Here is a 60,948-nt window from a genome sequence, read left to right as displayed (position 1 = left end):
CCAATTCCTCTACACCTTATATATACCCTGTCCTAGTGATTGTTTTAATTACTATTATTATTATTTTGAGATGGAGTCTCGCTCTGTCGCCCAGGCTGGAGTGCAGTGGCGCAATCTCGGCTCACTGCAACCTCTGCCTCCCAGGTTCAAGTGATTCTCCTGCCTCAGCCTCCTGAGTAGCTGGGACTACAGGCGCCTGCCACCACATCTGGCTAAATTTTTTTATATTTTTAGTAGAAACGGGGTTTCACTATGTTGGCCAAGGTGGTCTCGAACCCCTTACCTCAGGTGATCTGCCTGCCTCAGCCTCCCAAAGTGCCAGGATCACAGGCATGAGCCAGCGCACCCACCCAGCTTTGTTTTAATTACTGTTTGTCCCACTGGGAGTCCTTAATTCCTTGAGTAGGGATTGTGTCTTATTGTATTTCTTTAACAGATTTCTATTGAGTATGTACTATATTCTAGCACTGAGGGTACAGTGATGAAGCAAGCCCTCAGATTTATTGGGCTTTACTTGGCTTTAATGGGAGGAGACAGATAGTAAGAAAAATAAATAATTGAGACCATTTCAGATAGAAATAAGCACTATGAGGGAAGCAAAACTGTGTGATAGTAGGTGGGGGGTGCTACTTAAGTTGAGAAGGGGGAGGTCTTCTTGAAGAGGGGGTATTGGAGCAAATTCTTGTGGGGTGGAAAGGAGCAGGTGTGTACAGATAACCAGGGGGAACAGCAAGAGCAAAGGCTCTGAGCTAGGCAGAATAAACCCAGTGTGTCCGAGGAACAGCAACCAGGGTGGCATGGCTGGAGCCCAGTGAGTGAGTATGTGGTCTTGATGAGATTGGAGAGATGGACAAGGGCCTACAGGATGGGGACAGAGTTGCTCAGTTATTTCTAGACTTTCCTCTTTCCCCTATCCTGTCTTATCCACCCTTGTTCAGTGACCCAGATTATCTTCACCAGAGATGTGTAAGCAAGATGAAGGAGGCAAGCCTGGGCCAGTTAGAGAAAAGGCAAGAAGAAAACAGGTTTGGTGAGTTCCTTCCCTTTCTCTGCCTCCAGGAAGGGTCCAAGTCCCTAGACAAGTGTAATAATATGGGCATAAGTGGAGGAGGGAGGCTGAACAGCTGGAGGGGCTGCAGAGGGAGCAGATAGATCCCTTAGTGGAGGCAGCCCCAGCAGCTGTTCAGCCTCTTGTGATGCAGCAGGTAAACCAGGAACACAGCTGGAGTCCTGGCAGTAGGGTTAGGGGGTCCTGGAGAGGTCTGGGCTGTGACCAGCCAGGGGAATCAGGAAAGTGGGGTGGGCTGCAGTCTCAGTGATAGGAATTATACAACAACATCAACCTTTCGGCAACAACAGAGATACTTTAATATAATTATTTTTAACTTTAATTAATTTTTATTTATTTTTTTGAGATAGTGGTCTCACTCTGTTGCCCAGGCTCGAGTGCAGTGGTGTGATCTTGGCTCACTGCAGCCTTGACCTCCTGGCTCAAATGATCCTCCCAGCTCAGCCTCCTGAGTAATTGACACTACAGACGCACACCACCGTGCCCGGCTAATTTTTATATTTTTTTGTAGAGACGAGGGTCTTGCTGTGTATTCTAGGCTTTAACTTTTTTTTTTTTTTTTTTTGAGACAGTCTCACTCTGTTGCCCAAGCTGGAGTGTGGTGGCATGATCTTGTCTCACAGCAACCTCCATCTCCTGGGTTCAAGTGATTCTCCTGCCTCAATCTCTCAAGTAGCTGAGGTTACAGGCCACACACCACCACACCTGCTAGTTTTTGTATTTTCAGTAGAGATAGGATTTTACCATGTTGGCCAGGCTGGTCTCGAACTCCTGACCTCAAGTGATCTGCCTGCCTCAGCCTCCCAAAGTGCTAGGATTATAGGCGTGAGCCACTGCGTCTGGCCCTAACTTTTATTATTTATTTATTTATTTATTTGTTTATTTTGAGACAGAGTCTTGCTCTGTCACCCAGGCTGGAGTGCAATGGCACCATCTTGGCTCACTGCGACCTCCGCCTCCTGAGTTCAAGCCATTCTCCTGCCTCAGCCTTCCAAGTAGCTGGGACTACAGACATGCCCGGCTAATTTTTGTATTTTTAGTAGAGATGAGCCATGTTGGCCAGGCTGGTCTTGAACTCCTGATCTCAAGTGATCCACCCGCCTCAGCCTCCCAGAGTGCTATGATTATGGGCGTGAACCACTGTGCCTGGCCTTTTATTTTTTAATGAACTATTACACATAAGAAAAGCAAATAAAACATGTACCATACAATAAATAATGATAAGGCAAACATCCATGTAATCATCACCCAGGTCATGAAATAGAACACTGCCAACACTGCCCCCCAACACCCCCATCCCTTCCAGATTCTAACCCCCTTTAGAGGCAGCCACTAGCTGGATTTGTATGGTAATCACTTCCTTGGTTTTCTTCGTAGTTTTCGCCTATGAATCACACAGAAAGTCTTAAATTAGAATTTTCTCACACAAATTCCAAGCCTGAAGACCTTGGAGGACAGCCTCTTTAATATAGATCTTCTTTAGTAAATCTTGGCAGGCCCTTGGGGAGATGGCAGTGGATTTGCAGTCTTTTGCATTTGGCAGAGAATGCAGTATGAGGCTTTTCTCATTCAGCCAAAGTGTTCTAGGGATCTGAAGAGGACTGTGAGGGGCACAGCAATGCATCCAAAACCATACCTATCCCTGGGAGCTTGCAGTAGGGTTGAAAAAGCGTGGGTAAACATGATCACCCAGACAGAGGGCCTGGAGAGGGGCTCGGATAAGTGCTCTGGGCGTTTAGAAGAGCCAGCAATCCCTTTTGGCAGTGGGAGGCAGAGCTGGCTTTGTGTAAGAGGTGGTGCTGTATTCATTCATGCATCATTTATCAAACACTTTGGAGGGAAGGCAGTGTGCCAGGAAATTAGGTAAAAGAATACAAAAAATGGGCCGGGTGCGGTGGCTCAAGCCTGTAATCCCAGCACTTTAGGAGGCTGAGGCGGGCGGATCACGAGGTCAGGAGATCGAGACCATCCTGGCTAACACGGTGAAACCCTGTCTCTACTAAAAATACAAAAAGAAATTAGCCGGGTGTGGTGGTGGGTGCCTGTAGTCCCAGCTACTCCGGAGGCTGAGGCAGGAGAATGGCAAGAACCTGGGAGGCGGAGCTTGCAGTGAGCCGAGACCACACCACTGCACTCCAGCCTGGGCGACAGAGTGAGACTCCGTCCCAAAAAAAAAAAAAGAATACAAAAAATGAATAAGATCTCTGCCTGCTCATGGCCTAATAGTTTAGCATAAATAGATACAAATAATTCCAATATGAGATGCTTTAAATACAAAGTGATGTAAGATTGATTGGTTGCCTGGGGTTGTCGGGAGATTTCAAAACTGAGCCCTAGGCTAGTCCTTGAAGGAGAAAAGAATGGAGTTTGGCAGGCAGAGAAGGGAGCCACTGAATCCACAGAGGCACAGAGGTGGGAAAGGACACAAAGTGGATGTTTGCAAAATGTACGGTTCATGGTGGGAGGGAGAGTGGACTTGACATGTAGGATGGATAAGCAGGAAAAGTGTTTTAGGGAAGGGGATCAGCATGAGCAGTGGCAGAGAGGTAGAAGTCGTGGTTCCTGACTGCATGATACTAAGTATTTTACCGTCTAGCTGTAGCATAGGTGTGTAGTGGAAGGTGTGATGATTAATTTTATATGTCAACTTGACTGGGCCATGGGGTGGGAAGCAATATTTGGTCAAACATTATTTTCGATGTGTCTGCAAACTTGTTTCTGGATGAGATTAAGATCCGAATCAGGAGACTGAGTAAAACAAATTACCCTCTCATCCAATCAGTTGAAGGCCAACATAAAACAAAAAGGCTGACCCTCCCTTGACTAAGGGAGAATTTTTCTTGCCTTCAGACCTCAAAGAGAAAAATTGGCTCTTCCTTAATCTTGAGCCTGCTGGCCTTTGGACTGGAACTGAAACATCAGCTCTCCTGGTTCTCAGGCCTTCAGGCTTGGACTGGAGCTATACCATTGGCTCTCCTGGGTCTCCCGCTCAGTGACTCACTCAGTGTACTCACCCTGTGTATCTTGGGACTTGTCCTCCGTAGTCATGTGAGTGAGCCAATTATAATAAATCTCTCATAATAAATCTCTTTCTCTATATATGTATATTATATATAGAGATTATATATTATATATAATATATGATTATATAATTCTATATATAATTTATTATACATAGACCATTCTATATATAATTTATATATTATACATAAACCATTCTGTATGTATATACAACCATTCTCTATAATATATAGAGAATGGTTTTATTTTTATTATTATTTTGAGTTGGAGTCTCCCTCTGCCTCCCACGCTGGAGTGCAGTGGTTCGCTCTCGGCTCACTGCAACCTCCACCTCCTGGGTTCAAATGATTCTCCTGCCTCAGCCTCCCAAATAGCTGAGATTATTACAAGCATGCATCACAACACCCAGCTAATTTTGTATTTTTAGTAGATACGAGGTTTCACCATGTTGGCCAGGCTAGTCTCAAACTCCTGACCTCAAGTGATCCACCCACCTCGTCCTCCCAGAGTGCTGGGATTACAGGTGTGAGGCACTGCGTGCAACCAGAATGGGTTTTATATGTAATATATAAATAATATATATTACCATTCCATTGGTTCTGTTTCTCTGGAGAACTCTGACTAATACAAAAAGAAAGGGAAATCACTTTGGAAAGGCAAAGATCATAGAGGACACAGAATGTCTGGGTAAAGGTTTAACATTTTTTTTTTTTTTTGAGATGGAATCTCTCTCTGTCACCCAGGCACTGCAGCCTCCGCCTCCCAAATTCAAGCGATTCTCCTGCCTCAGCCTCCTGAGTAGCTGGGATTACAGGTGTGCACCACCACGCCCAGCTAATTTTTGTATTTTTAGTAGAGATGGGGTTTCACCATGGTGGTCAGGCTGGTCTCAAACTCCTGACCTTGTGATCCACCCACCTCAGCCTCCCAAAGTGCTGGGATTACAGGTGTGAGTCACTGCACCCGGCCAAGGTCTTAAATTTTATTCTGAAGACAAAGGAGAAAACACTGAAGGTTTCTGAGTAAGGGAGTGACCTAATCAGAGCCATGATCTGGGAAGATAAATGCTGTGCTTTGTCAAATGAATTAAAGCAGAGATTCTTTTTTTTTTTTTTTTTTTGAGACGGAGTCTCGCTGTGTCGCCCAGGCTGGAGTGCAGTGGCCGGATCTCAGCTCACTGCAAGCTCTGCCTCCCGGGTTTTTACGCCATTCTCCTGCCTCAGCCTCCCGAGTAGCCGGGACTACAGGTGCCCGCCACCTCGCCCGGCTAGTTTTTTGTATTTTTTAGTAGAGACGGGGTTTCACCGTGTTAGCCAGGATGGTCTCGAACAAAGCAGAGATTCTTTTTTTTTTTTTTTGAGATGGAGTCTTGCTTTGTGGCCAGGCTGGAGTGCAATGGCGCCATCTCTGCTCACTGAAACCTCCGCCTTCCAGGTTCAAGCGATTCCCCTGCCTCAGCCTCCGGAGTAGCTGGGACTAAAGGCGCATGCCACTACACCTGGCTAATTTTCTGTATTTTAGTAGAGAGGGGGTTTCACCATGTTGGCCACAATGGTCTTCATCTCCTGACCTTGTGTGATCCTCCTGCCTTGGCCTCCCAAAGTGCTGGGATTACAGGCATGAGCCACCATGCCCAGCCGAGATTCTTTTTATTTATTTATTTATTTGAGACAGGGTCTTGCTTTGTCACCCAGGCTGGAGTGCAGTGTAGTGCAGTGGCATGATCATGGCTCACTGCAGCCTTGATGTCACACGCTCAAGCGACCCTCCCATTTCAGCCTCCCCAAGTAGCTGGGACTACAGGTGCTTGCCACCACACCGTTAATTTTTATATTTCTTGTAGAGACGAGGTCTCAATATGTTGCCCAGGCTGGTCTCAAACTCCTCAGCTCAAGTGATCCTCCCGCTTCAGCCTCCCAAAGTGTTGGGATTATAGGCATGAGCCACCATGCCTGGCCTAAAGCAGAGAGCTTGAAGGGAGACTCTAGAAATTAGATATGAATTTTGTGGGTATAGGATCTGTGATGCAGAAAAGGTTGGGAACTCCTGGATATACAAGGCTGTAGGGGCCAAGAGCAGACATGGGTGCTTAGACCCTAGAGTAGGTGGGAGCTGGTAGATTATTTTGATGGTGCTGAGTAGCTAGAAATTTGAAAATGGAGGTGGGATGCTGGGTGCAGTGGTTCACGCCTGTAATCTCAGCACTTTGGGAGGCTGAGGTGGGTGGATCACCTGAGGTCAGGAGTTTGAGACCAGCCTGGCCACCATGGTGAAACCCCATCTCTACTAAAAATACAAAAATTAGCTTGGCATGGTGGCAGGTGCCTGCAATCCCAGCTACTTGGGAGGCTGAGGCAGGAGAATCACTCAGACCTGGGAGGCAGAGGTTGAAGTGAGCTGAGATCGCGCCATTGCACTCCAGCCTGGGCGACAGAGTGAGACTCCGTCTTAAAAAAAAAAAAAAGAAAAGAAAAAGAAAATGGGGGTGGGAATAGGGATTGGAAGAGGTATAGATTTGGGAGTTATTACCTAGAGGGTAGGGACAAGTACCTCATGGGCAGACAAGCAGGGCGGGGGTGGCAGTGATTCATCAAGAGTTTGGCAGTCAATAAGTGACGGAAACCTACTCAACCTGGTTCAGGCAGTAGAGGCAATTTATTGCCAATGTTACTGAAGATTGAAGCAAGACTGGATCTGATGGCTCACGCAATGCCACTGAGACTTGGTTTCATGTCTTCATCTCTCAGTTGTTTCCCACTCTGTCTTGGTCTCATTCTCAGGCAGCATCTCTGCTTGCAGTGGGAAGCTGGCTGCCAGCAGTGCCACGATTACATCCTACCCTCAGCAAACAGAGAGATTCACTGAACTGAATAGTTCTGACCAAAGTTCCAGAATTAAATCTCATTGGGTCACATGCCTATTGCTGAAATGGCTTGGCAACAGGGCTCTCTATAATGCTGTGATTGGCCAAGCCCGGGTCACGTGTCCGTTCCCACAACTAGAGATAGTGTCATCTCTAGAGCTACATGGATTGAGAGTTGGGGTAGGGGCTGCTGTAGGAGAAATGGAAGTGCTGTTACCAGAAGGAAGAATGGACACCGGAATGGTAGCCACCGGGAAGGAGCTGGAGCCCCACAAGCTGTCCTTCCTGTTAATGTGAGGCAGCTATAGCAGTGAGGCAGTTTCAGGGAGGCACTAGGAGGCTGGGGGCTGGGCCGGCAGTGAGGGACATGGTAGATTGGGGTCAAGTAATAGTAAACACCATTGTCACTGCTGTTTGGGGCTGTGAAAAGGTCTGGGAGGGTTATTCTGACAAAAAACCTGACAACATAAAAGACACAGTGCTAAGTAAGTCCTTGTCCTCAGAATAAAGGCAGGAAAAGCTGAACAGTTGGGTGACACCCCATCAAGATATTGCTGCTACTGGAAAGGGCAGACATTGTCTGGGGACATTCATGGGATTGTGAGACAGGATGAAGGAAAGGGCACTACCAGCTGGACTTATGAAGGGAAGAAACAACCATTTTCCCCTCAAGTTTAAAAACGAAGCTTATACATTTTTACAATAGTGATAAATTTACAATAGCCCAAAACATCCCAAATTCCAACAGTAGGAGTCTGGCTAAATATTGTAATGCCTGGAGAGTAAAATGCAGCCTTTATAAATAATGCTTTATTTGACATGGAAAGATGTTCACAATGTAGTTTTTTTGTTTTGTTTTTGTATTTTTTGTAGAGATGGGTGGGGGCAGGTCTTGCTATGTTGCCCAGACTGGTCTTGAACTCCTGGGCTCAAGTGATCCACCCGCCTCGGCCCCCCCAAAGTGCTGGGATTACAGGTGTGAGCCACGTTAGAGGTAGGACTACAGCTGAAGCTTATCTTTTTTTTTTTTTTTTTTGAGACGGAGTCTTGCTGTGTTGCCCAGGCTGGAGTGCAGTGTCCGGATCTCAGCTCACTGGAAGCTCCGCCTCCCGGGTTTACACCATTCTCCTGCCTCAGCCTCCCGAGTAGCTGGGACTACAGGCGCCCGCCACCTCGCCCGGCTAGTTTTTTGTATTTTTTAGTAGAGACGGGGTTTCACCGTGTTAGCCAGGATGGTCTCGATCTCCTGACCTCGTGATCCGCCCGTCTCGGCCTCCCAAAGTGCTGGGATTACAGCCTTGAGCCACCACACCCGGCCCTTTCTTTTTTTTGAGATGGAGTTTTGTTCTTGTTGCCCAGGCCAGAGTGCAATGGTGCGATCTCGGCTCACTGCAACCACTGCCTCCCAGGTTCCAGCGATTCTCCTGTCTCAGCCTCCCGAGTAGCTGCGATTACAGGCGCATGCCACCACACCCAGCTAATTTTTGTATTTTTAGTAGAGAAAGGGTTTCACCACGTTGGTCAGGTTGGTCTCGAACTCCTGACCTCAAGTGATCCACCTGCCTTGGCCTACTAGAGTGCTGGACTTACAGGTGTGAGCCACTGCTCCTGGCCTTTTTTTTTTTTTTTTTTTTTTAGACAGAGTTTCACTTCTGTTGCCCAGGCTGGAGTGCAGTGGCATGATCTCGGGGTCACTGCAACCTCCGCCTCCTGGATGCAAATGATTCTCCTGCCTCAGTCTCCCAAGTAGCTGGGATTACAGGCACCCGCCCACACACCCAGCAAATTTGTGTGTGTGTATGTTTTTTAGTAGAGATGGGATTTTACCATGTTGGTCAGGCTGGTCTTGAACTCCTAACCTCAGGTGATCCGCCAGCCTCAGCCTCCCAAAGTGCTGGGATTACAGGCATGATCCTGAAGCTTATCTTCTGATTTCTCTATAATAAGCCTGCTTGATAGTGTGATCGTGTCATAGTCAACTAGAGCCAGCCTTCTGAGTGCAAGTCTCAGCTCTGCCACTGCTTGGTATGGTGGCGATGGGCAAATCCCTTCACACCTCTGAGCTTCAGTTCATGCAACCATAAAGTGGGGGTAACAGTTCTTAACTCATAGGGTGGCTGTGAGTATTAAATTAGCTACTACTACCTGCAAAGCTATTAGCCATACCTGCAGTAAATGCTAAAGAATGTAGTTCTTATTCTTGTGTAATTAAAAAGTCCAAAAGAGGGCTGGGTGTGGTGGCTCACACCTGTAATTGCAGCACTTTGGGAGGCCAATGCAGGTGGATCACAAGGTCATGAGTTCGAGACCAGGTTGACCAATATGGTGAAACCCCGTCTCTACTAAAAATACAAAAATTAGCCGGGCATGGTGGCAGGCACCTATAGTTCCAGCCACTTGGGAGGCTGAGGCAGGAGAACCGCTTGAACCCGGGAGGCGGAGGTTGCAGTGAGCCAAGATTGAACCACCGCACTTCAGCCTGGGCAACAGAACGAGACTCCATCTCACAAAAAAAAAAAAAAAAGGCCGGGCGCGGTGGCTCAAGCCTGTAATCCCAGCACTTTGGGAGGCCGAGATGGGAGGATCACAAGGTCAGGAGATCGAGACCATCCTGGCTAACATGGTGAAACCCCGTCTCTACTAAAAATACAAAAAACTAGCCGGGCGAGGTGGCGGGCGCCTGTAGTCCCAGCTACTCGGGAGGCTGAGGCAGGAGAATGGCGTAAACCCGGGAAGCGGAGCTTGCAGTGAGCTGAGATCCAGCCACTGCACTCCAGCCTGGGCGACAGAGCGAGACTCCGTCTCAAAAAAAAAAAAAAAAAATCCAAAAGAAAATATGACTGTAAGTCAATACACTGGAATTAAGTGTCTTTGCTGGCCAAATAGCTGTGGCAGTAGACAATAAATGAGCTGTTATTAAGATAAGTAATTTAAGCAATTTTTCTCTAACATGGGGAAACATCTAAGAATAAGAGAGGGAAGTTCTCTATTTCCCTGAAGCTTTCATACTAACAGAGAAGACAAATAATAGATACTGCGAAGATAGGATGATTGGAGAATGTAGTGATACGAATTTAAGGGAAGAGGAGGGAGGCAGAGCAAAGAAAGTCCAAGGCCTTGGCCAGACGTAATGGCTCACACCTTGTAATCCAAGCAGTTTGGGAGGCAGAGGCAGGCTGATAGCTTGTGTCCAGGAGTTTGAGACCAGCCTGGGCAATCCAGCAAAACCCTGTGTCTACAAAAAAATACAAAAATTAGCCGGCCATGGTGGCATGCGCCTGTGGTCCCAGCTACTTGGGAGGCTGAGGAGGGAGAATTGCTGGGAGGTCGAGGTTGCAGTGAGCTGAGATCATGCCATTGCACTCCAGCCTGGGTGATAGCAAAAACGTCAAAAAACAAACAAACAAACAAACAAACAAAAAACAAAAAACCCAAAAAAAACACAAGGCCTGTGGTTGAGGGGAAGGTTGTAACTCTAAAGAAGACCCATGTGGCTACAGCGAGGGACACTGAGTGTAGGTAGAGATAAGAAAAGTGATATTCAGTTCTCACATCACTGCGGACTGAATACAGGCCCGGGGGAGCGAGAGACCATCCACCCCTGTGATCTGGGGCAAATCACCAGCCCTTTCAGAGAAGCTTCTGTCTTCTCTGCAAAATGGGACGATAATACCTTGCTTCACAAGGCTGCAAGGATCAAAAGAACTGGTAGTGGGCCGGGCAAGGTGGTTCACGCTGGTAATCCTAGCACTTTGGGAGGCTGAGGCAGGTGGATCACTTACTTGAGGTCAGGAGTTTGAGACCAGCCTGGGCAAAATGGCGAAACCCTGTGTCAGCTAAACATACAAAAATTAGCCTGGCATGGTGGCAGGTGCCCGTGATCCCAGCGACTTGGGAGGCAGAGGCAGGAGGATCACTTGAACACAAGAGGTGGAGGTTGCAGTGAGCTGAGATCATGCGCTGCACTCCAGCCTGGGCAGCAGAGCGAGACTGTCTCAGAAAAACAAACAAACAAACAAAGAACTGGTAGAGGAAGCGCTTTGCATACTACCGTTCACAGTATTATTACAAATACAACCATTGGGAAAAGATGCGGAGCCTAGCCCCGAACTCACGAGCTACGCTGGCCCGCGCCTGCGCGACAGGCAGGCGGAGCCAGGACAGTCCAGGCACCGCCTTGACCCGCCCCAGCCTCTTCCCCTTCCCTGTTCCTCCCACTTCCGCGGGCACCCAACTGTGCGTCTCCTGCGCGCTGACGTCAGGTGCGTGCCCCTGTCCGGCAGCCGAGGAGACCCCGCGCAGTGCTGCCAACGCCCCGGTGGAGAAGCTGAGGTGAGTACCGGGCCTGAGGTTCCCCGCGGGAGCGGCCACCCTGCCGTCCCGTCCCCGCCGTCCCCATCCTCTCCCAGTTCTCGGGGACACTCCATCTGCGGGATCTCGGGGGGTTCGGGAGCACCGGTCCTGGGGGAGTGCCAGGCTCGCGCTGCGTCCTTCGGGCGGGCGCGGGTCCGCGTTCTGTGGGGGAGCCGGGGCGGGGTTCGCGGCCGGGGAGGCTGGGGGCGGCCGCCCGCTGAGGGGCGCGCGGCCGGGACTCGGGGCGCGAGCGGCGCCGGGCTGTCACCGGCAGCGGCGGAAGGAAGGGGTCACACCCATCCCGGGCGCCCGGGCTCCCTTCCCCCAAGCCCGGCCCCGCGGGCTCCTAAGGGCGGCCGGCGCCTGGGTGCCGGGGGCCTCAGAGCGACTCGCGGGCGCCTGGGCCTGGCCGGGCGCCGGTCCCCGGGGCTCACAAGCTGGGTTCTGTGCCCTGCGCTGCGGCCTGGACTTCCTGCTTCGCCGGGCGCCGTCGCGGACATTTTGCGGCGCGGGGGGAGGGGAGCGGCGTTGCGGCCGCGGCAGGGCGGCGGCGGGAGGGCAACTCGCGGGCTGCCCGCGGCGGTGCCTGTCCGCGCTCCGCTCCGCGCCGGCCGCGTCCTCCCGGCGCGGTGGCCCCGAGCCCCGGGTTCCAGGCTGCTCTTCCTGGCGGAGGTCGAATTCCTAGCATTTCCGTCCGCTTCTCCAGCCCGCTCCCTGCCGATTCAGCTGAAGCTTCCCTTTTGGGGAGTTACCTAACCACCTCCCGAAACCGTAGTTCTGCTGCTTGGTTAATTCCTCTTATCGGGGGGAAATTTTCTTTGTTCGTTTGTTTTTCCTCCCCTTTAAGTCCAAGAGAAATGCAGTGTGGAAGATTACGTCATCGCGGTATAAGGAGTGAGACTTAACTCCTACAAGTCAGGGACTTAAATTCAGACAGCATTTTGCAGCCTTGGTCACCCAGTGGCTTGTCCTGCCTACTTCCCAACGCGTCGTATTCACAGATGATGTTTTGAAGCCTTGTTACTTGTGTTCATGACCGCCTTCAGTGCACCTAAAAGCCAGGAATGTTTAAAATCCCAGCATTAGTTTGTGTAAGGGAATAAAGTGTAAGACAGCACCGTCCACGGCCCCTTGCGTGGGCATTAACTTTAAATAGAGGCCCCTTTGACTATACTAGAATGAAGTGGGTTTATTTGTGGGAACACTTTTTCGGTCCAAAATGACTTTCCCAGACTGTTTGACTTCTCCTTTATGAATTATGGCATGCTGAGAACCTCCCTAAGTTGATTCAGGTGTACTTTTTGTGGCGAAGCTGTGTTGAAAAGAGAATCAGTTTATGCCAGATCTATGCTAGACATTTTAGTTTTGTTATTGAAAACGAGACTTGGATCTTTATGCAAAAAATTTAATATTTTCATTTTGAGATTACAGTTTTTATTTTTTTTGAGACAGGGTCTCGACGTTACTAAATATAATGGATATTGCACTCCCAGGCTGGAGTGCAGTGGCGCGATCTTGGCCCACCACAGCCTCCGCCTCCCGGGGTCAAGTGATCCTCCCACCTCAGCCTCCCGAGTAGCTGGTACTGCAGGCATGTACCCCCATGCCCGGCTAATTTTTGTATTTTTTGTACAGACAGGGTTTCGCCATATTGCCCGGGCTGGTCTCGAACTCCTGGGGTCAAGCAGAGATCACAATTTTTGTTCCGTAGAGTGTTTACATCCTAAATTTTATATCCTTCCGCGACTGCAATAGTAACATAGAAAAATGTTAACACTGCAAAGCAAATGAGATCCAATTGTGTAATGCATTGTTGTAAAGATAGTTCATGTCCGAACAAGTGCTTTCCCGCTGTTTCTCATTTCTGTAGAGAACAGATTGGTAAACACTTAAAAGGAATGTAGGTTCAAGGCAGCTTTCTGTAGTGTGTAGGCATTACAGACCATTGGATAAGTGTGGAACTTGGATCTTCTGAAATACATTTGTTAGCCTTGATGTAATATTTTAGGCATATAAAATTGGAACACATCTGCCTTATTTTCTTGAACTTTCTATGTTTAATAACTTTAAATATCAATTTGTATATTTCCTTTTAGAAAATAACAGTAGTTTGAATTTGTAGTTTATACTAAGATGGAGACACGAGATTGGTAATCTACTAAGTATTAAATGAGCTCGTTTTCAGTAATTTCTTCAAGACCAGAAAGGTATCACATCTGTTTACTCTTAAAATGTTTTCATGTTACAACCAATACCTGTTCTAACTAAGCTTAATTTTTTGGGAATCTAAGGCAGATGTTATAGCCTAGAGTAGTATGGGGACTTAAATAAAAAAAAAATTTTTTTTTTGAGACAGGGTTTTACCCTGTCACCCAGGCTGGAGTGCAGTGGTGTGATCACAGCTCACTGCAGCCTCGGCCTTCCAGCCTCAACTGATCCTCCCACCTCAGCCTCTGCAGTAGCTGGGACTACCGCTGCATGCAACCAGACGCGGCTGATATTTGTATCTTTCGTAGACATGGGGTTTGGTCATATTGTCCAGGCTGATCTGGAATGCCTGAACTCAAGCTGTCCCCGTTGGCCTCTGAAAGTGCTGGGATATAGGCATGAGCTGCTGTGCCGCTGGCAGACTTGGAAGTAAAAGACAAGTTGTGCTTTTATTTATAGATGTATTTTAAATGCACTTCTCTGTTGTTTCAGAGTTTGTCTTTTTTTTTTTTTTTGAGAGGGTGAGAAACACTTAATGAGCACCTTAGGCTACAGGGCTTCCTTTGAAGGGGAGAGGGGGTTAAATATTGCATTAACATATCTTCCATAAACATATCCCTCTATATTAAAATGCTTCATTTGGGAATTTTATGGTAATGCCTTATTCAGTGTTCTTTTCCACATAAATTTCATCATTAGATTGTAAGTTCTGTGAAGGCAGGGCTTTGGCCTGACATGGTCACGCCATTGCTAATGCCTAGAATACTGCCATACAAATAGTAGGTTTTAAGAAATATTTTTCAAGTGAATGAATTTGATGATGTCTGAGGGTTAACGTTTTCCCTAATATTCCATGGGTCTTTGTGCTGTGTTTCCTGAGACAACTTTTGTGCTTGGTCAGCCCATATCTTTATTTGGGCTCATTGAAGTAGTGATTACTAATCTACTTTTGCTTGACTTTTTCCATCTGTTTAGTTCAGTATCTTCTGCAGCTGCACTGTCTGGACAACTTACTGTCACTTAGAAAATCTGTGATGACGAGTTCCCTTACTCTCCTAAAAATTATTCACTTAATGTTTGTTTCCTTATCTTCCTTTATTTCTTTGTTTGCAAATAACTTTTGCCACTTGTTCACTACTGTATCAGATTCCTTGTCATGTTATGCTTTGTGTCTTACTAGTTTCTACTTTTAGTTTCTCATCCCTCCAGTCCAAAATATTTTTACTAAAGCAGTTTTCTTTACTTGCCATTTCAGCTACCTCTGCTGCTGCTGCTATTTTAAGTCCTGAATGTCAAAACTCTTCTGGGACATTGATCTCAAACTGCTTATTCCATGAAGTGAAACCAGGCTTTCTGCCACCAGTATGGTGTCCCTCCTTGCAATTTTAGAAAAATATTTTTTAAATCAAAGATTTGGCATTGGCCATTATACTAAAGTCCAGAACAGTTTCTAATAGAGCAGAAAACTATATTGTTAAGTCATGGTATTCAGTAAGCATTGGTTCTCTGTCACCTGAAGAGCAACTCTGATTTAGGCTCTATTACTTACTGTTGTTCTGTAACGCTTTACCCTTTAACCTTGCATCCTTTTCTGTAAAATTAAGTCATTGCCATTTGCCATTTCAATTCTGCTGTGTGTTCTTGATTGATATATTGCTACTATAGTGATTAAAAGCATAGACTCTGGAACCAAACTGCCTGGGTTCACATCCTGGTTCTGCCACTTATTAGCCATGTGCAGTCTTAGTAACGTCTTTGTGACTCAGGTTTACTTCCTCTAAAATAGGGGTAGCAATAATGCTTACCTCACAGTGCTGCAGTGTTAGGAAGATTGAATTAGTTCATATATGTGAAGTGTTGAGGACTATTCACTGTCACATAGTGAGTGCCGTATAGATTTTTGCTCTTGGCACAACTCTGAGGACGCTTCCCCGCCATCTTTGAGAAGCTGTGTTTCCCTCAAACATAAACATTTTAATAACCATCCTTCTCCTGGACTAATCTGATGAATCCAAAAACGTTTCTTTTTTCTTTTTTGAGAAGGAGTTTTGCTCTTGTTGCCCAGACTGGAGTGCAATGGTGCGATCTCAGCTCACTGCAACCTCTGCCTCCCAGGTTCAAGCGATTCTCCCTCAGCCTCCTGAGTTTGCAGGCATGCGTCACCACACCCGGCTAATTTTGTATTTTTATAGTAGAGATGGGGTTTGTCCATGTTGGTCAGGCTGGTCTCGAACTCCTGACGTCAGGTGATCTGCCCTCCTCGGCCTCCCAAAGTGCTGGGATTACAGGCCTGTGCTACCACATCTGGCCCCAAAACATTTCTAAATGAAGTGGGCATTGCTTTACTTTTTTTTTTTTTTTTGAGACAGAGTCTTGATCTGTCACCTGGGCTGGCGTGATCTTGGCTGACTGTAACCTCTGCCTCCCGGGTTCAAGTGATTCTCCTGCTTCAGCCTGCTGAGTAGCTGGGATTACAGGTGTCCGCCTCCACGCCCGGGTAATTTTTGTATTTTTAGTAGAGGTGGGGGTTTCACCATGTTAGTCAGGCTAGGCTGGTCTTGAACTCCTGACCTCAGATGATCTGCCTGCCTCAGCCTCCCAAAGTGCTGGAATTACAGGCGTGAGCCACTGCACCCAGCCTCCTTTACGTTTTTATCCATTATCTTTACCATTATCATAGAAGCAAAGGGTGTAAGGCCTCAGGTATGCAGTCTAGTCCGTGGACCCAGCAGCGTAAGCATCACCTGGGAGCTCATTTGAACTATGAGGATTCATCCCAGTCTTACTCAGAATCATATTTTAATAAGATCCCCACATGATTTTTATGTGTGTATTAAGGCTTGAAGCACCCTCTTCAGGACTGCTAGAGTGATGTCTCAAATTTCAGAAACAATGTGAATGCTTTATTTCATTTTATTTTCCTACGGAAGCATAACCTGGTTTATTTTAGGCAGTGTACCAGAATTTATTGCAAGGATCATAATCTGAAAATGAATCTGAAGCCTATTTAGTTTTTAAAGGAATTGTAGTTTCCTGCCTATTATGTAGATTTGCCTCATGTCTGCTCGTTATTGGGAACTAATACATTGTTTAAAGTTTTTTTTTTCTTTTTTTGAGATGGAGTTTTGCCCTTGTTGCCCACGTTGGAGTGCAATGGTGCGATCTCCGCTCACTGCAACTTCTGCCTCTCGGGTTCAAGTGATTCTCCTGCCTCAGCCTCCCGAGTAGCTGGGATTACAGGCATGTGCCAGCATGCCTGGCTGATCTTGTATTTTTAGTAGAGCTGGGGTTTCTCCGTGTTGGGGGGTTTCCCCATGCTGGTCAGGCTGGTCTCAAACTCCCGACCTCAGGTGATCCACCCACCTCGGCCTCAGCCTGGGATTACAGGCGTGAGCCACCGTACCCGGCTGAATTATGTATTTTTTAATTTAAAAAATATCTCTTTTTTAGAGATAGAGTCTTGCTCTGTCACCGAGGCTGCAGTGTGTGGTGTGATTATAGCTCACTGTAACCTTGAACTCCTGGGCTCAAAGGATCCTCCAACCTCAGCCTCCCAAGTAGCTGGGATTACAGGCACACACCACCACACTTGGCTAATTGTAAATATATGTATATTTTTTTTTGTGGAGATGGGGACTTCTTATGTTGCCCAGATTGTTCTTGAACTCCTGGCCTCAGGTGACCTCCCACTTTGGCCTCCCAGAGCTGTGGGATTATAGTTGTGAGCCACTGCACCGGGCCTTAATTTTTTTTTTTTTTTTTTTTTTTGAGACAGAATTTTGCTCTTGTTGCCGAGGCTGGAGTGCAATGGCGTAATCTCGGCTCATTGCAACCTCCGCCTCCCAGGTTCAAGTGATTCGCCTGCCTCAGCCTCCCTAGTAGCTGGGATTATGGGCATGTGCCACCACAGCACCGGGCCTTAATTACACGTTTGAACTTAAGCGACATTTTATTGAAAACTAATTGTTGTGAAGAGGAATGGTCTAAGCATATGATTAGGATAATTCATATTATGAAAATTTAGGTGAAATACAGACTTGGCAAGCTTGTTGAATGTAAAAATGTTTTCTGCTTTCTTTGCTGACATCATATTTCCAATTTCAAGGGAAAATGTGAAGAACCAAAATCTTTTTCAGCTGCCCGCCTGAAAAAATTATTGCTATTTTTCTGTTCTTTTTTATTTGAGACGGAGTCTAAAAATTGCCCTGTTGCCCAGGCTGGAGTGCAGTGGTGGGATCTCGGCTCACCGCAGCCCCGCCTCCCAGGTTCAAGCGATTCTCTTGCCTCAGCCTCCCAAGTAGCTGGGATTACAGGCACACACCACCATGCTTGGCTAATGTTTGTACTTTTAGTAGAGACAGGGTTTCACTATGTTGGACTGGATGATCTTGAACTCCTGACCTTGGGTAATCCGCCTGCCTTGGCCTCCCAAAGTGCTGGGATTACAGACGTGAGCCACCGCTCCCAGCGTGTTGTTACTTTTCAAGGAACAGATTGAATTAATTTTTTGATGTTTCCTTTTTCCTTCTTTAACTATTTGGTATAGGAGAAATTGACTAGGACTGTCCCTGAGAGCTGGGGGATCAGTGTGTCAGGAACACCTGTGTTTATTACCTGTGTCCATTCTCTGTGTCTTCAGTGGCCATTTGAAACAGTCTACATCCTTTTCAGTTAAAAGATTATCAGTAGGCTGGGTGCGGTGACTCATGCTTTTAATCCCAGCACTTTGGGTGGATCACCTGAGGTCTGGAGTTCAAGACCAATCTGGCCAACATGGTGAAATCCCGTCTTTACTAAAAATACAAAAAATTAGCTGTGGTGGCATGCGCCTGTAATCCTAGCTACTCGGGAGGCCGAGGCACGAGAATCGCTTGAGCCCAGGAGGCAGAAGCTGCAGTGAGCGGAGATGCACCACTGTTCTCCAGCCTGGACGACAGCTGAGACTCCGTTTCAAAAAATTAAAAAAACAAAAAAAAAACAGATTATCGCAATTCGTTACTCCTTGTGGAAGGAGGAGAGGTGTCTGAAAACAGATCAAATGAGGAACAGATGATGAAACCAGAGGGGGATGGAGGTGGAGTAAACGAATATTGTGTTAATTAGTGTTAAGGAGTATGAGAGAAGAGGATAAATTTAGTAAAGAAAACATAAACAAGATTTCAGCTATGATTCATTTGCTTTGCTGGAAGACAGTTTAGGAGTATTTAATATTTTTAGTTTGTTTTTAAATCTGTATGAAAGCAGATGAAGAGGAGTGGGAAGTGAAAGAATAATGTTACTTGAATAACACTTATCTCTGGTTTCAGGGATTTTCATTACAACTTTACTAGTATTTGTTTCATTAGCTGAATACTGTTGGAGAAGAACTCAGTTTTAGATAAATTCTGAAATGGAATTAATACATTCATATTACTTACTTGCCTAAAAAACTTTTTTTTTTTTTTTGAGACGGAGTCTCGCTCTGTTGCCCAGGCTGGTGTGCAGTGGCCAGATCTCAGCTCACGGCAAGCTCCGCCTCCTGGGTTTATGCCATTCTCCTGCCTCAGCCTCCCGAGTAGCTGGGACTACAGGTGCCCACCACCTCGCCCGGCTAGTTTTTTGTATTTTTTAGTAGAGATGGGGTTTCACCGTGTTAGCCAGGATGGTCTCGATCTCCTGACCTCGTGATCCGCCTGTCTCAGCCTCCCAAAAAAAACATTTTTATTATAGGGTTTAAGATTAACGAGATTTTAAAATGAGTGATTAGAATTTAAAGTGTATAAAGTTTGGTTTATCAGATGACTTGAAAGGATAGTTTTATGAATATCAGTGTTTTTTTATTTTGCTGTTTTATTTGTGCTGCTTATTTGCTCTATTCATCATAGGGGCAAAGGGAATGTTAGCGATCATCCTAATAGTTGATAAGCTAGTAAAGATGAAGGTAGGGGATAATTTTAGAGTAAGGCCTGTGTGGCTTAGTGTGTTTCAGAATATCTGAAAGATGTTTCCATGGGCTGGGGTGTCAGATAAATTAGAAACCTAGCTGGGCAGAGTGGCTCACGCCTGTAATCCCAACACTTTGGGAGGCCAAGGCAGGCGGATCACCTGAGGTCAGGAATTTGAGACCAGCCTGGCCAATGTGATGAAACCCGTCTCTACTAAAAATACAAAAAATTAGCTGGATGTGGTGGCAGGTGCCTGTAATCCCAGCTACTTGGGAGGCTGAGGCAGGAGAATAGCTTGAAGCTGGGAGGTGGAGGTTGCAGTGAGCCAAGATCGCACCACTGTACTTCAGTCTGGGCAACAAGAGCAAAACTCTGTCTCAGGGGAAAAAAAAAAAAAAAAAGAAACCCTTTATTATATCTTCATCATGGAAATCATAATGTATATAAGTTTATTTTAAAGGGTTAGAGAAGTTAGACTGTCAATCATTTTAACTTGATGTTTCCTTTTTTTTTTTTTTTTTTTTTTTGAGATGGAGTCTTGCTCTGTTGCCTAGGCTGTAGTGCAGTGGCGTGATCTCGGCTCACTGCAACCTCTGCCTCCCGGGTTCAAGCAATCCTCCTGCCTCAGCCTCCTGAGTAGCTGGGATTACAGGTGCCTGCCGCCATGCCCGGCTAAATTTTTGTATTTTTAGTGGAGATGGGATTTTACCATGTTGGCCAGGCTGGTCTCAAACTCCTGACCTCAAGTGATCCGCCCACTTCGGCCTCCCAAAGTGCTGGAATTGCAGGTGTGAGCCACTGTGCCCGGCCTAACTTGATGTTTCTTAAACTTGTTTGATGGAGTTTCATCCTCCCCATCACCCCCATGGAACACCCTTTTTTTTTTTTTTTTTTTTTGAGAACGGATTCTTACTCTATCACCCAGGCTGGAGTGCAGTGGCATGATCTCAGCTCACTGCAACCTTTGCCTCCTGGGTTCAAGCGATTCTCCTGCCTCAGCCTCCTGAGTAGCTGGGACTACAGGCATGTGCCACCATACCCAGCTAATTTTTGTATTTTTGGTAGAGACGAGGTTTTACCACGTTGGTCAGGCTGGTCTCAAACTCCTGGCCTCAAGTGATAATGCCTGCCTTGGCCTCCCAAAATGCTGGGATTACAGGCATGAGCCTCCGTGCCCTGCTGTTTGACCCATTTAAAAAATGACTTGTGGTTTATAAGACAAATTGTCTGAGAATCTGAATGTAGGTACTTCTGCCTTGTCAGCTAGAGCAAAGAAAGCCTACATAATCATTGTTTTGTAGTTGGCATCTCATCTCATAACTTTTAAAAGAAAGGTTCTCAATTTGTCAACGTTTGCTGCCTAGGTAATGTAGTGACTTATTTTATGCTGCAAATGTATGCTTGTTTAGAATTTCTGAAATAGGCTGGCATGATTTCATTCTTGTAGACTTACGACTAAATTACTCTGTACTGATTCTGAAAAGATTTGTCTTTTTTTTTGGTGCATGTATTAAGAACATAAGTTGCCTGGTCTTAAGAGTTTTTTTCTGGTTGGGTGTGGTGGCTCATGCCTGTAATCCCAGCACTTTGGGAGGCCGAGGTGGGAGGACTGATTGAGGCCAGCAGTTTGAGACTAGCCTGGTCAACATAGTGAGACCGTGGCTCTGTTAAAAAAAAAAGAGGATTTTTTCCGAATGTGTCCATTTGTCTGTGGTACAAACCTATCCTCTAATTTTTCAAACCAAAAAACTTCTTTGTAACTTTCTCCTTAAACCCTCCACCTTCAATCTGATGACCTATTCTCTATTTCTATGCTACTACCCCGGGACAGATCCTCCATTTCAATCTTAGATTATTACCCTAGTTTCTTAGCCGAGTTCCTTGACTATCTGTTTGTCTTTGGTAGTCCACCTTGGAATACAGGTACAATATTGATACTCCTAAAACGCTGTTCATGGATATGAAAGAAGTGACTGTTCTGCCTAGATTTTAGAGTCTATGTGACTTGGACTCATGGTTTTTTTGTTTCTTTCTTCCACTTTGCATGCTTGGTTGTGCTTTTTCTCCTGATACTCCCATCTAACTAGAGATTTATTCTCACATTATTCTAGATTACTCTCCCATGTTTACTCTGAAAATCTGTGGCACTTGTAGTTTATAGTGTAGAATTGTAGCGATCTGAGACTACTACAGTTGTTAGTCTGTTCTGCTTATAACCAGTAAAGTATGCTAGATGACGTATGATGAACTTTCTAGCATAGTATTTGGCACGGAGTAGGCATTTAGTAAATTATTGAAATGTTTTAAAGGCCTTTGAAGGCAAGATTTCTCTTACCCAGGGTAATGCTGTAATACGCATTTAGATATCTTACTTCGATAACTTTTGTAATAAGTTAATAGAGTTGGTTCTTGGAAGAACAAAATCCTATTTTAACAGATATTTTAGGTCCTAATTTGTGTCCTAATTAGAGAGGGTCTGTTAGGTGCTTGGGATCTTGTTTAACTGCACACATACCGGCACAACTACTGTTAAATTTCTTTTGTGCTTTTTTCCCCCTTTAGAACAAAAAAGGGTTTAACAGTTGTGTGCTTTTAATAACATTGTATTACCTTGTTGGTAGCCTCCACAACCTTTTTTTTTTTTTTGAGACAGAGTCTTGCTCTTGTCACCTAGACTGGAATGCAGTGATGCCATCACGGCTCACTGGAACCTCTACCTCCCGGGTTCAAGTGATTCTCGTGCCTCAGCCTCCCAAGTAGCTGGGATTACAGGTGCGAACCACCACACCGGCTAATTTTTGTAGTTTTAGTAGAGATGGGGTTTTGCCATGTTGACCGGGCTGGTCTCGAACTCCTGACCTCATATGATCTTCCTGCATCGGCCTCCCAAAGTGCTGGGATTACAGGCATGAGCCGCTGCGCCAGGCCTTCACAATCATTTTTAATATGTTTAACGTTTCATCCTGTGGTGTATTACTACTTAATTTTCTTTTTTTTGTTACATTAACTGTTTTAATGGTATAGCATGTCATTGTTTCTTGATAAAGTATTTTCTTCTTTTTGGATACCTGAAGTGGAAATATATGTGTAGGGCATTAAAAACAAAAACAAAAACAAAAACCTTGTGTTTTCCTAATATTTTGAGGGAAAATCTTACTGTAATCTTTCTTCCCTTCTAATCAAATACTCTGTGAATGCTCTTTTTTTTAAACTTTTTGAGACAGTGTCTCGCTCTGTCACTCAAGCCCGAGTATAATGATGTGATCTTGGCTCACCACAGCCTCTGCTTCCTGGGTTCAAGCAGTTCTCCTGTCTCAGCCTCCTGTGTAGCTGGGAGTACAGGTGTGTGTCATCGTGCCTGCTAATTTTTGTATTTTTAGTCAAGTTGGGTTTTGTCATGTTGGCCAGGCTGGTCTGGAACTCCTGACCTCAGGTGATCCGTCCGCCTCGGCCTCCCAAAGTGCTGGGATCACAGGTGTGAGCCACTGTGCCTGGCCTTGTGAGTGCTCTTACTTTGTTTTCAGGGGAGTATGATTGACTTTCACTTTGATGGAGTTTAGAACACAGACTGCTATAGAAGATTGCCTAGAGAAGATTTTTTTTTTCTTTTTTTTTTTTTTTGAGAGTCTTCGCTCTGTTGCCCAGGCTGGAGTGCAGTGGCGCAAGCTCGGCCTACTGCAACCTCCACCTCCCGGGTTCAAGCGATTCTCTGGCTTCAGCCTTCTGAGTAGCTGGGATTACAGGCACTTGCCACCACACTTGGCTAATTTTTGTATTTTTAGTAGAGATGGGGTTTCACCATGTTGGTCAGGCTGGTCTCGAAATCCTGACCTGAGGTGATCCACTCACCTAGGCACTCTGGGATTACAGGCGTGGTAGAGAAGATTCTAAATTGCCTGCATGTTTGGATTATTGATAGAGTTCATAGTTGAGTGTTAAGTGCTTTTTGCAGAGTGACTGACAACCTGTGATGGTGATACTATTGTCTATTTTACAAAAGAAGCAAGGCTTAAAGAGTTTTAAGTAGCTTGCCCAGAATCACACAAGAATGGGCATATGAACTTTAGGGCTGCTTGATTGAAAGCATATCCTCTTCACTGCAACTCTGTAACAGTCTTCCTTGGGCATGTTAGAGACTTGAGAAATACTAGCTGTGTGATTAGGGTATTTTGTCTCTTAAAATAGGGCGAGGTGGGTTACAGCCCTTTCTGTGATACTTTGAATCTCTTGGCTACAAATGTGACACTTATTAAATTAAATTGCTCTTTGAGATTGGAGTGAAGGGATTTCTGAAAGGATTGATCAAATTAGCAAATAACCCTGTATAGTAGAAGCAAGGATTTTTCTGAATTCCCTGTTATTCATAGTATTTAGATGCTTTTACTTAACTCTTCTAATCTTTTTAGGGCTGTTTCTGCAAGTTTTAATTTTTGATAAGAATAAGGTGCCATATTAGGTATTTACTCTCTGTTACTAGTTGCTTTATATACATTACCTCATTTCTCTGTAGTGGTCTTGTGAATTAGATGTCAATTTGTAGACGAGAAAGTTAAGGCATAGAAGTGAAGTAACTTGCCAGGATCGTACACATTGAGGTGGAGTTAAGATTGGAACCCATATTTGCTTGTCTTTAAAAATCTCTTTTTTTTTCTCTTTTGGTCAGAGTCACTGTCAACCAGGCTGGAGTGCAGAGGCATGATCTCAACTCACTGCCACCTCCTCTTGGGTTCAAGTGATTCTCAAGCTTTAGCCTCCTGAGTAGCTGGGATTGTAGGCATGTGCTACCATGCCTGGCTAATTTTTTGTAGTTTTAGCAGAAACGGGATTTCACCATGTTGGCCAGGCTTGTCTTGAACTGCTGACCTCAAGTAATTGACCTGCCTTGGCCTCCCAAAGTGCTGGGATTACAGGCCACTGTGCCTGGGCGTTTTTTTCGTATTACTACTTTAGTCAACAAAGTTTTAAAAGACATTTAAGAATTTTATTTTTTCCTGCCTTTAATATATTGTTCAGTATTGTATTGGCTGCATTGGGAGGGGGAATAAAGAAGTATAAGCCTAGGCCGGGCGCGGTGGCTCAAGCCTGTAATCCCAGCACTTTGGGAGGCCGAGACGGGCGGATCACGAGGTCAGGAGATCGAGACCATCCTGGCTAACACGGTGAAACCCCATCTCTACTAAAAAATACAAAAAAAAAAAAAAAACTAGCCGGGCGAGGTGGCGGGCGCCTGTAGTCCCAGCTACTCGGGAGGCTGAGGCAGGAGAATGGCGTAAACCCAGGAGGCGGAGCTTGCAGTGAGCTGAGATCTGGCCACTGCACTCCAGCCTGGGCGACAGAGCTAGACTTCGTCTCAAAAAAAAAAAAAAAAAAAAGAAGTATAAGCCTAGTCGTTCCCTCAGAGAGCTTAAAATCTGTTAGAGGGGCTGGGTGCAGTGAGGTGGTGCATGCTTGTAGTCTCAGCTACTTGGGAGGCTGAGGTGGGAGAATCGCTTGAGCGTAGGAGGCAGATGTTGCAGTAAGCACAAATTGCACCACTGTGCTACAGCTTAGGTGACAGAGTGAGACCCTGTCTCAAAAAAAAAAAAAAAAATCTGTTAGAATAAACATTAGGCATATGTGACTAAAAATAACATGGTTAATTACTTCTGTGATTCATTTATTCAGTGTGTCCTATGTGACTGGTATTGAGCTATTTTGTGGGCATACAGCAGTTACTGCCTTTATGGAGATTTCCTTATTTTTAAAAGTCTGTTTCTACTGCCATATAACAGATAAATGGGATAATTATAGATTATGACCTTACAATAAAGGAAATAAGGTAATATGATAAGAGTGTAAGGAGGGAGGGCACTATTGCCCTGGATAATGTGGTCAGGGGAGGGCTTTGGGAGGAGATGATGATTTGAGCTGAGATCTGGAGAGTGAGAAGCCAAAAGCTTTAAGAGCAGGGGCAGGAGTATTGCTGGTAAAGACTTGAAGGCATGGCCGGGTGCAGTGGCTCACACCTGTAATTCCAGCACTTTGGGAGGCCGAGGGGGGCAGATCACCTGAGGTTGGGAGTTTGAGACGAGCTTGACCAACATGGAGAAACCCATCTCTACTAAAAATACAAAATTAGCCAGGTATGGTGGCACATGCCTTATAATCCCAGCTAGTTGTGAGGCTGAGGCTGGAAAATCACTTGGACCTGGGAGGCGGAGGTTGTGGTGAGCAGAGATTGGGCCAAAAAAGACCTGAAGGCAGGACAGAGCCTGGCACATTTGGGGAGGTAAAGAGACCTATGTATAGAACATGGAGAGTACAGGGGAACGGAGCATGAGAAGGTTTGAGAGCTAAGAAGGGCCTTGCGGTGGGTTCTGTTTAGTCCGTTTGGGCTTCTTTAACAATACCATAGACTGAGTAGCTTGTAAATGACAGAATCTTATCACAGTTCAGGATCCTGGGAAGGATGATATTGGGGTGCTGGCGTATTTGATGTTTGGTGAGGGCCTGCTTTGTGGTTCACAGATGGTTGGTTTTTTCTTTTTCTTTTTTTTTTTTGACAGAGTCTCACTCTGTTGCCCAGGCTGGAGTGCAGTGGTGCTCTCAGCTCACCGCAACCTCCACCTCCCAAGCAAGCGATTCTCCTGCCTCAGCCTCCTGAGTAGCTGGGGTTACAGGCGTACGCCACCGGCTGGTTTTTGTATTTTTAGTAGAGGCAGGGTTTCACCATGTGGGCCAGGCTGGTCTTGAACTCCTGACCTCAGATGATCGCCCGCCTCGGCCTCTCAAAGTGCTGGGATTACAGGTCTGAGCCACTGCGCCCAGACCAGTTTGTTCCTTTTTGCTGTGTCCTCTTGCATGGTGCAAGGGGTGGGGGAGCTCTCTGAGGTCTCTCATAAGGCCCCTAATCCCATTTGGGGATGAGGGGACTCTGCCCTCTTGACCTAATCACCTCCCAACAGTCTCACCTTCTGACAACATCACACTGATGATCAGGTGTCAGCTTATTAATTTTGGGACACAGACATTCTGATCATAGCAGGAAGTCAGGTGGTTGGGGCAGTTTTGATACCTGGACTAGTTAGGAAAGGTCTCAGAGAAGGAGGGGTTTTGTAGTGGAAGGGTAGCTTGAAAATAGGGTAAGTTGTAAGGCCAGGCACCCAAGATTTGGCTGAGATGGGAGGATCCCTTGAGCCCAGGAAGGTTGAAGCTGCAGTGAGCCATGATTGAGCCACTCCACTCTGGCCTAGGTGACAGAGTGAGACCCTGTCTCAAAAAAACAAACAAAAAAAAAAACAAAAAAAAACTCTTTAGGAAACCTGTATATTTGAAGATCAAGGGCTAAAAATTCACTCAGTACCATTTAGCAGAGGATGTATAACATCCATTACACATCCGTTTTAAAAACAGCATGTTTCTAAAATTATACATGTCTTTACAAATAAACGTTACAGTATTAATAACTATAGAGGCACCATTAGGACTAGTTACAAAACATGCTGTTAACTTTCTCAAGGCATCTCTGAGCCATCTCTTAAGGTGTCTATTTTGATCGTGGGGCTTTAAGAACATTTTCTTTGCTTTAATTAGTTGTAGGTCTCCATTTTCATTGTCTTCATCATTGGCTTGACCTCCCTTTTTGGCAAACATTTTTCCTGTTGTCCCCACCAAGGTCTCATTTTCTAGCCATTTCTTCTAGCCATTTCTTTTTTTTTTTGAGACGGAGTCTCGCTCTGTCGCCCAGCCTGGAGTGCAGTGGCGCGATCTCGGCTCACTGCAAGCTCCGCCTCCCGGGTTCACGCCATTCTCCTGCCTCAGCCTCCCGAGTAGCTGGGACTACAGGCGCCCACAACCGCGCCCGGCTAATTTTTTGTATTTTTAGTAGAGACGGGGTTTCACCGTGGTCTCGATCTCCTGACCTTGTGATCCGCCCGCCTCGGCCTCCCAAAGTGCTGGGATTACAGGCGTGAGCCACCGCGCCCGGCTTTTCTAGCCATTTCTTCTTCTTCTTCTGACACATAAAATTCCACTGTTCCATCTTCAATATCTGCTTTGTTCTTAGTATTCATCTGAAGCATTAATTTCTCAACCTCAGGAGTAAATCTGATGAATGACATTCCTTCCATAGAAATGATCTTCACATAACAAGAGATGCTCCTCTTCTGTTAGGAAATTCTTTACTTTTATTAAGCTCTAGCAAATCTGAGTACCAGTGCTCTTAACTAATTTTATTTTCTTCCTCTTCTAGTCATTTCTTAGTTTTTGAGTCCAGTCCTCTTTGCATGAACTTCATGTGCAGCAGGTTCTTGGAGAACTTGGTCTTGTGCTCTGGTGCCATGCTGGCTTCAGCTTGTGCTGTGTTCTGGCTACCTGCTGTTTCTTAGTTAAGAGACTAGAATGAGAAAGTTACATGTAAGGATGTCAGTTGATAGTGTTATTGAAGGACCATGATGCTTGTTTATTGTTTGTGTACCCCACTGGAATTGTTGCTCCAAGAGGGCGTGAACTTCGTTTTGCGAATTATGGGGTATGCCTACATATAGGACAAAGCTTGGCACATGGTAGGTGCTTAGTAAAGGCTTGTTGAATGAATGAGTAAATCTACAAGTCTTGAATATTTTGAGGAAAAATTTTATTGTAATCTCCATTTTATTTTATTTTTTTTGAGACAAAGTCTCACTCTGTCCCCAGGCTGGAGTGCAGTGACACTATCACGGCTCACTGCAACCTCTGCCTTCTGGGTTCAAGCATTTCTGCCTCACCCTCCCAAATAGCTGGGACTACAGGTGAGCACCTTCACACCCGGAAAATTTTTGTATTTGTGGTAGAGACCAGGTTTCGCCATGTTGGCCAGGTTGGTATTGAACACCTGACCTGATCCGTCCGCCTCAGCCTCCCAAAGTGCTGGGATTACGGGTGTGAGCCACCACTTCTGGCCGAGACAGGGCCTTCCTTTCTTGCCCAGGCTGGAGTGCAGTGGTATGACTAGAGCTCACTGTAGCCTTGACCTTCCCGGCTCAGTTGATCTCTCACCTCAGCCTCCCTAGTAGCTGGGACTGCAGGCACATGCCACCACTATTTTTGTTGTTGTTGTTGTTGTATTTTTTGTAGAGATGGGGTTTTGCCATGTTGCCCAAACTGGTGACTTCCTGGGCTCAAGTGATCCTCCTGCCTTGGCCTCCCAAAATGTTGGGATTACCGGCGTGAGCTGCCACACCTAGCCTTGGTAGAATTTTTTTTTTATTTTTTGTTTTTTATTTTGAGATAGCGTCTCTCTGTGTTGCCCAGGCTGGAGTGCAGTGGCATAGTCTTGCCTTACTTGAAACCTCCATCTCCTGGGCTGAGGTGATCCTCAACCTCCCAAGTAGCTGGGACCACAGGCACGTGCCACCGTGCCCAGCTAATTTTTGTATTTTTGGTAGAGATGCAGTTTTGCCATGTTGCCTAGGTTGGTCTTGAACTCCTGGCCTCAAGCAATCCACGTGCCTTGGCCCCTCTAAAAGTGCTGGGTTATAGGCGTGAGCCTTGTGCCCAGCCTCTGGGTAGGATTGTCTAAGCAATGTTGTATTCTTAGTTGAACATGTAAGAGGTAAAGTAGAGATTCCTCTTCAAAGACTCCCCCCACCGATCTAATTCAAAATAAATAGTAACTTCTCTTAAAAGCAAAATTTATTCAAAGACCTGTGCTAACATTCTTAAATATCTGCTAGCCGTAATAAATAAGTCAGTGTACTTTATGTTCTTAGCTCCCATAATTTAGCCTAAATATTTGCCCTGGCATGCTTATATTGGTCCAAGCAAGCATCAGGTCATAGCCTCTTCCTCTTCCTTATTGGAAGGTGTTTTTGCCTTTCTCAGCATTCCACAAGTTACTTCCTCCTTCCTTTGTTCTCCTCTGCCTCTTTTTTTTTTTGGGGGGGGGATGAGTCTCCATCTGTCACCCAGGCTGGAGTGCAGTGGCACGATCTTGGCTCACTACAAGCTCCACCTCCCAGTTTCACGCCATTCTCCTGCCTCAGCCTCCTGGGTAGCTGGGACTACAGGCGCCCGCCACCATGCCCGGCTAATTTTTTTGTATTTTTAGTAGAGACGGGGTTTCACCATGTTAGCCAGGATGGTCTTGATTTCCTGACCTCATGATCCGCCTGCCTCAGCCTCCCAAAGTGCTGGGATTACAGGTGTGAGCCACTGTGCCTGGCTGCCTTTGCCTCTTTTTAAAAGTTGTAAGTTGCTAGCCTGTCAGGACAAATACAAAATGTGAGGTTCCGTTCCAGCCAATAAAAACCGGACACAGCAGTAGGATAGACGCATCAGGTTATAAATGACCCTGTCTCCTTTGCTTGGTATACCTTCATGGCAAAACTGCTGGCAAGTGTACCCTTTCTGCAGAAGATATAAATGGCCTTGCTGAGAAAATGAAATTTATGTTCAAATGCTATTTCTTTACAGCACCGAGGAATAAGCATTTCTATTTTTTTTTTTTTTTTTGAGATGGAGTCTCTCTTTGTCGCCCAGGCTGCAGTACAGTGAAGCGATCTCGGTTCACTGCAAGCTCCGCCTCCCGGGTTCACCCTATTCTTCTGCCTCAGCCTCCTGAGTAGCTGGGACTACAGGCACCCGCCACCATGCCTGGCTAATTTTTTGTATTTTTAGTAGAGATGGGGCTTCACCATGTTAGCCAGGATGGTCTCGATCTCCTGACCTTGTGATCCACCTGCCTCGGCCTCCCAAAGTGCTGGGATTACAGGTGTGAGCCATCGCGCCTGGCCGGAACAAGCATTTCTAACAAACATATAAGGCCAGCTGTATGCTTTTTGTTACATATCTTCTGTGATATAGAAGCAAACAAGAAAGTTTTGCAAACAAGACAGTTGTTAGCACACCTGCATACATGTGAATGCATGGAATACATTCCTGTGGTTTGAGTACTTTTGGTTGCCTAAAAATCACATGCATGGGCAGATGTTTAAAAAATTGAACATTAGATATGCTACTATAACTTACAACAGAAGATTATATAAGCTGCATTTTCCAAAGTGGCTGGATTTGACAGGAGAGACAACTAGTTCTGATTTTATTCTGTTTAATCCCACAACCAGACTAGTCCTTCTGTTGAACTGATAAGGAAGATTGTGAAATTGAGTCATTCTCTTGATTTCTGTAGTGCCTCTTCTTTTTTGTATCCTAAGTATGAAAATGGGTTACTTCAGGGGCAAATGTATTTCACGTGAAGACAACTTTACTTTTAGTGTGCTTTGGATTAGAGTGAATGTGGTGTCAGAAAAAGAAAATTCAGTTCTGATACTAACAGTTTACTAACAGTTTTATTCTGATACTCCCACCCCACAGTTTAAGGGCGCAGTCTTGCAAGACCGCCCTCACTTTAGGCAGCAGCTACAAATGGAGTGCCTAGGCTACCTACACCTCTGCCCGGTAGACTACGAATTTTGGGATTCCCATGGCCCTTCTTAGGTTTGATTATTAGGTAGAATGACTCACAGAACTCAGGAAGACATTTTACTTACCTTTATGCCTTTGTCATAAAGGATACAACTCACGAACAGCCAAATGGAAGAGATATATAGGGCATGGTTGTGGGTGGGGAGGGCTTCAAGTGTTGCCCTCCCAGGACCTGTTTTCCTCTCACCTTGAAATGTTCACAGACCTGGAAGCGCTCCATATCTCCTGTTCTGGAGTTTTCATAGAGCTCAGTTTCCAGCCCTCCTCCCCTCTTTGGAGGTTGGTGCATGGGGCTGAAAGTTACATCCCTCTAGTCACTTTGTCTTTCTGGTGACCCAGCCCCATCCTGAGGATTCCTCGCATGCCTTCCACTGCCACCCTGTCACTTTGTTAACATAAATTCAGGTGGGAATTTGTTATGAAAAACAAAAGACACTCATCACTCAGGAAATTCCTAGGGATTTTAGGAGCTCTCTGCTAGGAACTGGGGACAGATACTAAATATTGCCACAGTGTATTACCAAAAATCTGGCTTGCCTTTTATTCACAGTTACTATTAATACTTGACATAGTTTTATAAGGGATGTAATCTGATTGAGAACATAAGTTTTTTTGTAAAACTTATTAGCAAGTATTTAATCTCAGATCTTAAGATTGCTGTATGTGCCTAGAATGAACGGGCACGGGAAAATAGGGCATTTGTAGCTGGGAGTCTCCCCTTCCTCCATACGGATCGTTTGCTCGGGGATTGGTGGAGTTTAGATGGCAGCCAGCCAATCATAATGATACCATAGAGAGGGTTCCATAGCCTTTTAAAAGCTATAGCGCATGGACTTAAAATTTCAGGCGCTGTAGCTCTGAGGTTCTCAAAGGATATTAGGATTCCCCTAGTGTTAAGAACCTAGAAGAGGGCCAGGTGTGGTGGCTCGTGCCTATAATCCCAGCACTTGGGAGGCCAAGGCGGGTAGATCACCTGAGGTCAGGATTTCGAGACCAGCCTGGCCAACATGGCGAAAACCAGTCTCTACTAAAAAAAAAGTACAAAAATTAGCCACACGTGGTGGCGCATGCCTGTAGTCCCAGCTACTTGGGAGGCTGAGGCAGTAGAATCGCTTGAACCCGGGAGGCGGAGGTTGCAGTGAGCCGAGATCGCGCCATTGCACTCCAGCCTGGGTGACAGAGCAAGACTCTTGTCTCCAAAAGAAAAAAAGAAAAGAGAAAAATAAAAAAGAAGATACGGGTATTGGAAGAGTAGATGCCAGGAAGGAAAGAAGGAAGATATACCTTATTTCACAATTTTATTTCCTTATGATTGGCAGAATCATTTTAAAAAAATTTGAGACAGGGTCTTGCTCTGTCACCCAGGTTGGAGGGCAGTGGCACAGTCATAGCCAACTGCAGCCTTGGACTCAAGCAATCCTCCCACCTCAGCCTCCCTGGTAACTGGGACTACAGGTGTGTGCCACTTCACCCAGCTAATTTTTTATTTTTGTAGAGATGGGGTCTCACTCTGTTTCCCAGGCTGGTCCCACACTCCTGGGTTCAAGCAATCTCCCCACCTTGTCTTCCCAAAGTGCTGGGATTAGAGGTGTGAGCCACCATACCTGACCCTGCAAAATCATTTTTTATGCTGTAAGTTGCCCAACTCCAATTCTAAGTTGTGGTACAAATGAACTTCACTGTTAAAAAGAGGTAGGATTCAGTTATTGGTGCAAAATAACTTTTCTTTTCTTTCTTTTTTTTTTTTTTTTTTTTGAGACCATTCTGTCGCCCAGGCTGGAGTGCAATGGCGCTATCTTGGCTCACTGCAGTGCGCCTCCGCCTGCCGAGTTGAAGCGATTCTCCTGCCTCAGGCTCCTGAGTAGCCGGGACTACAGGCGTGTGCCACCACGCCCAGCTAGTTTTTTGTATTTTTAGTAGAGATGGGGTTTCACGGTGTTGGCCAGAATGGTCTCCATCTCCTGACTTTGTGATCTGCCTGCCTCGGCCTCCCAGAGTGCTGGGATTACAGGTGTGAGGCACTGCGCTCCGCGCAGAATAAATTTTCTGGTTAGCAGAATGGTAATTGTTTCTATGTGGCCTCTTTGCTGCCATAGTGGTTTGACATTATTCAATAGGGAATTAAAGTAGGGTATATGAACATGTCTGGCCTATATATATTGCAAAACCCAAAGTCTCTCCCATGATTGCTCCCTTTACCCACCCCAATTTGTGGAGTATCTGGTGACATTAAAAAAAAAAAAAAAAGAAATAGAGGCCAGGTCTTACTATGTTGCCCAGGCTGGTCTTGAGCTCCTGAGCTCAAGTGATCTTCCCACTTTGGCCTCCCAAAGTGCAAAGATTATAGGTGAGCCACTGTGCTGTTTAATATGTGTGTTAAAGGGCAAAACTACAACAAATTTAAATCTCCCTTGGCTTTATTGCGATTTTAGAATTTGGCAATGCTTCATTCCACAAAACAGAGTAAGTGTTCGAAGGAACTGAGCACAAGAGGTTGGCTTAATAGACAGAAGAGCTGAGAAAAGGGGAAGCAAAGAACAAAGGGCCTATTAGTTGTTTCAAAGCTACCTTTCTTGTAAGGCAGGGACAGGGAGAAGACAGAACAATAGAAAAATAACTTATTAGTTAATATCAGGTTACTTCAGGCTGCTTTTTTTGTGTAAGGATTAAAGCAGAGGGAACTTCATTATCATTCCAGTTGAAGATTGGAAGTGGCCTGTTTGGAAAACTGGCTGTCATCTCTCCTGTTTCTCAGAAGGTCAGATAACAACTAAATTTAAGTTTAGTGATGTGAAACTTTAGCATGAGTGACTCCATTTTGATTTTTAGTCTGGTCACTTGGGGCCTAGTGCAGGAGATTAGTCTACTACGGTAGCCTCCTATAGTTTTATTTAACACATGAAACAATTATTAATACATGCCAAATACTTTGCAGAATAGTCTTAATTAGAACTTGACTCTGAAATGACCATCTTTGTAATGGTAACTCTACATTTGACTACATTTGTACTGAGAACAATTAGTATAATTGTCCCTTGATATCACAGGGGATTGATTCCAGAGCTTTCCAAGGATACACAATCCTGGAACGCTCAAGTTTCTTATATAAAATGTCATAGTACAGTTAGCCGTCTGTATCTTTGGGTTCTGCATCTGTGTAGATGGAAGGCTGACTGTACTGTAATTATCTTGGAGATAAAAGGTGTTATGAGTTTCTAAGAAGTTTGCGAATTGTTGCTGTTTTAAAATTCCTTATATTGACTTAAAGTTACCATTAGTTGTTGAAGACTAATAATTAACATTTACTAAGCATGTACTGTATGCCAAGCACTGTTGCAAGTTCTTTACATGTATTATCTTAGTTTACCTTATGAGAAAGGTAGTACTGTTTTCATTTTTAGAGAAGGGGAAACCAAGCTACACAGAGGATGAATAACACAGAGGTTGAATAGCTAGAGTGTGGTAGAGCCACTCTGACTCCAGAACCCAGGCTTAACAGGGGACTCACAACCAACCAGTTTGTAACAAATTGCTGAGCAGTCAGGTTGAGAAGTCTAAGAAGTGGAAGATTTGTAGATAAATAGAAAGGGGAAGAGCAAACTCTTATCTTACTCCCTTCTCCCAATGAAATTCAGTAGTTATGTGCAGGGTGAAAAACAGGAAATGAGCTTGGCCCCTGTTTTTTGCTTCCTCTTCTTTATTTTTGCTTTCCTCTTTGCATTGCTGGTAACTCATGGATATATACTCGTCACTCCACTAGCACTGATTATATTTGTTTTGATTAGCGTCACTTCTCAGTGTAGTGTAATGTAATGTTTAGTAAGAGCAGGTACTTGAGGTTGGGCACGGTGGCTCACACCTATAATCCTAGCACTTTGGGGGGCCCAGGCAGTTGGATTAGTTGAGGTCAGGAGTTCAAGACCAGCCTGGCCAACATGGTGAAACCCTGTCTCTATTAAAAATACAAAAATTATCCAGTTGTGGTGGCGAGCGCCTGTAATCCCAGCTGCCCTGGAGGCTGAGGCAGGAGAATCGCTTGAACCCGGGAGGCAGAGATTCCAGTGAGCAGAGATCACGCCACTGCACTCCAGCCTGGGCCATAGAGTGAGACTCTCTCTCTCTCTCTCTCTCTCTCTCTCTGTCTCACTGCCCTCCAGCTTGGGCGATAGAATGAATGAGAGTCTCTCTCTCTCTGTCACTCACACACACACACACACACACACACACACACACACACGCAAAAACAAAACAAAAAACAAGCAGGGACTTGAGAGTCAGACTGCTTGGGTTTAAATTACAGTTCTACCACTTACTGGCTGAATAGCCTTGGCTTGCTTACTTGCTGAGCTTCACTCTTCTTGCTTGTAAAATAGGGATAATATAGCACATCATAGGCTTTTTGGGAGGATGAAATGTGTGAATATGTGTAACATGTTTTGAACAGTACATGGCACTTAGTAAATGCTGTATAAGTGTTTGCTGCTTACTATTATTTGAGAGTGCTTTTAGATTTAACCAGTAATTGATCTTAGGGATCAGGGTTGTTAACCTTTAATGCTGTATTAGTATGGGTGCTTCTTAGTGCATAAAAGGGAAAGGAGAAGGAAAAAAGAGATAGAAAAGGAAGTTGAATAAAGAAAGATAAATATGGCTGGCTGCAGTGGCTCATGCATGTAATCCCAGCACTTTGGGACTTTGGGAGGCCAAGGCGAGTGGATTGCTTGAGCCAAGGAATTCAAGACCAGCCTGGGTAACAGTGAGACCCCATCTCTTAAAAAAACCCAAACCAAAACCAATACAAAACAAAAACCCAGCCAGGCATGGTGGCATGTGTCTGTGGTTCCAGCTACTTGGGAGGCCAAGGTGGGAGGATTGCTTGAGTCTGGGAGGTGGAGGTTGCAGTGAGCTGAGGTTGTGCCACTGCACTCCAGCTTAGGGTATGGGAGTAAAACCCTGTTTAAAAAAAGAAAAATATACTGCAGATAATTTTGATGAGGAACGGGAGAGTGTGTATTTCCTGTAGGTTACTCACACTAGTGTAATTTCGTGTTCTTGATTTTTGCATCCTTTCAACAACTCGCAGTGTGCCAGTCTAGAAGTGCTCAGTGCTAGAAGTATAGTGGTGCTTGAGGTACTATAGGTTCATTTACAGGGATGTTAATAGGCGTTTATAAATTGTTATGATTAATTGTTGTGAATGGTGCTATAGGAGCATGGTGGCATCTGACCAAGAGTTAGGTGGTTCTGTATTTTTATGTTTAATTAAACCCTTTTAGGATTATAATTTGAATTAATTTACATATAAATAAATCTTAAAATTTAGGTATATATTGGGTGGTATTTCTTTTTATTCTTTCAGAAAACTGTTAAAGTATTTCATTGAATCTAAGATTCCAATTTCATAGAAGTCAAAATGTGGGGGAAAAATGGCTGATAATGATTGTAAGAGACTCAATAAAGATACATTCTGACTTTAGAGATGTTTAAATGAAAAAAAGTTTCTCAAATTAATGACTCTTTGGTACTTGTAATTGATAACTTCTTAAAATTGAGGAGAACTCGAATAAGAGAAGCTGTAGTATCTGTTTATAAGTCAGTATGCTTTAGAGCAATCTGACTTTTCATTATAAAAATGTAGGTTTTGGACTAGGCATTCTGGTGCTAAAACAGCTGCTGAGGCCAGCGATCACCCTGTTCTTTGTTCAGTTCCTCACGTTACTCATATAATTCGTGTGAGGCTCTGCTGCTTGTTGGTCAGAGCCTGAGTAAGGCTGGATAATGAACCATTCTTTAAAGCGGTGGCCTTTGTATTGCAGTCTAGTTCACATACATGCATACATACAGGTGTGTGTGCACGTGTAACCGAAGAAAAGCTTTCACAAAATAATATTTAGTACACTATGTGGAATTTTCTCTGATACAGTCTCTTCTTTTTCATTATAAAAATAAATTTGCTATTTATCACACCAGTTGGGACCTTCTGAAATAACACTTAAGAAGTTGAAGGCCGGGCGCGGTGGCTCAAGCCTGTAATCCCAGCACTTTGGGAGGCCGAGACGGGCGGATCACGAGGTCGGGAGATCGAGACCATCCTGGCTAACACGGTGAAACCCCGTCTCTACTAAAAATACAAAAAACTAGCCGGGCGAGGTGGCGGGCGCCTGTAGTCCCAGCTACTCGGGAGACTGAGGCAGGAGAATGGCATAAACCTGGGAGGCGGAGCTTGCAGTGAGCTGAGATCCGGCCACCGTACTCCAACCTGGGCGGCAGAGCAAGACTCTGTCTCAAAAAAAAAAAAAAAAAAAAAAAAAAAAGTTGAAACAGCCAGGGATCAGAAACTTAGAAATGAACCTTATTTGTTATTGTAACTTATAGCAAGTCATTGTTTCTCTTATTGGGTTCTTTTAGCCATAATAATTGTGCTAGTTCTTTTCTTGCTCTGAGTGCCTTAACCTGTTGCTAAGTGAGGGAAAAAAAATACATATATAAGCATAAATAAACATGTCTTTAATCTTTTTGCAGGTCAACATCAGATTTGAAATATTTAAAGTGGATACAAAACTATTTCAGCAATGCAGACAATTAAGTGTGTTGTTGTGGGCGATGGTGCTGTTGGTAAAACATGTCTCCTGATATCCTACACAACAAACAAATTTCCATCGGAATATGTACCAACTGTAAGTATAAAGGCTTCTTTCTGTTAGTAAAATGTAAAATTTGATACCCTTTTGAAAATTCTTTCTCTGTGTGTACTGAATTTTTTTCTGTTTTCTGCCTTTGTTTCCTGTTTTTAAAGATCTTGACTTCTCATGGGTAAATTATATACACTTTAAAATTAAACAGCTGAAAAATCAGTGGAAAGTCAGAAGGGGTGACACAAGGGTTTACAAGAAGTGCTGGGAGGCAAAACTCCAGTAGACAAGATTCTAACGAGTGGTGATCTCAATTTGGTGAAGTATGCCCTACATCTTGGAATGAGGTGACTTTTTTTTTTTGGATATTTTGGCCAGTTATTGAACAGTACTTGGAGGTCTCCTGGGATACCATTTGGGGTCCTGTAACTTGAGAGAAAGTTGTATGTGTCTCCACTTTTCTTGTGGAACTATTCTCTTAGCAGTAATGGAGCTCCAAACTGGTTGTTAGGGGCAGAGAAGAGAAGACCTGTTATGTTATGAGAATACCAACAGAAACCTTTGGGGGTCACCCCCCACAACCTTTTTTTTTTTTTTTTGGAGACGGAGTCTCTATCGCCCCTTCTATCTGGAGTGCAGTAGTGCGATCTCGGCTTGCTGCACCCTCCGCTTCCTGGGTTCAGGTGATTCTCCTGCCTCAGCCTTCTGAGTAGCTGGGATTACAGGTGCCCGCCACCACGCCCAGCTAATTTTTGTATTTTTAGTAGAAACAGGGTTTCACCATGTTGGCCAGGCTGGTCTCGAACTCCTGACCTCAAATGATCCACCCGCCTCGACCTCCCAAAGTGCTGGGATTACAGGCGTGAACCACCATGCCCGACCCCACAGCTGTTTTTTAAATCAACTCTTTGGAATGGGAGAAGGAAGGTGGGAATAACAAAGATATTGAAGTGAGAGAGAGAGAGACAAGAGTTAGAGTAACACTCATTTGTGAAAGGTAGTGAGACGCTGTCTCAAAAATAAGTAAAGTTGTTTATTTTGAAGGGGGGAGAATTTGAAGGTATTTTTAAACACTAAAATCACATTGATATTTTGAATTGGCCCATTTGGAGACAAGATAAATGGAAGATGTTGTGAGGTTCAGTGGACTTACAGGGGACGTTTAGAGGTACATGAATCTTGTTTCAGAGTGAGGACAGCTATCAGAGTTTTTCTGTTTTAGTTTCCATTGAAGTTGTTTAACTTGTAAACATAATTTCTGAGTCTTTTATGACTTTGATCTTCTGGTGTTGTATTTTAAGTGGGCTTGTGGGTTTTTTATATGTATGTTTGTGTGTACATCTCTGGAAAAGTGATAGGGTGGAAGGAAGAGTAGTAGAATAAAATTTTAAATGAGCCGATTTAGGTAAATGAATGGACCATGAGGCACAAATAATGTTCTCATGGTACCTGTTGAAGTTAGTATGGAAATGGATTTGGTGTAAAATGCATTTTAGTTCCCATCTATAAATTGGAGCTTGCCGTTTCTAGAGTAATAGAAATTCAGAGTTGAATGGGACAATACATACTGTCTTATCCATCGCTTATGGATGAGAGTACTCAGGCCCAATTTAGGGATGAGACTTAGAAGTCTGACTTTAATTACTTAGTGTAATTACACTAGGGAAAGTAGACTTTGGAATGGAAGCCAGCTTTTCTGATTCTTAGTCTGGTTTTGGATATGAACAATCCGGTAAAGGAGGGTTGTTTTTGAGTCTCTTAAGTGCGATTTAAGAAAGTTATGTGTTTGGTTTGAGAGCTTAATCACATTCATTCGATTTCTTTGTTCTTGTTTTTAAGAACGGACTTTCCTTTGTCATCTCCCTCAGGCCCTTGCTTCTTTTCTTCTTTACATTTAAATAAGCTCTTGAGCAGTCTGTTAAAACATAAATCAGAAAATCAGAGTAGGTACCCAAAGGTTAAGTAGGGCTGGTCTTAAAATGTGGCATTCTTCTCCTAGTTGGAAAGCTTTGCTTTTCTTTTTATATATATCATTTAATTTTTAAATTTTTATTGTAAATTGACAGATTATAGTTGTATATGAAAGCATTGCTTTTCTATTGTAAATTAATTCTAAAGACTCCAGAATTTGTGTTGGGTCTTTTCCCATTTAGCATTGTTAAACCTCCCATTTTCACACATAACTTAGTACAACCAATATTAGCATATGCTGTACTGAATTTGATAAGGGTTTTATGGTCTATTTACATATTAAGCATCTTGTTACAGAAGATGTCTCACATCATGCAGTTTGTGCCCAATAACATGAATTTTACTCATAAAATTCCCAGCTGGCCAGTCGCAGTGGCTCACACCTGTAATGCCAGGACTTTGGGAGGCTGAGGCAGGCAGATCATGAGGTCAGGAGACCAGCCTGGCAAACATAGTGAAACCCCGTCTCTAAAATTTTCTCTAAAAATACAAAAATTAACTGGGTGTGGTGGCATGCACCTGTAGTCCCAGCTACTCAGGAGGCTGAGGTGGAGAATCGCTTGATCCCGGGAGGCAGGTTGCAGTGAGCTGAGACCATGCCATTGCACTCCAGCCTGGGAGACTCTGTCTCAAAAAAAAAAAAAAAAAAAAATCCCAGCAAATAATCTGTCAGCCTTTTCTTGGACACTTTGAGTACTTTGAGGGAACCGTTATTTCTCTCAAATGGGCTTGTTTGTAACAAGGCTTATCTTTTCTAGGACTCTGAAAGGAAGAAAGGTCATGGATCTAGGAGATTTTATTTCTAAATGAAAAGAAAATGGTCTATGAAGAAATAATTTCTTAGGAATCAGATTGAATGTTGAGGTAGACCACTGTCTCAAAAGTTTCAGACTTGAACAGGTTCATTTTGTGTAGCTAGAGGACTCTGCTCCTGTGACACCTCTAAGCCTTCTCTGGCTCTTTATCCAGGCTGCTGTGGTAGAGCAGAAATCTCAGAACACATCCTTTGTCTTTTTCCAGGAACCATTTAGCTCACACAAGGTACTTAGTTGGCAAGATTGGTTATATAAGGATGATGAATGAACTAAGGGACGATTAAGTCTTAGCAAGGAAACACTGCCTTAGCTTAAGAGTTGTTCTGTCCCATTTTAGCTCTCTCCTTGCACACTAACAGTGTTGTATTTTTTTTGTTTTTAGGTTTTTGACAACTATGCAGTCACAGTTATGATTGGTGGAGAACCATATACTCTTGGACTTTTTGATACTGCAGGTGAAAACTTAATGTCTTTTATACTGTTTTGATTTTTAACAGTTGCTAGTTGTTTGTCTCTTGTGGATATTTTGAGAAACTAGCACATGAGCAGAGTACTTGCCTTTTGTTATTAGTTAGCAGGATTGAATATAATGATCGTTGATGCTTGACCAAGGAGCAGTCCCAGACCTGGATTGGCAAATAGGAGTTTGGAGTACCCTGGGTGAACAGTGTAGTAGATGAAGTAGAGTGAGACTACAGTGCATTATACAAGCTCAAACTGAACTAAAATCCTGATGTGTGCACCTTGCAGAGAATTGGGGACTGTATTAGTGGTTGGGGAGGGACTAAGGGAATGAATTCATAGGAATCATGCCCACTGATTCTCTCCCTTCACCCCTACCTGCTCCGTTTTAAAGCCTAGAGTTTCCTAAATATGCCTAAGGTTGTAAGGTCATAAGCCATTTATAGTATTTATTATTATCACTCTCTGATATCTGAAGGCGTATTCAATTTATGTGTCTAATAACATGTTTAGTTTCTTACGATAGCTTATTTATTTTAAACTGTATCTGAAAATAATTTGAGAGTGAACTGTTACTTGCTCACAGTATTGACATTTGTCAACTATCCAAATTGTAAGAACAAATTACTTTCTTCCTCAAATGTACCTAATTCCTCAGTGCTATTTCTTGTTTTCAAGAATGCCTGCACATCTTAATTTCTGACTTTTCTCTATGTGCCGTCTTATTATCAGCTTAGTTAGCCAGAGGAAAGTCTCAGAAAGATGTCCTTTAGAATATCTTTAGAATGTAGGAATTCTAAACTTTCTGCTTTGTTTGAGTTACTCTTTGTTACTGTTTCCAAGCTAATTTGTTGCTCTCATGGAATCTGTTGTACTGTGTACCATGAGGAACTATTTGGATTTAATTGAGAACATGAAATGGAGAGACAATAAAGTTTAGAGAAAATTTTAATACATTAAAATTATAAAAGTAATTGTATATTAAACTTGGAAAATAGAGAAAACAGTGACCCATAATCTCTTGATAAATGAGGAATTTTCTTCTGTGTTCATTTGTGTCCAAAGGCACAGAGAAAAGATTTTTTTGTTGTTGTTGAGACCGAGTTTTGCTCTTGTTGCCCAGGCTGGAGTGCAGTGGTGTAATCTCGGCTCACCGCATCCTCAACCTCCTGTGATTCTTCTGCCTCACCCTCCCGAGTAGCTGGGATTACAGGCGTGCGCCACCACACCCGGCTAATTTTTTTGTATTTTAGGAGAGATGGGGTTTCTCCATGTTGGTCAGGCTGGTCTCGAACTTCTGACCTCAGGTGATCCGCCCTCCTCAGTCTCCCAAAGTGCTGGGATTACAGGTGCGAATCACCACGCCTGGTGAGAAAATATAATTTATGGCTACTTGTGGTTGAAAATTAATATTTTCAGATTTCAGAGTTTATTTTTTGTAAGCCTTTACATTTTCTGGCGAGTACTTTTTAAAGCTTTATTGATGTGTAGCACAATAAAAATCAATTTAAGGCCAAGTATGGTAGCTGACATCTGTAATCACAGCACTTTGGGAGGCTGAGACAGGCAGTTCACCTGAGGTCAGGAGTTTGAGACCAGCCTGGCCAGTATGGTGAAACCCCATCTCTACTAAAAATACAAAAATTAGCCGAATGTAGTGGTGTATGCCTGTTAAGTCCCAGCTACTTGGGAAGCTGAGACAGGAGAATTGCTTGAACCCAGGGGGCGGAGGTTGCAGTGAGCCGAGATTCTGCCACTGCCCTCCAGCCTGGGTGACAGAGTGAGACTCCGTCTTTAAAAAAAAAAGAAAAAAAATCGTTTTAAGTGTTTGGTGTGATGCATTTTGCTGACCCTGTACCATAATAACATGTGTAACATTTTTATCACCCCTCAAATTTTCCGTGGTGAGTCCTTTTACCATTGAATGGTCTTGGCACCCTTATCAAAAATTATTTGACCATATATGTGAGTGTTTATTTCTGGGTTCCCTTTTGCCGTCAGCCCTGTCCCTTGACCTGGTTCCGGGCAACCACTGATCTGCTTTCTTTGTTTCCACTGTTTTGCTTTTCTAGGGTTTCATATAAATGGAACCATACAATATGTAGTCTTTTGTGTTTGACTGTTTTTACTTAGCATAATGTTTGTGAGAGTTGTCCATGTTGTGTGTATTGGTAGTTGTTTCTTTTGATTGCTGAGTGATACTCTGTTCTATGAATATATCACAATTTTGTTTATCCATTAACAAGTTGATGGATGTTTGGGTTCCAGTTTTAATACTGGTGCTATGAATTGCTTCCTTGTCTGAGCTCTTTTGAATAATGTTGCTATCAACATGGGTATACAAATACCTTGTTGAGATATACAAATACCTTGTTGAGACCCTACTTGCAGTTCTTTAGGGGTATATACCCAGAAGTGGAATTGTTGGATCATGTGGTAATTCTGTTTTTAATTTTTTTGAGGAACCTCTATATTGTTTTCCACACTGGCTGTCCTATTTTATATTCCTACCAACAGTACGTGGGGGCTTGATATAGTCACATTCTTCTCTTTGATACTTATTTTCTGTTTTTTTTTTTTTTTTTTTGTAACCATCCTAATTAGTGTGAGGTGGTATCTATTTGTGGTTTTGATTTGCATTTCCTTAATGATTAGTGATGTTGAACGTCTTATGGCCATATATCTTCTTTGGAGAAAGGTCTGTTTAATCAAATTCTTTGCCCATTTTTGAATTGGGATTTTTTTTTTTTTTGGTTAAGTTTTAGGAGTTCTCTGTAGATTCCAGGTATTAATCTCCTATCACATATACGATTTGCAAATATTTTTTCCTATTTTGTGGGTTGCGTTTTTATTCTGTTGATACTATCTTCTGATGTGTAAAATTTTTACAATTTCACGAAGTTTTTCTATTTTTTGGTTGGTTTGGTGTGATATCCAAACAAATTATTGCCAAGTCCAGCTGAATCTTTTGCCCTCTGTTTTCTGGGAGTTTTAAAGTTTTAGGTCTAACATTTAGACCTTTTATCCATTTTGAGTTAATTTTTATATATAGTGTTAGGTAAGATTCCATCTTTGTCTTTTGCATGTGAATATGTCATTTTCTCAGCACCATCAGAGTCCTTTTACCACTGAATGGTCTTGGCACCCTTATCAAAAATTATTTGACCTAGGCTAGGCGTGGTGGCTCACACCTGTAATCCTAGCACTTTGGGAGGCAGAGGTGGGCAGATCACCTGAGGTCAGAAGTTTAAGACCAGCCTGGCCAACATGGTGAAACCCCATCTCTACTAAGAATACAAAAATTGGCCTGGCGTGGTGGTGTGTGCCTGTAGTCCCAGCTACTCAGGAGGCAGAGACAGGAGAATCTCTTGAACTGGGGAGGCGGAGGTTGCAGTGAGCCGAGATTGTGCCACTGCAATCCAGCATGGGTGATAAGAGAGAGTGAGACTCTGTCTAAAAAAGAAAAAAAAAAAATTATTTGCCCATATATGTAAGGGTTTATTTCTGGGTTCTCTAGTCTATTCCACTGTCTTATATATTGCCCTATGCCAATACCACACTGTTTTGATTATTGTAGCCTTGTACTAAGTTTTGAGATCAGGATGTGGGAGTCCTTCAGCTTTATTCTTCTTTTTCAAGATTATTTTGGCTATTTGGGATCCCTTGCTGGGATTTTGATAGGGATTGCATTGAATCTGTAGGTTGCTTTGGATAATGTTGACATGTCAACAATATTAAGTCTTCCAATTCATGAACGTGGGATGTGTTTCCATTTATTTGTCTTCTTTAATTTCTTTCAGCAGTTTTGAAATTTTTGTTGTCCAAGTCTTTTGCCTCTGATTAAGTTAATTCTAAGTATTTTTATTGTTTTGAGTATCCATTAATTCTTGCTAAATTCTTGGTAAATTTTTTTTCTAGGCTTTATCAGTTTCAGATACTGGTCTTACATACACACATTAACTAAATATGTGAACCTGTGTTTCTAGTCACAATGGGCAGTGGGTTTTGTCATCTGAGTTTCACTGAGATGACACAGTGAAATTTAGATGATTTCACTGTAATTGTTTCTTTACCGTATCTGAGATGGAGTCTCGCTCTGTTGCCCAGACTGGAGTACCGTGACGCCATCTTGGCTCACTGCAACCTCCGCCTTCTGGATTCACGCAATTCTTCTGCCTCAGCCTCCCAAGTAGCTGGGATTACAGACGTGCACCATCACACCCAGCTAACTTTTATATTTTTAGTAGAGATGGGGCTTCACCCTGTTGGCCAGGCTGGTCTCAAACTCCTGACCTAGGGTGATCAGCCTGTCTTGGCCTCCCAGAGTGCTGGGATTACAAGGATTGATTTTTAACTATTTCTGTAGCAAGAGTTTATTATTACATTTATTACTGGGTTTCTAATGGACCCCAAGATTGAACACCACAAACTAGTAGTAAAAGCAAATAACATAATAGTAAATTCATTGCTGTTCTGAGTGCTTAAAGTTTGTAGAATTGCCTGATTGAGAATATTGCCTACATATTATATTACAAAGCCATACATTTTATTAGATAAGTAAGTTGCTTTTTGAGTAATGACTAGCATACTTGTAACGCTTTGAGGACATCAAGATTCAGTTGCTGAATTCTCTCCAATATTTTTCCTTTTTCTAGGGCAAGAGGATTATGACAGATTACGACCGCTGAGTTATCCACAAACAGATGTATTTCTAGTCTGTTTTTCAGTGGTCTCTCCATCTTCATTTGAAAATGTGAAAGAAAAGGTAAGCTGATCAGGTATTCTTGCCCTAAGAAGGTCATCTCAGAATTTCTACTGACCTGTTATAAATAGCATTAGAGGCTGGTTGAATAACAAAGGTGTATTTTAAAATACCTTTTTGTAGTGGGTGCCTGAGATAACTCACCACTGTCCAAAGACTCCTTTCTTGCTTGTTGGGACTCAAATTGATCTCAGAGATGACCCCTCCACTATTGAGAAACTTGCCAAGAACAAACAGAAGCCTATCACTCCAGAGACTGCTGAAAAGCTGGCCCGTGACCTGAAGGCTGTCAAGTATGTGGAGTGTTCTGCACTTACACAGGTAAGGATGACATGAAACCCCTTGCATATTTATGGTCAAGTCATTTATTAGAGCATTAGGATATAGGAGTTTAACAGTGATCAGCAGTGCTCAAAGATGCCCAGCAAGAATATGAACAGCTTCATATTGTATATTCTTTTGTTGGAGGCCTCTGCGTTTTTTGGAGAACATTATTAGTTCCTAAACTCCTTGTGTTGGTAACGTCTCGTGTTGTACTGAATGATTTGTAGTGGTCATGGTTGTGTGAAAACAAAAACCTTACAGGAAAGGTTCAGATAAGCACAGACTTGCAAGAGTGGATATGAATGATTTTTTTTTTCTAGACACTTAAATTTTCATCTAAATATGTCTGATCTTTTCTTGCCAATTCAGACAATTGATACTATACTGTTTCTTGGGCAGTTCAACCAGGATAGGGAATTAGTCATAATAATTGAGACTTTCATGTCAAAGAAGGCAGCCATGGCTGTTTCTGCCACAGTTCTCAAGCATGCTTTATATAGTGTCTCTATTCCTAGGTTTTTGGAAGTATTCCTTCCTCATGCATTCTGACCATTTTTGAGTGATTTAATTGGAACTCCTTTTGTAGTTTGATGGGAAACTCAGATTTTGAAGATAGGGAGCAGTGTTAGGGTATTTGGAAGGGACTTGTAACTGATGTGTATGGTTTAAACTTTTTCACCTTCATGATATCTCTGATTCCATCCTTTGAGTACTGTTCTGGAGGCAAAGGAAAAAATTATGGAAATAATTAGCACAAAAGTCTTACGTTCTACTGGTACTGGTGCTTTGAACTTTGAACGGTGAGCAGATATGCCTAATAGGGCAAGATTGAAGGGTGGAGATTTCTAATAATTATATTAAACTCATTATATTTATGGTTACGTTTTCAGGTAATTGTTCATTTTTATTGTGTTTCTAAAAAACACTTGGATTCTTAACTACACGTATACTAGGGTAAATGGCATATATGATTACTTATTACATATGTACTAGGTATTTAGTTTATAGGGCCTAGTGCATAATTTAATAATCAGTTTAGTACTTGGTTGGATATTTAAAGATAAAACCTTTATGCTTAACTGGGATATTCCCAGAATAACTTCGAGGCCTAATATCAGATGATTTAAACGTAATCTTCTAATCCTAGTTTTTTAAGGCAGTTTAGTGCTATTATAAAAGCAGTTATTTAGAAGTTTAGAAGATTTTATATCTTCCCATGCACAGCGCTGTTTTGAGAGTTTAAAAAAATGCCTGGTGCTTCTCTCTGTGTTTTAGTAACATTCCCAGAAAAGTATGCCTGTGTGTGTATATTGGGGGAGACAGGGAAGGTCATGTGTGAAACACTGATGTCCATGTTAGACACTCATTCTGTGTGCTTCTGATGCATACCTCTGTTCTCTAGATATGGGTTGCTTTGAGGGAAGACACATAGGCCCTGTGGATTCACTTTTAGGTTACTCGTGATGCTTTAGATAATTGGATGCTTTTAATGTAAGATTTTTACAGTATCAGCAGGTGTATACAGTAAATCAGTTTGTAGAGAGTATGAAGTTTAAAAGGTCTTAGCAGGTACATTTTTCTTACCAGAGTTTGAAGTATGGAGAAGTCAAAAGAGGGGAAGTTAGAAAATGGGGTCTGTGGTTGTGTTTGGGAGCTAGAACTTTTAGGTTTACAGATTCTGTTTGTTGATTCCTCTAAAACTAAAATCGTAATATAAACAGATGGTGGTCAAGCAAAGATTAGTTTTGTTTCATAGAGCATTTGTTGATCTTTGTCCACTGTAAGCAAGAAAGGAATTCCTTCTTGTTAAGGGATACACTCCAGTTTCTAATGGTCCTCCTCCTCTTTTTTTTTTTTCTTATAAAGTATATTTCCCTTTCTGTACTCCTTCCTTCCTTTTATATTTGACTGCCAGAGTTGGTTCCTAGATGTGTAGAAAGAATTGCAGAGGAATTTAAGTTTTTATATGGCATTTCTACTTTGTAAATGATGTAGAAAGAAGAAAGCTTTTTAACTTTTGCTGCTTTTAAAGAATTTACTGCTGTTTTTGATTTATTTTGTATCTAACGTGATGTGTGGGTATCAGTCTTGTGGGATGTCATGGATGGGGACGGGGTGGAGGTGGGCACACTTGGGGTGGTCTGGGGTTGGCACTTACAGTTGGAGCTGTGTTCTGGGACTTCTAGGACATACTTACTTGGGATCAAACTGATCAAACTAAAGAACATGTGAAACAACCTTGGGTGGTAAACTTGTGGCTTCAGATTTAGGTGAGTTTAGGTGAGTCTGTAGACCTGGGTCCTAAGTACCACCACTGCTGAGTCACACTGTCATGTTGGAGTTTCTGGCTGAGGTGTAAGTGTATTTCTGTATCTGAATCCCATAAGATCTGAGAATATTCTTTGTTTTCACTCCATGCTTTATGCTCTGATACCCATGCAGACATCTTAAAGCACTGGACTGCTTGCTAAAACTCATTCTAGGATCCCATTCTTTGTTTTCTTATGACTTGGGTGGTGGTTACTTGCTCTGATAACATTGCTGAATAACTGAAGTGTATGCTGTTTCTAGAGTCTGTTCTAGTTGGTACTGTTGCACAATTAACACTTTTTAAATGTCTGAACCTTTCTGTTCTGGAAAACCAGTTTACTCTGAAATCTTGATTAATCCCATTCAGATATGTCATTGAACCTAGAAACACGTAGCATGCCTGTTAGTCTGCTATTTGTGTCCTTCAGTTATTCAGGGGCTGAATTCACATAAGCCTGAAAGTGTAATAGATTTATTTCCAAAATGTGTTAGAAGTCAACATATTGCATTTTAATAAAAATTGCTTTCCTGCTTAGGTAACCTTGCTTGAGTTGAAGTTTTTGGTCAGTTGTCTGCTCTCCCAATAATGGGCTTAAGATCAACATTCTAGCATTTTTCTTAAGGCACATTGCTTCTGTGAATTCAGCTCATTTAATCCGGACTGCTGTTGTACCTGCTAGTCTTTCTAATCCTCTAACCTGGCTGCTATTCTCTCTCCTCCCCTCTGTCTTGTAGAGAGGTCTGAAGAATGTGTTTGATGAGGCTATCCTAGCTGCCCTCGAGCCTCCGGAAACTCAACCCAAAAGGAAGTGCTGTATATTCTAAACTGTTTTCTCCTTCCCTTCTTTGCTGCTGCTTCCTGTCCCACTACTGTAGAAAGATCGTTTAAAAACAAAGGAATAAAACCATCCTGTTTGAAAGCCTCTGCGTCTTTTTACTCACCACCTTAGAGCAACCTCTGTATTAGTTTTTGATCAAGAATGCAATATCTTATAGAAATTTTTTGTGATCAGTAGTCAAGTTGGACTTGTTTTAACTTTCTGCTGCTTGAGTTGCCTGATGCTCAGAGCTTTTTGGTTTGGATTACCATTGCAAAAGGGAACTTGGTCTGGCATTAAGAGTGTCCTCTTGGAGAAAATAACAAGAGTTTTAACACTTCTAGATCTTAGTTCTAGATGGAGAAAGTAACACAAACATCATTTTACTCTTATGATCAATTGTTAATTGTAATTGCATGACAAACCTTATGGAAAAGGGGTGACCTTCTAGTAGAGTGTAACGGGGAAGGGAGGATTCTTTTCTGGTTTTCCTTTGTGCAGTGAAACTTTGTGTTGCTGTTGCTTTGGCTGTCTGTGCTGTAGTGGAGTATTTGTCAGTCTGGGGTGGGGAAGATATTGATGTATCTGCTACTGCTTTATGAGTTCATTTGTTACGTTATCTTTTAAGAATAGCATCCATTTAAACAGTTGACTTACAGTTTGTTAATGTTGAGATGTAAAGCTGCCACCTTTATATTTTCCTGCTTCTGATTTTATTGTGAGGGAAATATACAATTGTGGTTACCTTCAAATTTTGAAATTAAAAATATACAACTGTTTGTATAAATGCCTGATGAAGCTTTATTCCTGTTGCACTGACTGGCTCTAATTTTACGTATGTATCAGGTACCCACATTTTTGCTCCCTTGAATCTCCTTGACTCTTAACTGGTGGGATAAAGGGAGTTCAAAGTGACTATCTTTGCAGCTACCATAATCTCTCTCTCTTTGCCTGTGCCTTCCATAGAATAAGGATGCCACTGACCCGTGCCCGTCCTCTCAGTCCTGTTTCATATCCAGCTGTTTCATTTGAATGCAGAGCTGCTTCCCTTGTTTTTATGTAAAATGTTTTAGCAGCACATTACAAAACTCATATTGAATGAGCAAATGACACGTGTGCTTGTTTGCTTCTTGTGACATACATTGGTCTGCACAAAGTTTTCTCAAAGGACCACTGTCTCACTCATGAATATCTGCTCCTCTGCTCCTGAATTGCTGAGTCCTTCCAGTGCCTTGGACAAATCTTGGTGAAGTGAGATTATTGTGTTGAGATTCAGGGTTATTTTTAATGTTTCTTTCTTTGCCAACTCTTGGGGGTTTGAATGGTTTAAATTTGAACTCCAACTTTATTATACTGAAAATCAGACCGCCCGTTTTTTCTTTCTACCCCTTTTCAGAAAGGCCTAAAGAATGTATTTGACGAAGCAATATTGGCTGCCCTGGAGCCTCCAGAACCGAAGAAGAGCCGCAGGTGTGTGCTGCTATGAACATCTCTCCAGAGCCCTTTCTGCACAGCTGGTGTCGGCATCATACTAAAAGCAATGTTTAAATCAAACTAAAGATTAAAAATTAAAATTCGTTTTTGCAATAATGACAAATGCCCTGCACCTACCCACATGCACTCGTGTGAGACAAGGCCCATAGGTATGGCCCCCCCTTTCCCCTCCCAGTACTAGTTAATTTTGAGTAATTGTGTATTGTCAGAAAAGTGATTAGTACTAGTTTTTGTTTTGTTGTTTGAAAAAAAAAAAAAAAAAGTAGTGGGTTTTTTTTTTTTTTTTTTTTTTTTTGGTTTTAAAGCAAGGCATGCTTGTGGATGACTGTAACAGACTAATTGGAATTGTTGAAGCTGCTCCCTGGTTCCACTCTGGAGACATCTGGGACATCTTAGTGTTTTTTTTTTTTTTTTTTTTCCCCCTCCTCTTTTTTGGGGGGGGGAGTGTGTGTGGGGTTTGTTTTTTAGTCTTGTTTTTTAAGTTCATTAACCAGTGGATAGCCCTTAAGGGGAGGAGGACGGATTGATTCCACATTCCACTTCCTAGATCTAGTTTAGAAAACATGTTCCCCATCTGGTGCTCTTAGGAAGGAGTATAGTAAATGCCTCATTTAATAACATACTCCTTTTTGAAAGTTGCCTTTTCTCTCCACCCTTGAGTAGATCCAGTATTTGATGAAACTCATGAAAGTGGGTGGAGCCTGTCTTGCCCCTCCTCTTTTCTAGGACGCACTATATGTGACTGTGACTTTCAAGGACATTTGTTTGCCATTCACTGTTTTTTTTGGGAAGTTGATTTCTAACTTCTTTCACTGATAAATGAAGAAAAGTATTGCACCTTTGAAATGCACCAAATGAATTGAGTTTGTAATTAAAAAAATTTTTTTCCCTCTCAGTCATTGTCTTATATGCTTAGCGTAGATTTGCAGCTCAGTAGTATATGGTGTTCCTAGAATGCAGCTGAAGACCTGGTATGTAGAGGAAATACGAGGGGTGGTGCTAGAAGACAGACATCTGTGGAATGATTCACATCCTCTCAAGTTAGGAGGATGGAGGCCTGCTTCATTAAGAAGCTGGGGGTAGGGTGGGGGTGGGGAGAACACTTAACAACATGGGGACCAGTCAGGGGAATCCCCTTATTTCTGTTTTGCATATGAGGAACCCTAGAGCAGCCAGGTGAGGCTCTCTAGTTTAATAAAAATCGTGGAAAGAGTCTTAATAAAGACTCTTAATAAGTGCTAATAGGGATTTTATCAGCTTATTTTGGTTGCAGTTTCCAATTTTTAAAAATGTTGAGGTAATCTTTCCCACCTTCCCAATCCTAATTCTTGTAGATTCATTAGTGTTGAACCAATGCTTTCTCATGTCTCAATTCTTTGTATATGCATTCTTTTCAGATGTATTAAACAAACAAAAACCCTTCACAAGCCAGCCTGAGGGTTGTTATTTTCCCTCCGTCTCTTACTTTTCAGATACATAGGAGTGGGAACTTGACTCTTGATAACATCAATTTCTAACAAACTTTGAGATAAAATTTTAAAGCTTTATTATTTTTATTTTATTTTCTGGCATTTAGTTTGAGATAATATTTGGCCCTCTATATGTTCAGGTTTGTGCTTTCTCCCCTACGTTTGACACTTCCCTTAAATACCAAGTAGGTCCATAATAATTCTTAGTGAAGCAGTGTTCAGGAAGCTCACTGCTCATGGTGGAAGGAAATGTTAGTGTACCTTTAATCCATAGATCATTGGAAAGCAGCTCATTTCCCAAGTTTTCTGTATCATTGGTTCTCACACTTGGCTGCTTACTGGAGTGCAGCTTGAACAATGTGATTTTTAAGTTTTCCAGGCTTTCTAAAATGTAGCCAAGTTTGGGAACCAGCACACCTAGGTGGTTATCTCAAACTACTTCTGTCAGAATACAGATTGTGTGCTGTGAATCTGAATATGGGATACATTTTCTTTAGGTAGCAAGAAAGGTTTATTTACCTTTAGGACATTATACTGATCTGCTTGAGAATCTTAGAAACTAAGAACCCCTAAAATCAGTTAAGGTTGATACACTGTGGTGTCATTTTGATAGTTCTCTGCATGGAGTCATGTTTGGCATGATTTGCATACTGTGCTAGAATTAAGCTGGGTTGGTTGAGAAGGGGTTAGGAAGAGGCAGATGTAAGCTTTAACAGTTCTAACCAAGAAATGCATCTTATTTATTCCTTGTTGACCATACTAGGGAGAGATACCTGGATCATGTGATAACTCTGGAAAGCAGAGACGTATGTATCCTTAGTGTAGTCAGGGACATATAGATCCTTAACTATTGCTATATCTTTGTCCTAAAGCAATGCTTGACATGATACGGCTCTAGAAATAGTCATTGGATGGGTGTATTATTTTATAAATTAGTAAGTGAAATAAAGCAGGTCGAACAGTTGTGTCAATGAATTACCCATGTATCAGAAGAACAAGGATGACAAGGGGATTGATTGAAGCTAATGTTTTCTTAAATATTTTCAAATTGATTTCTGCATGTCAGAAGAACTTGGGTAGCAAATGGATGCAGCTTAGGTTTTCCATTTAAATATTGTTTTCTATTTGACTTAACAAACTTGTTTATAGTCATGACTTAGAAGGTAAGGTGAGTGATATTCTCCAGGGAGTATGATTTAGAGGCTGGAAAGGGTTATAGGAAAGTCCTTACAGGCTTAGTTTGTGTCCGAATTTACAGCATTTAATACAATGTTAATATATTATTGCTATTTGTAAGTGTTTTACTGAATATCTTAGAAATAGGTCTTATAGTTTGTTAAAGTGATGTTCTTTAAGCAGGACTTCATGCCACAAGGGGAGTGTATTCTAAGGGGGAAGAAAAGGATTGTGGTTTGAAAGAACAATTGTAATATTTCCTTCATTTTGAGGTGTATTTTTCTCACATTTTCGTATTGTAATCAGGATACCTCTTAACATTGGTGTACATTTAGTGTAGTAGTACTTTTTCTCCTTTTGTCCTACAAGTTGTCACTAAATTTGTGCTATCATAATTGTTACCTTCATAGAATGCATAAAATAGTGGTACTTCTTTTACTTCATTGTTAGGTTTGGACTATTTTCCTTTTTCCATTTGTGAGGTTAATTAGTGGTTATTTTGGTGCTGGGTGCTAAGAAACTCAGAATACAAGGGCCCTGCTCAAGAAGGATTGAAACTTAGTCCCTGCTGGGTACAAATTTAGAAATTTGTTATATAACTGCGGGGGGAAGGGACAACATTTCACTAGGAAGTAGCAACTCCATTATCTTTCAGGAAGGGCTGATGGTTAGGGCATCTCTGAATGATTATTGGAGGGAAGTGGCTTTATATCACACTTGTTTTCTGTAAGTCTTACTCTGTATCCACCCAAGTTCAGAGCATGGAGATTTAATTACATGGCCCAATCATGTTTTCTTTCCAGGGCTGCTGGAATACTTTATTTTTATTTTTTAAGTGAGACGGAGTCTCGCTCTGTCGCCCAGGCTGGAGTGCAGTGGCGTGATCTTGGCTCACTGCAAGCTCTGCCCCCTGGGTTCGTGCCGTTCTCCTGCCTCAGCCTCCCCAGTAGCTGGGACTACAGGTGCGTGACACCATGCCTGGCTAATTTTTTGTATTTTTAGTAGAGACGGGGTTTCATCATGTTAGCCACGATGGTCTCTATCTCCTGGCCTTGTGATCTGCCCGCCGGCCTCCCAAAGTCCTGGGATTACAGGTGTGAGTCACTGTGCCCGACCAGAATGAATACTTTTAATTACTACTTCGAGTCTTTTTTCTAAGTGCCTCAAACAGTTAAAAAAAAAAAATTCCTTATTTTATTCACTTGCCAGAATAATGTTGCATTTAACCATGCCAACAGTAGCTTATTAAAACAGCATTTATTTTTCTCATTCAAGAGTCAGCTGAACTTGTCTCTAGCCTTCAGATTGGGCTCAGGTGGGGTTCGTGTTTGTCATTCTGGAGCCTAGTTCCAGAGAGCAGTGGCTGCTTGAGTGTGGACTTGCTTGTGGTGGGCCAAAGAGGGGCAAGGGAAAGCGCATTTACACTTTCTCGTATTCCATTGCCCAGAGATGGCATATAGCCAATCAATCCTAAGTCAGTGCTGTTTGTTTATTTTTTTTTTAATTTTAGTTTTAATTTTTTTTTTTTTTTGAGACAAGAGTCTTGCTCTGTCGCCCGGGCTGGAGTGCAGTGGCGCCATCTCAGTTCACTGTTCACACCAGTTCAAGCTATGCCTCCTGGGTTCGTGCCATTCTCCTGCCTCAGCCTCCCAAGTAGCTGGGACTACAGGTGCCCGCCACAATGCCCTGGCTAATTTTTTGTATTTTTAATAGAGACTGGGTTTCAAGACAGGTCTCAAAACTCCTGACCTCCTGATGCGCTCTCCTCAGCCTCCCAAAGTGCTGGGATTATAGGCATGAGCCACTGCGCCCGGCCTACTCATTCATTCTTATAGTCAAGTAGTAAATTCAACAAATAGGTTTTTTAAAGCAATTAAGGCACTGAGGATATACAGAGAGTAAAATAGATGTCTCCTGACTTCTACTTGGAATTTTCTTTCCCTTACAATTTTGATAGCTGCTTTCTCTTGAATAACTATGTCATCTCTTTCTACTTTGCATTGCTCTCAAGAGAGTAATGTAAAAGTTTTATCTGTGCATGCATATCCATGACACACATTCATTTGTCATTATTTATCAAAAACCTGTTCCCTTCCCTGGCACTGGAGACATTGGAGAATGACAGTCTCAAACAGTGCAGAGATGTAAGCAGGCAGAGGTAAGGACTTTGGTCTTAATGGCCTACACGGTGCTCCATCCACTGACTGTATTCTGTGTGCCTGCGTTGTGGTGTGGGTGGTCAGTTGGAACCCCGATGGGTATCTGGGCCACTGCCTAGGCCACACACAACCTTTGTGCAAAGGCCCTTCCAAAGACACTTTGTGAATGACTTGTAATAATTTAGTGATTTTATTTTTCGAAGAACAAGGCATTTGGTTGCTACCTGCTAGAACTGTTAGAGTAAATACACAGATTTATTTGTGCAGTGCACAACTTGGACAGTTCATACACCATGTTGTATTGACATGATTGTTATTCTACATTGTATTTATTTAGATAGTGGGATTTAAAATAGGCTAAGATGGAGAACTGGGTGGGGAACAATTTTGTAATCCTTTTTAGTTCATAGTTCATATGTCACAATCACAGAATTGAGACTAGCTAATTTAAATCCCTGCATCTTGCACATGGTGAGGAAAGGTGAGGACATTTAAATGACTTTTTCCTGTCACTACACAGCTGTATGGTAGCAGAGCTGGGTGTGAAACCTGCATTCCTGGCCTTTCGTTTTGTAGTACTTACAGTGCTGTGTTAGGTCCAGTTTACCTCTTAAATCTGTATTCTTTTTTTTTTTTTTTTTTTTTTTTTTTTTGAGACTGGGTCTTACTCTGTTGCCCAGGACTGCAGTCTCTGCCTCCTGATTTCAGGCAGTTCTCATGCCTCAGCCTCCCAAGTAGCTGGGACTACAGGCAGGAGCTACCATGCCTGGCTAATTTTTGTATTTTTAGTTGAGATGGGGTTTCACCATGTTGGCCAGGCTGGTCTCGAACTCCTGACCTCAAGTGATCCGCCCGCCTCGGCCTCCCGAAGTGCTGGGATTACAGGTGTGAGCCACCGCGCCTGCCCTGAAATGTGTATTCTTAGGTCCCCCTGTCAAAGTCAAGTACTGCCTTCTTGTGGCTCTACCTAGTTTCTCTTAGAATCTCTGTATACGTCTTGTTTTGCTGCCATCAGGTAATTTGTGCATTAGAACTAACTTGTGACAGAACAGTTACACTTCTGTGAAGTTAGACACTTGCCTCTTAGAAGCATATCCAATGAGTCATTAAAGCCCTGCGTTGTAGAAAAATGTGAAATATATCTAATAAAGGTGTACAGTGGGAGGTTTAAAAGCACATTGCTGATTAGTGGGGTCAAGATGGGAGGAAAGCCCTGATTTTAATGCAGTATCATAGTCTCATAGGTGATTTCCCCAAAAGCAAATAAATGCTCAATGGATTTTGGGTCCACCATGCATTCCTTCTCTGAAGTAGAAGTGACAGATTTTCGGCTGGGCGCGGTGGCTCAAGCCTGTAATCCCAGCACTTTGGGAGGCTGAGATGGGTGGATCACGAGGTCAGGAGATCGAGACCATCCTGGCTAACACAGTGAAACCCCGTCTCTACTAAAAAATACAAAAAACTAGCCGGGCGAGGTGGCGGGCGCCTGTAGTCCCAGCTACTCGGGAGGCTGAGGCAGGAGAATGGTGTAAACCCGGGAGGCGGAGCTTGCAGTGAGCTGAGATCGGCCACTGCACTCCATCCTGGGTGACAGAGCGAGACTCCGTCTCAAAAAAAAAAAAAGAAGAAGTGACAGATTTTCAAGGCAAAGGTAAGCATAGCATTTTCTTAACGCTATTAAAATAGAGCACAGCATCATAACCGTTCTGTTTGCTCTGATGTATCCCGCAGAGCAGTACTTTTCTTGGTGTGAACTGTGGGCCACTTATCTCAAGTCATCAGGATTCCTGGACCCTGTAGGATTTACTCTCAATCTTTAGGGGTAGAGACTAGGCGCCTACATTTTGAACAAGCATCTTTTTATTTTGATTAAGTTTGCATTATTGCTCCTAACAACATGCCCTTTGGCAGGTAGCTTCCATGTTTCTGGCCTCTGTCTGTAAAATTGCATACTTATTGTTGAGGTTTTAAATGCAGTTCAGGTTCCTGGTTGGTTAACAATTAGATGGGAAGGCTAAAAAAAATGCTCCTGAGATTCTGAATCTGTAAGTTTGTGATGGGACCTGAGAATCAATCTAATTTCTAAAAGAGTCCCAGATAGAACTTTGATTAGCTATGTTTAGGGACCAGTGCACACCTTGGTGATAGAACCTTTTTGAAACTTTCAAAAGTTAAAAGGGTTCTGTGTAATGTTACCTAAGAAGCTTATTTTTAAAAAAGGAAAACAGTGCTTAGGGCCATATTGTTTTGAAATAGGATCTGAGCACCATTTAAATTTTCATAAAAAATTATTTTTTGGAGGCATCATTTCTTTAAAGCCCATCAGACTAATGCGCTATTGGTTTGAAACCCATGACATGAGATGATTTCTTGAGGATTTATTTATGTCAAACATGAATTTTAGAGTATTTCTGGGCTATAGGTCATTACAACTTATTTATTTTTTGGAGACAGGGTCTCACTCTGTCACCCGGGCTGAGTGCAGCGTTGTGGTCTTGGGTCACTGCATCCTCGACCTCCCCAGCTCAAACGATCCTCCCACCTCAGCCTCCCAAGTAGAAGGTACTACAGGTGTGTGACGCCATGCCTGGCTACTTTTTGGTTTTTTGTAGAGATGGGGTTTTGCCATGTTACCCAGGCTGGTCTTGAACTCCTGAGCTGATCACCCACCTCGGCCTCCCAGAGTGCTGGATTACATGAGCCACCGTGCCCGGCCAGGTGTGGATTTCTGAGTGGAGGGAATGTGAACAAAGGAGGGCCCAGGCATGTTTGCAGAGTGGCTGGGGGCTCTGTTTCACCACCGCATAGGGACAGGTGCAGTAGGAAGAACGGTGGCCTCAAGGCCCCCGTAAGTACATTAGTGCATTAAGGAAGGAATATTAATCACATCCAGGAGGGCTCTGCCCTAACTGCTAAAGATGACAAAAGAAATGGGGACATACTCTGGCGAAATAACAGCTTTGTTAATTGAACTCTTACTGTGTGCTTTGCATTGTGTTAAGCACATGGTGTTATCACACTTGGTACTCACAGCAGCTCTGAGGTTGATAGTACAGGTATCTTCTTTTTATGGAGTAGGACTCTGAGACATCATCGCTTGGTGTCTGTAGCCAGAGTTGGAGGTCGTATCTGTCTGATTTTGGAACCTGTGTGCTTATTCATTACATATCTTATGTGGAAATAAAATGTATGTGACTAATTACAAAGCTGGAAATTGTAGTTCAAGCATCATATAGTGCACAGGACAAGCAAAGCAGCATAAAAGGCTTCATCTGTAAGGGTAGGTTTGTTGGGTAGGAACTTTTTGCGGGAGGTGACTTTAGGATTGGTTGTAGCATGAGAGAATGACATCTTCCTTTAGAGGATCTAAAGGTGTAACTTTAGAGGATTGTAGGGTGCCTTTGCCCATTGTGTCATTTGGTCCTTTTAAAAATTTGAGTGTTTATTCTGTACATGACTCTTTGAAGCCCTTGTGTGAAGTAACTCGGTCTTCTCAGCAATCCCCCATTTTTTCATATGTGGAAACTGAGGCATGTTATGATACGAAACTTGTCCAAGAATTCAGAGCTAGTAAGTGAGGGAGCTGGGATTTGAATTTAAGTAGTCTGTCTCTAGAGTCTGCTCAGTTGACCTTTTTTTTTTATTTTATTTTTTTTAAATTATAGTAGGCCTGTGAGTTGGGAAGAGCAGGGTTTGGTGAGAAAGTTCCTCCTTAGTGAATACCCAAGGTCTGAGGAGGGCTAGGAGCCACCTCTGCAACCTGGCTCTCTTCTTTCATTCGCTTGACCCAAGCATAGGGAGATGACTGGGGCTCTGGCTACATCTTCGCAAATGGTCAGGGATCCTCATGCAGTTTTTGAGTTTAAGTAGTAAACTCCTAAACTTCAAATCATGTTTGTGTTATTGATTTCACTTGACCTCAGTTACAACTCTGTAAAAGAGGCAGGGATGGATGATGTCGTTTGTCAAATGGCAAAACTGAGGCGAAACAACTTGGCGTTGGTGTTGTGCAAAGTACATGCATAGGCTTTGGATTTGAGTTTGGCTCTGCCACTAACTTGATCTATGTCTTCAGGCAAGTAACTTAAATGCTGTGAGTGTTGCATTCTCTGTGAATGGAAATAGCTGTACTTTGCCCAAGAGTTGTGAGAACTACATGAATTGCTATATGTGAAGCTCTTAGCACAGTGCCTGGCAAGTAGAAGGTACTCATCTGTGAATGGGGTAGATAGCAGCTGTCATCATCACTGTCATCATTTTGGCTCACATCAAATCAGAACCAGAAAACCCTGTTGACTTCTGGGTCTGAGGCTGCTGTATCAGTGAGGGACTTCCTCCTCATACTCATTGCCAGGAGTAGGGTAAGGCTTTTAATTTCACCTCTGACCAACTCTGATAGGGCTGGAAACGTGTATGGAGTTCCAGACCCACTATGGGGCCCCAGTGCCAACTTCTTAGCCCTCCTTTGTAAGGTTTGCATTAGTCTGATGGGAGAGGAATTTTTTTTTTTTTTTTTTTTTTTTTTTTTTTTTTTGAGACGGAGTCTCGCTCTGTCGCCCAGGCTGGAGTGCGGTGGCCGGATCTCAGCTCACTGCAAGCTCCGCCTCCCAGGTTCACGCCATTCTCCTGCCTCAGCCTCCCGAGCAGCTGGGACTACAGGCGCCCGCCACCGGGAGAGGAATTTTTTTGTCTTGATTCTGAAGCTATTAAAGAAATGTTCCTTTTTCTCCATAACTTGAGGATTTCACAGTTGTATTGGAATTATTGGTGTTAAGCAGTTAGATCCATCCCTTGGCAGCTTGTTGAAGGGTGGGCGGGCACCTGTGAATTATTCACTGGCTTTGTGTAAGAATGACTTTACTGGAGGGTGCTGAGTTTGTGATTATCTCCTCTGCGGTTAGAAAACTCTGTGAACTCTGGTACATACAGCATGATGAATCAAGTCACGTTTTTGCTCCTAGCTTGCATTATGGTGCTTGATATTATATCTTCATTTCTCCCATGGTAGTAATAACACTGTTGGAAAGAGCTCTCATTTGGGAGTTGAAGACCCAGGTTCTAATTGAGGTATCAGAGTTTCCTTGGGCAAGTTGCTATACCTTTTTGGGCCTTGGTTTCCTCATCTCAATAAAATGAGTTTCTGTTCCTTTTTGGTTTGTGTCTTTTTTTCAGTAGTCTTTTTGGTTTGTGTCTTCCTTTCCTAAACAAAAGCTTATATAGAGCCCCACTATAGAAACAGAAAAGGTGTATGAAACAGAGATGCTGTAGTCAAGGCAGGCCCAGCAGTTTTGCTCTTCCCACTGCCTCCTTGTCACAGAGATAAACTTTGTGCAGCCCTAGTAACCTCTAAGGTATTGCCAAGGAATTTGAACACCACCAGTGCAGGATCGTTTCTGTAGCCTCTTATGTTTCAGGATTTTTTGCTAGCAGGTAGTTAACAAAAATCTATAAAACCTGTATACTAAATATACAAGTAGACTAGTGAGTCTTTAAGAATTTTGTTTGATTATGGCCGGGCGCGGTGGCTCAAGCCTGTAATCCCAGCACTTTGGGAGGCCGAGGCGGGTGGATCACGAGGTCAGGAGATCGAGACCATCCTGGCTAACATGGTGAAACCTCGTCTCTACTAAAAATACAAAAAAAAAAAACTAGCCGGGCGTGCGGGCGGGCGCCTGT

The 60,948-nt window shown here is 43.1% G+C and overlaps 2 protein-coding genes and 1 pseudogene across 3 annotated transcripts; 2 read left to right on the top strand and 1 right to left on the bottom strand.

Annotated features, from left to right (window-relative positions):
• Window positions 1-975: 975 nt before the first annotated feature.
• Window positions 976-16,009, top strand: LOC139356188 (zinc finger protein ENSP00000375192-like). The gene is made up of 4 exons (XM_071069150.1): window positions 976-1,030; window positions 5,183-5,273; window positions 9,695-9,700; window positions 12,836-16,009. Exons 1-4 carry the CDS (start codon window positions 976-978, stop codon window positions 13,059-13,061), a joined length of 378 nt encoding a protein of 125 aa, XP_070925251.1. The 3' UTR covers window positions 13,062-16,009.
• Window positions 11,153-51,363, top strand: LOC105494398 (cell division cycle 42). 2 transcript variants are annotated; one of them, XM_011762774.2, is made up of 6 exons: window positions 11,153-11,285; window positions 37,403-37,557; window positions 40,681-40,753; window positions 45,416-45,525; window positions 45,646-45,843; window positions 48,892-49,761. In XM_011762774.2, the coding sequence occupies exons 2-6, from the start codon at window positions 37,453-37,455 to the stop codon at window positions 48,979-48,981; spliced, it is 576 nt and encodes a 191-aa protein (XP_011761076.1). In that variant the 5' UTR covers window positions 11,153-11,285; window positions 37,403-37,452; the 3' UTR covers window positions 48,982-49,761. The 2 variants fall into 2 exon arrangements, with proteins under 2 accessions (XP_011761076.1, XP_011761075.1); XM_011762773.3 differs by lacking the exon at window positions 48,892-49,761 and adding an exon at window positions 50,371-51,363 and having other exon boundaries at window positions 11,155-11,285.
• LOC139356186 (M-phase phosphoprotein 6 pseudogene) lies at window positions 27,379-27,758 on the bottom strand (annotated as a pseudogene).
• Window positions 51,364-60,948: the final 9,585 nt, after the last annotated feature.

Source organism: Macaca nemestrina, chromosome 1 (genome assembly GCF_043159975.1).
Source record: "Macaca nemestrina isolate mMacNem1 chromosome 1, mMacNem.hap1, whole genome shotgun sequence".
Taxonomy (NCBI): domain Eukaryota; kingdom Metazoa; phylum Chordata; class Mammalia; order Primates; family Cercopithecidae; genus Macaca; species Macaca nemestrina.
The sequence above is the reverse complement of the archived record's forward strand: the minus strand, read 5'-3'. Positions and strand labels throughout refer to the sequence as shown.

Coding starts and splice junctions, on each gene's coding strand:
- LOC139356188 (XM_071069150.1), top strand. CDS start 976: ATGAAGGAGGCAAGCCTGGGCCAGTTAGAGAAAAGGCAAGAAGAAAAC. Junction 1,031..5,182: donor GCAAGAAGAAAACAGGTTTG/GTGAGTTCCTTC, acceptor AATGAATTAAAG/CAGAGATTCTTTTTTTTTTT.
- LOC105494398 (XM_011762773.3), top strand. CDS start 37,453: ATGCAGACAATTAAGTGTGTTGTTGTGGGCGATGGTGCTGTTGGTAAA. Junction 40,754..45,415: donor TGGACTTTTTGATACTGCAG/GTGAAAACTTAA, acceptor TCCTTTTTCTAG/GGCAAGAGGATTATGACAGA. Junction 45,526..45,645: donor TTGAAAATGTGAAAGAAAAG/GTAAGCTGATCA, acceptor ACCTTTTTGTAG/TGGGTGCCTGAGATAACTCA.